The following is a 72,089-nucleotide window of genomic DNA, read 5'->3' on the forward strand; positions in this document are numbered from 1 at the left end:
CGTCAGTCCTGCTTACTTAAAGATCTCCAGCTCACTTCATTCCTGCCTTCGCCTTGGTCACATCACAAGAAACCATCGCCTGCGTTCCTGTTTAAAGATTGGCTTTGCTGACATCCCTTCTGGCTCCTTATCCTGCTTGCTGTTCCTCTACTTGGATACCTGACTTCTGACCTGGCTGATTACCCGATCTGGTTACTGAACTCTGGCTTGGCTGACTACCCGATCTGGTTACTGGACTCTGGCTATGCTTTGCCTACGCTTACTCTATTTACCTTTTTATTTTTATTAATAAACAAGTGTGATTTTACTGTACTTCTGTCTCGGTCTGGTTTCTGGTTTCTGGCAGTTTATGAAACATTTGGACATTGCCTTGATTTTGAGGATTCTTGAATGTTGTTTCAAGTAAGCTATATAACTTATATATTGACTGTCTATGCTCCTTCTCCTCTATTATTTACTCAAACATTGTCCCATCCACCATTATGTAAAAAGCAAAAAATGATGGCACCTGCAGAATGAAAATTACCACTTATTTAGATGTTCCACTGCCAGCAGTTTAATGTTCACAACTTGTTCCACAAACATCAGGATGCCAGTAATGTAAATAGTCAGTTCAGCTAATGCACCCTGTGATCACTCCTCCTTCACATAAACACAGTTGCAAAATATCGCATTGAATACACAATACAGTGGTGGGAGCCCATGCAGCTTCTATAGGGCCTGGGCAAGAGGGTAGTTCCAATTTCTGTTGCTATTTCCTCAAAACGGAGATCTATTTGTCTGTCGCCAAGTGAAGGTAAATTCATTATTTTACAGAGAAGAGGAATCCTTTCAATGTAGTGAGAGTTTACTGTGACAATGGTCTATGAGAGTGATTCCCTTTTAGAAACATAGAAACATAGAAAAAGACTGCGTAGTCCATCGAGTCTGCCCATTTTACTACCCTTTCAGTAAAATAATACTTTCTAAGATTAGTTTTGAACGTCCCTCCAGTTAGTTTGAGGTCATGTCCCCGTGTTCTTGATTTTGGTTTCATATTGAAAAAATGCCCTCCTGAACCTTATTCATCCCCTTGATGTTTTTAAAGGTTTCAGTCATGTCTCCCCTTCTTTCCTCCAAAATGTACATATTAAAGTGGAGCTACAGCACCCCCACCAAACAATTAAAAGTCAGTAGCTACAAATACTGTAGCTGCTGACTTTTTATATTAGAACATTTATCTGTCAAGGGATCCTGCGATATCAGACCCCAAGCTGATTTTTTAATCGGCTCTTGGGTGCTGCCACCACCATTCTTTGTAAGGGAAACTGGCAGTGAAGCCTTGTCGCTTTCTGAATGGCCCGGCGGCGGTGGCAGGAGGAGGGGGGCTGAATTTCCAGGTGACCTCACCGTGGCGAGGTCTCCTGGAAGCGGGAATGGGTACCTCTCAAAAACAGGTACCCCCCTCCCCAAAAGGCATCGCAAATGTGGCAGCAGAGGGGGAAAGGAAGCAAACAAGTGGAGCTTCTTTTGGATCAAGCTCTGCTTTAAGTTCCTCAAGTCGATCTCGATATGTTTTATCCCCCAAACCTTTCAACATCTTTGTTACCCCTCTTTGGACTCGTTCTATCTCATTCCCTTTTCTTTGTGGAGATTTTTTCACATTTCACATTGCATTTATAGCACAGGAAGTGAATGGAATTCTCCTCATGGCACACAAACAGCACTGCTTGAAGATAACTAGTCAGGAGAGAAATATGGAGTTGCTGTTGTGGCCCTTTTCTTCTCAAAATACTGTTAGTTTGGCTGTCATGCAAATGCTTTAGCTTCAACAGATTTGAGTCACTGATTTGAGTCACTGACCCAGAACAAGTATAGAAGAAAGAACTTCTGACTTTCATTTTTCTATACAGTGTCTTGCAAAAGTATTCACCCCCTTGACTTTTTACCTATTTTGTTACATTACAGCCTTTAGTTCAATGTTTTCTTAATCTGAATTATATGTGATGGATCAGAACACAATAGTCTAAGTTGGTGAAGTATAATTAGAAAAATATATACATAAAACTATTTTTCAGAAATAAAAAACTGATAATTGGCATGTGCGTATGTATTCACCCCCTTTGTTATGAAGCCCGTAAAAAGCTCTGGTGCAACCAATTACCTCCAGAAGTCACATAATTAGTGAAATGATGTCCACCTGTGTGCAATCTAAGTGTCACATGATCTGTCATTACATATACACACCTTTTTGAAAGGCCCCAGAGGCTGCAACAACTAAGCAAGGGGCACCACTAACCAAACACTGCCATGAAGACCAAGGAACTCTCCAAACAAGTCATTGACAATGTTGTTCAGGGTTAGGTTATAAAGAATATCCAAATCGTTCATGAACCCTAGGAGCACCATCAAATCTATCATAACCAAATGGAAAGAACATGGCACAACAGCAAACTTATAAAAGAACAGTGTAGCGCTGGATTATGAGAAAAAGCGCATATAATGATATATGCGAAATAAACTAAAACCCGTGAATTTAAGAAGACTGTGTGTCACTATTCTAAAGTGATCAAACACACATGTGTAAAGATCATAAGTGACTCTAAAAAGTGTTCAAATAAACCTATATGTGTTTAAGAACAATGAATAATGTGAACATATACGTGTATATGATGTGGATAAATTACATGAACTAGATATCAACGTAAACAACAAAGGTCAATACCGTTATGATTGGCAGTGTATAATTAAAAATAAGTCAACCACTTGACGTTGATTATTCCAAAAAACCTTATAATGCTTAACAATATTAAAATTATTAGTTAAATAAACACAAAAGAATCATGTGCTAAAATAAAAATAAAAATAAAAAATTCCCAGAAATAGTGAAAAATAAATAAAGGAGTGGAAAAATTAGAACCACCAAAAAAGTTCATATACTGCAAAATAGGTGTAGAGTCCCAAACTTGATAAAGTTTCAGCATATATTTCAATTGAGTGTTCCACTGCAACTGTAGCCCACCACCAAGTTCTTTTATATTGTTTAGTTTGTATGCCCCTGTATTTGGGTTATTGTGTTTTAGCTGCAGGATTTCCTTCACGGTTTTTTATCACTAGTTTTTTATCATTAGTTCTCATATTCACATTGAACACCGAGCGCAATTTCTTTTCCCCCATTTTTACAACAGCAAACTTGCCAAGAGACAGCCGCACACCAAAACTCACGGACCGGGCAAGAAGGGCATTAATCAGAGAGGCAGCACAGAGACCTAAGGTAACCCTGGAGGAGCTGCAGAGTTCCACAGCAAGAGACTGGAGTATCTGTACATAGGACGACAATAAGCCGTGCGCACCAGAGAGTTGGGCTTTATAGCAGAGTGGCCGGAAGAAAGCCATTACTTTCAGCAAAAAACAAAATGGCACGTTTTAAGTTTGCGAAAAGGCATGTGGGAGACTCCCAAAATGTATGGAGGGAGGTGCTCTGGTCTGATGAGACTAAAATTGAACTTTTTGGCCATCAAAGAAAACGCTATGTATGGCGCAAACACAACACATTACATCACCCAAAGAACACTATCCCCACACTGAAACATGGTGGTGGCAGCATCATGCTGTGGGGATGGTTTTCAGCAGTCGTGACTGGGAAACTGGTCAGGCTTGAGGGAAAGATGGATGGTGCTAAATACAGGGATATTCTTGAGCAAAACCCATACCACTCTTTATGCGATTTGAGGCTAGGACGAAGGATCAACTTCCAGCAGGAAAATGACCCCAAACACACTGCTAAAGCAACATTTGAGTGGTTTAAGGGGAAACATGTAAATGTGTTGGAATGGTCTCGTCAAAGCCCAAACCTCAATCCAATAGAAAATCTGTGGTTAGATTTAAAGATTGCTGTTCACAAGCGCAAACCATCCAACTTGAAGGAGCTGGAGTAGTTTTGCAAGGAGGAATGGGCAAAAATCCCAGTGGTAAGATGTGGCAAGCTCATAAAGACTTATCCAAAGCGACTTGGAGCTGTGATAGCCACAAAAGGTGGCTCTACAAACTATTGACTTTAGGGGGGTGAATAGTTATGCACATTGACTTTTTCTGTTATTTTGTCCTTTTTGTTGTTTGCTTCACAATAACAAAAAAAAAAACATCTTCAAAGGTGTGGGCATGTTCTGTAAATTGTTGCAGATCCTCAAACAATCCATGTTAATTCCAGGTTGTGAGGCAACAAAACACGAAAAATGCCAAGGCGGTAAATACTTTTGCAAGGCACTGTATGTTCTTTTCTGGTTCTGTAGCCAGACACAGCCAAGAAACTACATTTTTTAGAAGGATGTCAGCAGCGGCATTGTTTAAGTGCTGAAGACACACATTTCTCTATTATCATTAATCATCATCACATTCAGTGTTGTGTCTGAAATACAGTTTCTAACAAAAGTGAGTACACCCCTCACATTTTTGTAAATATTTTATTATCTTTTCATGTGACAACACTAAAGAAATTACACTTTGCTACAATGTAAAGTAGTGAGTGTACAGCTTGTATAACAGTGTCAATTTGCTGTCACCGCAAAATAACTCAACACACAGCTATTAATGTCTAAACCGCTGGCAACAAAAGTGAGTATACCCCCTAAGTGAAAATGTCTGAATTGGGCCCAAAGTGTTAATATTTTGTGTGGCCACCATTATTTTCCAGCACTGCCTTAACCCTCTTGGGCATGGAGTTCACCAGACCTTCACAGGTTGTCACTGGAGTCCTCTTCCACTCCTCCATTGCGACATCATGGAGCTGGTAGATGTTAGAGACTTTGCGCTCCTCCACCTTCTGTTTGAGAATGCCCCACAGATAGGGTTTAGGTCTGGAGACATGCTTGGCCAGTCCATCACCTTTACCCTCAGTTGACATTTTGGGCCCAATTTGGACATTTTTCACTGTACTCACTTTTTTGCCAGCATTTTAGACAATAATGGCTGTGTTGAGTTTTTTTGAGGGGACAGCAAACTTACACTGTTATACAAGCTGTACACTCACTACTTTACATTGTAGCAAAGTGTAATTTCTTGAGTGTTGTCACCTGAAAATATATAATAAAATATTTACAAAACTGTGAGGGGTGTACTCACTTTTGTGAGATACTGAGTGTGAGTATATATATATATATATATATATATATATATATATAGTGGCAACGGAAAGTATTAGAAACAGTACATCACAGAAAGCACAGTAGATAAAGGCCACACTGGATGCAGAGAATATATACAGTGTGTATGTATATATATATATATATATATATATATATATATATATATATATATATATATATATATATATATATATATATATGTACGTGTATTTATACAAATATTAGACACAACACATTAAGCGATGATCATTTTTGGTTATTTTCTTAGATCACATATGAAATTATTTGTTGTTTTAACAGTAGACATTAGGTTTAATAACTTGACATTTTGACCTGATATTTTGCATTTCTAAATAAAAGACCAGCAGCATAAGCTGAAAGAAGGACTCCATAACAATATAACAAGGAAGGCCTGTGCCAGGGGGGCTCTATAACAACATAACAACAAAGAAGGTCTGTGCCAGGAGGGCTACCTACTGAGCTGGGTCACTTCGCACACATAACATGTGGCTATTACACAGGTAACTGGTGATTATATGACTTTGGTGTAATGTAAGAAATGTAATGCAGTATGTTATTTTTACATTGGGTATCATTGGGTATAAGCTATCGCTTATTTTGCTTTGTTCTTCTAAGAAATCCAAGAAATAATCCTTGAAAAAAAGCAATTCCTGAAATGTGGGCTCAATTGATTCATTCTTTGAAGAGAGGGGTCGGTCCCCCGAAATTTGTAAGGTCATCCATTTGGTTCTATTAGGCTAGAGGGCACACTTCTGCTTTCTGTAGTTATGATATGCTGCCAATCCATTTTGGTTTGTGAGTAAAATTTCTATCTTTTATCTTGTATCTAAAAATTCCTTTTTTAATAAATTGCCGTAGATAATGCATTTGGTACCCTATTAAGCACCTGCCACTCATGCAACTGATTGATGGTCTCCATAACCACAAGATGACCAAAGAAGGAACTTCACCTAAAGCTAGCCAACAAGAGAGACTGATTTCTGCAATCGCTCAAATAGCCAGGAGCCCTGATTACCTACAGAGATCGTGAAGTCGCTATAACCAGAACTAAGTGACTTTTAGCAGATTCCTATTGTATAGACTATTGTGCATGCTAATTTACTAGGAAGGTTAGGTAGCATGTGTGAGCATGTTGTATGTACAGTATCTCACACAAGTGAGTACATCCCTCACATCTTTGTAAATATTATATTATATCTTTTCATGTGACAACACTGAAGAAATGATACTTTGCTGCAATGTAAAGTAGTAAGTGTGCAGCTTGTATAACAGTGTAAATTTGATGTCCCCTCAAAACAACTCAACACACCGCCATTAATGTCTAAACTGCTGGCAACAAAAGTGAGTACACCCCTAAGTGAAAATGTCCAAATTTGTCCCAATTATCTATTTTCCCTCCCTGGTGTTATGTGACTCATTAGTGTTACAAGGTCTCAGGTGTGAATGGGGAGAAGGTGTGTTAAATTTGGTGTTATCGCTCTCACTCTCTCATACTGGTCACTGGAAGTTTAACATGGCACTTCATGGCAAATAACTCTCTGAGAATCTGAAAAAAAAGAATTCTTGCGCTATATAAAGATGACCTAGTCTATAAGAAGACTGCCAAGACCCTGAAACTGAGCTGCAGCACAGTGGCCAAGACCATACAGCGGTTTAACAGGACAGATTCCACTCAGGACAGGCCTCGCCATGGTTGACCAAAGAAGTTGAGTGCACATGGTCAGCGTCATATCTGGAGGTTGTCTTTGGGAAATAAACGTATGAGTGCTGCCAGCATTGCTGCAGAGGTTGAAGGGGTGGGGGGTCAGCCTGTCAGTGCTCAGACTATATGCTGCACACTGCATCAAATTGGTCTGCAAGGCTGTCATCCCAGAAGGAAGCCTCTTCTAAAGATGATGCACAAGAAAGCTTGCAAACAGTTTGATGAAGACAAGCAGACTAAGGACATGGATTACTGGGACCATGTCCTGTGGTCTGATGAGACCAACATAAATTTATTTGGTTCAGATGATGTGAAGCGTGTGTGGCGGCAACTAGGTGAGGAGTATAAAGACAAGTGTGTCTTGCCTACAGTCAAGCATGGTGGTGGGAGTGTCATGGTCTTGGGTTACATGAGTGCTGCCGGCACTGGGGAGCTACAGTTCATTGAGGGAGCCATGACTGCCAACATGTACTGTGACATACTGAAGCAGAGCATGATCCCCTCCCTTCGGAGACTGGGCCGCAGGGCAGTATTCCAACATGATAACAACCCCAAACACACCTCCAAAATGACCACTGCCTTGCTAAAGAAGCTGAGGGTAAAGGTGATGGACTGCCCAAGCATGTCTCCAGACCTAAACTCTATTGAGCATCTGTGGGGCATCCTCAAGTGGAAGGTGGAGGAGCGCAAGGTCTCTAACATCAACCAGCTCCATGATGTCGTCATGGAGGAGTGGGAGAGGACTCCAGTGGCAACCTGTGAAGCTCTGGTGAACTCCATGCCCAAGAGGGTGAAGGCAGTGCTGGAAAATAATGGTGGCCACACAAAATATTGACACTTTGGGCCCAATTTGGACATTTTCACTTAGGGGTCTGCTCACTTTTGTTGCCAGCAGTTTAGACATTAATGGCTGTGTTTTGAGTTATTTTGATGGGACAGCAAATTTACACTGTTATACAAGCCGTACGCTCACTACTTTACATTGTAGCAAAGTGTCATTTATTCAGTGTTGTCACATGAAATGATAGAATAAAATATTTACAAAAATGTGAAGGGTGTACTCACTTTTGTGAGATACTGTATATCCGTAATACTTTGTATGGCTTATATTGTTTTCCTACATTTGTAAATAGACAATGGTTTGTTGGTGTAGGAATATAACTAGCCGCCCCCAATATCCTCTCCCACCACTGCACCAAAGAACATAATTAAAATGTGACTAATACAAAATAGTGTATAGTATATAGTAAAAAAGCTGCCACTGTTCTGTCCACCAGATGTCTTGCTGATGTTTTATACTGGTTATTTGTACCTGTGTTGTTAAATTTACATGCAAAATGTGTAATTTACTTAAGACAATCATATGTGGTGTGCAGGCTCCATCTAGTGTTCCTTTTTGGTATTACTGCAGTTCTGTTTCTTTGTTTCTTTGTATGTGTAACTAAGGATGTTGTCAGCAAGCAGGGAATTCTGGGTAGAATCTTAGCAGGAAGTGAAACAGCCACCATTCTGTGAGAAGACATTCAGGAAACAGCACATGTATTTCTCTATCGCCATCACCCCTTAGAGAACTTAAAAAGTAAGTTTTTACTATCCCATCTTGTACTGTAAATCGTTGTTTATGCAATGTATGCTGTATTGTATGCAATATCATACTTATTGAGGTCTATTTCTGTTATTTTGTAGTTTCACCTGGCTTGTTCTAATAAAACTGAGATCGAAGAAATATGGTATCTTCAGTTATTGGGATAAGAGGTTTAGCTATCTGCTCCTTGAGACAGAAAAGTGAAATTTTTAAGCTGACCTCTGAAGGGAAGATAAGCCGACTTTGGAAGTCTGTACAGCCCGGGGCTATGCAGTATCCATACAGTCAGAAGCCTTAAAGAAACAGGCCTGCGGCAGGCGAAGCAAGCAGCCACGCTACACAGAGACACGCTCTGTCAAGCAGCATCGTCTCTAGAACAGTCTCTATACAGCAAGACAGCTTCTTCCCCGCAGCCATGTCTCACAGTGGGACATCTTCTTACAAAACACATTCACGAGCAAGCTCATCTAAGTCATCTGTCGCAAATGCAGCAGCGATCGCCCGTTCAAAAGCTGAAGTAGCAAAAGCAAGGGCTGCATTTGCAAACCAAGAGTTGCAGATGAAAAAAGAAAAGGCCCGCCTTGATGCAGAAAAGATGAGACAGGAACAAGAGAGAGAGAGAAGGAAAGAGTATGCTTAGAGCAAGAGAGAGAGAAGGAAAGAGTACGCATGGAACAAAAGAGAGAGCAAGAAACGGTACACATGGAATAAGAGAAAGAGAAGGAAAGAATACGCCTGGAAGAAGAGCTAGCCCAGCAGGAAGCATCTCTGAAATTGCAGCAAGCTATCTTAGAAGCTAACATGGAGGAGCTGGCAGTAGAAAGAGACGCTGCCGCCGCAATTGCATAAGCAGAAGCTTTAGAAGCAGCCGTCTAGGATGAGCCAAGAGTAGGCAGCAGCATACCAGGTCTAGAGGAGGACCAACAAGATTCTTCGCAACGCACATCAGATTATGTCTACCAGCACTGTGACCCAAGCAGCATCCCACAACAAGAAATTAAATATGACGTCCGTGAGTCACGTCAAATAAAGCAGCAACAACACGACCTGGGACCCCAGTGCTACAAGCAAGGAAAATCTGTCAGAGTTCCAGACTTTCCAGTTCCAACCAAACCTTCTACTCCACAAGGTACCCAGCCTTCATACAAGCATCAAACACCAGTCTTCACTCCAAAGGTGTATGCAACGAGCCGGTACGAACTGCCAACCTTATGTAAATTTGAACCCAGCACGCCTAAAGAAGAGACTTTTACCAGGTATGCCTTTACACCGCACCACAATACACCAGCAGCCTACCCCAATGCCAATCAGGCTACTGTAGACTTTGACAAGTTCCTGGCCAAAAGAGAGTTAGTTACCCAAGGACTTGTCAAATTCAGTGATCGCCCTCAACACTACAGAGCATGGCGATCCGCTTTCCAGAGTGTCATTCAAGGTCTAGATCTATCCTGCAGGGAACAGATAGAACTCCTTGTAAAATGGCTTGGCAATGATTCTGCTGAACATGGTCAAAAGGTTTAGAGACATTAACATAAACCACCCTGAGATAGGCCTTGCAAACATCTGGAACAGACTGGATAGATGTTATGGCTCACCAGAAGCTATAGAAAGTACACTGTTTAAAAGGATAGAAGACTTTCCAAAAATACCTAGCAAAGGTTACCAAAGACTCAGAGAATTCAGTGACCTGTGTATGGAGTTACAAGTTGCTAAAGCAGAAGGAGACTTACCTGGCCTTTCTTATCTTGATTCTGCTAGAGGTATTAACTCCTTAGCACAAAAACTTCCTTATGAGTTACACGAAAGATGGATTACTCATGGCTGTAACTACAAATGAAAACACAATGTGCCTTTTCCACCCTTTAGTGAGTTTGTGGACTTTGTAGACAGACAAGCAGGAATGAAAGACCCCAGCTTCATTTTTCAAATGTCTTATACCACTTATTCTGGCCCTAAACAACTCAGAGCTTCAGTAGCAGTGCACAAAACTAACATTTCTTCCCACAGATTTGCAGAGTCTCAGCCAGAGGATCAAGACAGCGACCCTACTAAGTTCTGCCCTCTACATAAGATGCCACATCCTCTTCTGAAATACAGAGCCTTCATGACAAAGACCATCCAGGATCGCAAAGCTTTCCTCAAAGAGAACAACATCTGTTACAAGTGCTGCTCTTCATCCACGCATTTTGCCATGGACTATAAGGTCAGTGTCAAATGTACAGAATGTGACAGCACAGAGCACAACACAGCTCTACACCCAAAGCCTACTCCAAGAACTTTCCCACCTGTTCATAGGGACAAGAAGCAAGGCGGGGAGACCAAAGACTCTAGTACAGACGCAATAGCAATCACTTCACAGTGCACTGAAGTCTGCAAAGGAAGTACAGGTGGCAGATCCTGCTCTAAAATCTGTCTTGTGAGAGTTTATTCAAAAGGACGCAGAGACAAAGCAGTCAAGCTCTACGTTATCTTGGATGATCAGAGTAATAAGTCACTAGCTATATCTGTGTTTTTTGACATTCTAAACCTTAAAGGCCCCAGCAGTCCTTACTCCCTTAAGACTTGTGCAGGTACAGTGGAAACGGCAGGGAGAAGAGCTGACGGCCTGAAAATTGAAAATACCAGAACTAGATGATCAGGCTCAGATAATCTTACTCCTAGGGAGGGATACCTTGCAAATCCACAAAGTAAGAAAACTGATCAACGGTCCTAAAAACGCCCCATATGCCCAAAAACTGAATCTGGGGTGGGTCATTATAGGTGATGTTTGCCTGGGAGGTGCACACAAACCTGCATCTGTTAACAACCTGCTCACTAGCACCCTCGAGAATGGTCGTTCTTCTCTTTTCCAACCCTGTCAAAATCACATCCTCATAAAGGAGCTACCACACAACAACCCTGTACCTCTTCCCTTCCTAAGTCCCCTCTGTGACAGCAATACCTATGACAATGATGAAAGCGACTTAGGAAGCACAGTGTTCCAGAGAACAAAGGGAGATAACCAGGTAGCAATGTCTATTGAGGATAGGCTCTTCCTAGAAGTTATGGAAAAGAGTATGTAGAAAGACGGGACTAATAGCTGGGTTGCACCTCTACCCTTTAGACCACAAAGACAACGTTTGCCTAACAACAGAGAACTAGCATATAAACGTCTCACTTCCCTAAGACACAATCTTCAAAGGAAACCAGAGATGAAAGAACATTTCTTTTCCTTCACTGAGAAAATATTCCAGAATGGTTATGCTGAGATAGCCCCAAACCTCAAAGACTCAGAGGAATGCTGGTACTTACATATATTTGGGGTCTATCACCCTAAGAAGCCAGGGCAGATTAGAGTGGTGTTTGATTCCAGCGCCAAACATGAAGGTGTCTCTCTAAATGATGTCCTTTTCTCTGGCCCTGACCTTAACAACAGACTATTAGGAGTACTTCTTCGCTTTCGCAAGGATTCAGTCCCATTCATGGCAGACATACAGCAAATGTTCTATTGCTTTCTTGTTAAAGAAGAACACCAAAACTTTCTGAGGTTTCTCTGGTTCAGGGACAACAACCCCCCTGGAGACATCACAGAATACCGCATGAGGGTGCACATATTTGGCAACAGTCCTTCCCCTGCAGTTGCTATATATGGCCTCAGACATTCTACTAGAGTGGGAGAGTCAGAGTATGGGTCAGATGTCAGACAGTTTGTGGACAAGGATTTATATGTAGACATTTGCTTGATCATTACCCACAAATGAAGCCGCAATCAGTCTCCTCAAAAGAACTCAGGCAATGCTTGCGTGTTCCAACTTAGGACTCCACAAGATTGCTTCAAACAGTAGAGAAGTTTTAGAAGCCTTTCCTGTCCAAGATCATTCTAATGAGTTAAAGGACTTAGATCTAGGCACAGACTCACTTCCCATGCAACGCAGCCTTGGTTTGCTTTGGGACTTAAGATCTGACACGTTTACTTTCCATGTAAACACAGAAGAAAAACCCTTTATTCGTAGAGGTGTCATGTCTACCATAAACAGCCTGTATGATCCCTTAGTCTTTGCAGCACCTGTCATCATCCAGGGTAAAGCACTACTGAGAGACTTGTGAGTCGCTAGATTGGGACCACCCTCTCCCCACCGACAAGAAGAACCTATAGCTAGAGTGGAAGGACTCACTAACAGCTCTATCCAACCTTAAAATTCCATGACCACATGCTCCTCTGTCATCTGCTGGCGTTTAGATGCAAAGACTTTGTGTGTTTTCGGATGCTTCTGTTAAAGCAATTGCTGCTGTAGCTTACCTGAAAACCATAGACACTAAAGGACAATGCCACTCAGGGTTCGTAATGGGGAAAGCAGAACTTGCACCACTTCCCGAACACACCATACCCAGGCTGGAACAGCAAGACTGCACATAGATCTTCAACCCACCTCACTCTTCTCACATGGGAGGTGTTTGGGAGAGGATGATAGGCCTAGCCCGCAGAATTCTTGATTCTATCTTCCTACAAGTAGGAACTGCAAGGCTTACCCAGGAATGTTTAGTGACATTTATGGCAGAGGTTACAGCTATCTTTAACGCCAGACCTTTGACATCAATTTCAAATGACTCTGAAGATCCAGTAGTCCTCACATCTGCCATGTTACTCACACAAAAGACTAGTATTGCCGGTGCTCCAGCTGGAGAGTTTTGTGAGAAGGACCTTTACAAACGTCAATGGAGACAAGTACAAACCCTTGCCAATACCTTCTGGAACTGGTGGAAGGAACAATATATATCTACTCTACAAGTAAGGAGAAAGTGGCACACTGAAAAGCCTAATCTTAAACCTGGTGATGTTGTGCTCATGAAAGATTGCCAAGCACTAAGGAATATGTGGCCTTTAGGTTTGATCACCAAAGTACTGCCAAGCAAGGATAATTGTGTCCGAAGGTTGAGGTCAAGATCTTTCAACAGAATGAGGTTAAAGTATTCTTGAGACCAGTGACCGAACTTATTCTGTTGCTCTCTACGGAGGACTCTGTTAGTGACATCACTTGATGTCAGGCGGGGAGTGTTCTGTCCACCAGATGTTTTATACTGGTTATTTGTACCTGTGTTGTTAAATTTACATGCAAAATGTGTAATTTACTTAAGACAATCATATGTGGTGTGCAGGCTCCATCTAGCGTTCCTTTTTGGTATTACTGCAGTTCTGTTTCTTTGTTTATTTGTATGTGTAACTAAGGAAGTTGTCAGCAAGCAGGGAATTCTGGGTAGAATCTTAGCAGGAAGTGAAACAGCCACCATTCGGTGAGAAGACATTCAGGAAATAGCACATGTATTTCTCTATCTATCGCCATCACCTCTTAGAGAACTTAAAAAGTACGTTTTTACTATCCCATCTTGTACTGTAAATCGTTGTTTATGCAATGTATGCAATATCATACTTATTGAGGTCTATTTCTGTTATTTTGTAGTTTCACCTGGCTTGTTCTAATAAAACTGAGATCAAAGAAATATGGTATCTACAGTTATTGGGATAAGTAGATTTAGCTATCTGCTCCTTGAGACAGAACAGCCACTTTGATAAAAATGAGTGAAATATCCAAAATCAAAACCTATAACACAAATGAAAATAGGAGAAGACAGTGGCGCTAATAAATGTAATAGTGATAAATAACCGTGAATCAAAGAACCTGAAACAATGATTATGTAGTTATAAATACTGAAACTCACCCAGTGACAAGTGAAAAAATGTCTATATAATGATAATATAGTCCATAAATAGAGGTTGGCAAAACAAATAAGAGAAAGGCTCAATCTTCTTGGACTCTTAATCTTCCACCACACCAACGTGCTTGTGACACCTCTCCCTCTGAAAAATGCACTCACCAGCTTGTATTGCCTCCCACTCTTGTGTTTGGCAAAATTAGTGATTGAACCACACCTGGGTTGCAAACGATGATCCGTGACTCAAATCAAAAAAGAACCATATGTGGAAAATAAATAAACAAAGTGCTCCACATAGCGTGATAAAGTTTCAACCAGTTTAATGAAATCTCACCAAAAACACTTCAATGTTTACACTCACATTTAAAACAAAAAAGGTAAGCCTCAAAAGTAAATCCACAGTAAGCAAGCAAACGATGGCTTAGCGATGCACTGCATTCACGGCGGACCTGAGGTGTGCGCTTGGGATGTATCTCTCACCCCACTCCTAAGGTCCTGCTATCCATGACCGCAAAGCGCCGGCAAACAGTATATACGAATCTATCTGACCCAGAGATGTAATAAAACTGATGTACACATAATATCGAGAATCACATGACTAATAGAGGGAGAATACATAAGGAATGATGGATGGGCCGTGTAGCCAATCCCATGAGGAAGTCTTAGTGACAAAACATGTCGGGGGTGTGGCTACACGGCAATCTATTGTACTGACATGAGACGCCGCTTGCTGAGCAACTACACACTGATACCGGATAGCAGGACCTTAGGAGTGGGGTGAGAGATACATCACAAGTGCACACCTCAGGTCCGCCGTGACCGCAGTGCACCGCTAAGCCATCGTTTGTTTGCTTGCTGTGGATTTACTTTTGAGGCTTACCTTTTTCGTTTTAAATGTAAGTGTAAACATTGAAGTGTTTTTGGTGTGATTTCATTAAACTGGTTGAAATGTTATCACGCTATGTGGAGCACTTTGTTTATTTATTTTCCACATATGGAGCTTTTCTGATTTGAGTCACGGATCATCGTTTGCAACCCAGGTGTGGTTCAATCACTAATTTTGCCAAACACAAGAGTGGGAGGCAATACAAGCTGGTGAGTGCGTTTTTCAGAGGGAGAGGTGTCACAAGCACTTTGGTGTGGTGGAAGACTAATAGGGCGTACACACGGTCGGACTTTGTTCGGACATTCCGACAACAAAATCCTAGGATTTTTTCCGACGGATGTTGGCTCAAACTTGTCTTGCATACACATGGTCACACAAAGTTGTCGGAAAATCCAATCGTTCTGAACGCGGTGACGTAAAACACGTACGTCGGGACTATAAATGGGGCAGTGGCCAATAGCTTTCATCTCTTTATTTATTCTGAGCATGCGTGGCACTTTGTCCGTCGGATTTGTGTACACACGATCGGAATTTCCGACAACGGATTTTGTTGTCGGAAAATTTTATCTCCTGCTCTCCAACTTTGTGTGTCGGAAAATCCGATGGAAAATGTCCGACGGAGCCCACACACGGTCGGAATTTTCGACAACACGCTCCGATCGGACATTTTCCATCGGAAAATCCGACCGTTTGTACGGGGCATTATGTACACACGGTCGGATTTTCCGATGGAAAATGTATGATCGGAGCGTGTTGTCGGAAATTCCGACCGTGTGTGGGCTCCGTCGGACATTTTCCATCGGATTTTCCGACACACAAAGTTGGAGAGCAGGAGATAAAATTTTCCGACAACAAAATCCGTTGTCGGAAATTCCGATCGTGTGTACACAAATCCGACGGACAAAGTGCCACGCGTGCTCAGAATAAATAAAGAGATGAAAGCTATTGGCCACTGCCCCGTTTATAGTCCCGACGTACGTGTTTTACGTCACCGCGTTCAGAACGATCGGATTTTCCGACAACTTTGTGGGACCGTGTGTATGCAAGACAAGTTTGAGCCAACATCCGTCGGAAAAATCCTAGGATTTTGTTGTCGGAATGTCAGAAACAAAGTCTGACTGTGTGTACGGGGCATTAGAGTCCAAGAAGATTGAGTCTTTCTCTTATTTGTTTTGCCTATATTCATGGACTATATTATCATTATATAGACATTTTTTCACTTGTCACTGGGTGATTTTCAGTATTTATAACTACATAATCATTGTTTCAGGTTCTTTGATTCACGGTTATTTATCACTATTACATTTATTAGCACCACTGTCTTCTCCTATTTTCATTTGTGTTATAGGTTTTGATTTTGGATATTTCATACATTTGTAAATAGTTTGTATGTACAGCATTGGAAACAATATGATGTTGATACGACCAATAAACATTCTTTGCAACTAACCACACAGGAAGGGAAAATTAAATATAAATTAGGATTTTTACTGAATAAATTTCAATTTACCCATAGCAAACAAGCATTACATACTACATAATGAAAAAAACTGGTTAACTACAGATATCTACATATCTTGTAGAATGCACCCTGAAGAAATACGAAGAGGTATCCCAGCCTCCGCACACCTCGCCTGGCCCGAGTGGTTAGCAGGTAAAACCAGCCTCAGCTGAAACATGTTGGGGACATGGCCTGAATGAATCGAGCTGAGGCTGCTTTTACCACTCGGGCCAGACAAGGTGTGAGGTGGCCTTCTTCCTATTTCTGCAGTGTGCTTTGGGTTAAGACAGACCTCTCTTTAGCCTGCATCCTTACTGGTCAACAGCATCCAACTCATCGGATTTTGATAGCCTGAGCGGGGACCCTTAAGCATTTTTTCTAGAATGCAGGGGTCCCTAGCAGTCATGGGATAGTACAAAGAGCCATGCTTCCGTTGCATTGCATTGGAAGGTTTCTATTGGCTGTTGCAGCAGGATTCTCCCTTAGCAACAGGCCTTATTTGGTTTAAAAAATGGACAATTGTCCCGCACTTTTGGACCCTATTTAAACCTGCTGCTGCCAGCTGTATCCGCCCCAGCTCTCTGGACCAGACCACGGTATTGGTTTCTCTTTTTGATATTTTCTTTGATATGTCATTTATGAATCATTTAAGGTTACCCTTTGAATAACACCATGGCCAATAAAATATCCAGTAAAGATTTAAGAGTTAAATCATTTGGTGTGTTCTATTATCTTTTCTAAGTTATGTTTTATATGGCTCCTTTGTGCTATCCCATGCACCCTTTAAAGAATCCTGTTTTGACCCAGCCAAGTGTGGACTTCTGACCTATAAAGTGCAAATCCTAATGCTTAAATAGGATTTAAAAATAGTTCAGGACTTTTACAGTATACATATAACTGCTCCTAAACCCAGTAAAGGAAATGCTCACTAAAGTTTACTTTGTGCATGAATGTAGATATTTTTGTATTTTTATGACTGATCTTTAGATAAATCTATTTTTAAATGTATCATATAGGAAATGTGAATTACTCTTGTTGAAGGAAAGCTTCTGATCATGTAGAAATGTTCAAAGCTTTGAAAGATCTCCTTTGTCTTATTAAAGCAGAACTACACTGCATCTGAGTACCATAAAGCAAAAACGCTATTTAATTCATTTTTTATATTCAAAGCAAACTCGCTCATTCATCTTTGTCTCCATGCTTTATTTTGATGATAGTCACTTTGAAAAACACCCCCTAACATTTCTGGCTGTTGCCATCTTGAATAAGGACAGGTGATTCATATAACATTTACTTTCTGGAAACCATCTGTCCTTAGCTCAGGCATGCAGGCAGGAGGGTGTGCTTAGTTGAGAAAACCCCTCCTGCCCTCTTCCCATGAAGACTCATGGGATGTATGAAATCATCTGCCTAGGCCTGAAAACCAGGAAGTAACTGAAGAAATGTAAAAAAAAACCTTTAAAACAAGTAAACATGATATACTTTCCTATCTATTTACTAATGTTTGCAGCATACGGATTAAAAATAATCAATGATGAGTGAAATTCCACTTTAAGTGGCCTCACCTATGAGTCTGTGGCTCCAAACCATGTTGACTAAATGTTCAACGCATCTAGAAGAAATATTTTTAGAACTATTGTAAGGTCCTTGGGCCGCAGGAGCTAATAGTGGAACTGAGACCATTGATATGTAATGGCAATGATCTCTAGCAGACTCATTTAACAAGTCTACAGTTCATGTCCCCTGCATTCTGCATATGTAATGTAGCATTACATTTGCAGAACATTTTTTGCTTCCCTCTGAGGATGTCAAAGATGGCAGTTAAGGCCCCCCTACAAATAGAAACTTGGCCACTACTGACATGCAGGATCTGTGCTCAAGGGGGCTTTCAAAATGATAATAAAGTCTTGTTTTTTTTTCATTTAAAAATAACAAAACATATATTTACCTGCTCTGTGTAATGTTTTTGCACAGAGCATCCCAGATCCTCCTCTTCTCGGGTCCCTCTTCAGTGCTTCTGGCCCCTCCCCCTGCCAAGTGCCCCCACAGCAAGCAGCTTGCTATTGGGGCAACCGAGCCGAGTCGCTGCTCTGTGTGTCCATTCAGACCCAGAGCCGCAGCCTGGCCCCACCCCCTCTATTTCCTCATTGGCTCACTGACTTTGGCTCCCACTGCTGTCACTCAATGAAGCTCCGCTGCTGTCTCAGCCATGAGGAAGGAGAGTCTTGGCCAACCGAGTCTGCAACATTGCCATATTGTACGATGGTACATATAGACTTATTCATTTTTTGTTGTAGACCCAAGTGCACCTGCCCCTGAAGAGTGTAATCTTATATACACGAAACGCGTCAAGCTTACTGGATGCCCCTATTCTGTAGATGATTTATTGAGTCCAATATACTCTATGTACTAGATTTCTGTGATCTTATTTTGCTTCCACATGGAAGATCTTAACATGTACAATACTTTGGGCCTGCCATGCTGCACTATTGTTTTCACCATACATGGTTTTTAACATGTGATTGCATATTTACTCGTTGCATTTATGTTATGCTGTGTTATTCTGTGTTGCTTTTTGACAATAAAGGTATCCTTTTCAAAACTGACTTATCATTTAGCCACTCTCACCCACCTCATTCAAAGTTCCGAAATCCCCCTCTTTGCTATGATGTAGGGATGGAGACATGTGTTCCCGCATGTTTCACTCAAAGTCCCAAATTTTTCCTCTTATATAAATCAATGAATAGAGAAGACGGACCTTTCATTCATCCTCCAGTCCTTCATTCATAGGGCACATTTCAGTGCAGGAACTGATAGTACAGCTTCTATTATTGGAACACGGAGGTATGTTGTACAAAAGACAGGCATGGTTGGCACTTTTCACAAGTGCCAGTCACAGCTGCTGCTCATATTAACCCCAAGGAAAAAGAAGTTACACCCTTGTATTATAGAAAATGGGACATAACCACTTAAGGACCGAGCCTCTTTTTAAGATGTGTTGTTTATAAGTTAAAAACATTTTTTTTGCTAGAAAATTACTTAGAACCCCCAAACATTATACTTTTTTTCTAACACCCTAGAAAATAAAATATCGGTGGTTGAAATATTTTCTGTCACACCGTATTTGCACAACGGTCTTACAAGCACACTTTTTTTGGAAAAAATACACTTTTTTGAAATAAAAAATAAGAAAACAGTAAAGTTAGCCCAATTTTTTTTATATTGTGAAAGATAATGTTACGCCGAGTAAATTGATGCCCAACATGTCACGCTTCAAAATTGCACCCGCTCGTAGAATGGCGTCAAACTTTTACCCTTAAAAATCTCCATAGGTGACATTTAAAAAATTCTACAGGTTACAGGTTTTTTTTTTTTTTTTTGCTATAGAGGAGGTCTAGGGCTAGAATTATTGCTCTAACTCTACCGATCACGGTGATACCTCACATGTGTGGTTTGAACACCTTTTTCATATGCGGGCGCTACTCACGTATGCGTTTGCTTCTGCACATGAGCTGAGCGGGACGGGACGCGTTTAAAAACTTTTTTTAATACATTTTACCTTTTATTTTTGCACTTTAAAAAAAAAAAAAAGTGTCACTTTTATTCTTATTACAAGGAATGTAACATCCCTTGTAATAGAAAAAAAGCATGACAGGACCTCTTAAATATGAGATCTGGGGTCAAAAAGACCTCAGATATCATATTTACACTAAAATGCAATAAAAAAAAAATGTTGTCATTTAAAAAAAATGGCCCTTTAAGAGCTATGGGTGGACGTTGCTTCCGCCCTGCAATGTTATGGAGACGGGTGGGGGCCATCTTCCCCTCACTCGTCTCCATACCCAGCAAGGGTGAAGATCTGTTTGCCTCTGCCGATGGCTCCGATAAGCGGCTGAGGGCACCGGAGCGCGACGGGAGTGGAGCTCCTCTCCTGCCGCCAATATAAGTGATCTCACAGCGAATCCGCTGCAGAGACCAATCTTATCGGAAAGCGGACCGCCGGCCAAAAAAGAGGATACCGGGGTTAAGGCAGTTAGCTGCTGCCATAACAACGATATTCCTCTTCAAACTTAGGACGTATATTGGCGTGTGGCGGTCCATAAGTGGTTAAAGGCTCAGAGAGTGTACAAATATACTTGTTTTTTTAAAGGGCAAAATGTATTTGTTATCAAAAAGAGTATATGCATTAAAAGTTAAACAAAATAACTTTCTTGACATCTACATATAATAGCATTCATCAACCAATCCAAGGCATTTCAGAGTCACTGAGCTCAGTGACTCCGAAATGCGTCAGTTTGGTTGATGCATGCCTTTCTATGTCAAGAAAGTTACTTTGTTTAAATAGCACTGTGTGGTAACGCGTACCCCCCATTTTTATCTGCACTACTTTGGGCTATTTATGTAACTTTTAATGCGTAAACTCTTTTTGATAATAAATAGGTTTTGCTTTTTTTAAAAGACAAGTATATTTGTACACTCTGAGCCTTTAACATTCCATTTTCTATAATACAAGGGGGAAACTTCTTTTTTCATGAATTTAAGGGATGTGGCCATACTAAGCAGATATGTTTAACCTCTATTCCTCTATATTAACCCCAAGCAACATAGCTGCTGGGTTATTCGGGGGGGCAGAGGACTGAAGATTTCTACAGACACCAGCACACAGGACACTTTTAAGGGAGTTGCAGGCGCCAGGCCAAACCTACAAACATGCATAACTTATCAAGAAAAAACACTCCACACATAATATTTGGAACAAAATAGGCCTGGGGCCTGGTTTATTATTTAACCACTTCAATACCAGGCACTTAGGCACCTTCCCGCCCAGACCAATTTTCAGCTTTCAGCGCTCTCACACTTTGAATGACAATTACTCAGTCATACTACACTGTATCCAGACAAAATTTTTATCATTTTCTTCTCACAAATAGAGCTTTTTTTTGGTGGTATTTAATCACCACTGGGTTTTTTATTTTTTGCGATATAAGCGAAAAAACAGCAAAAATTTTGAAAAAAACACACTTTTTTTTAGTTTCTATTGTAAAATTTTGCAAATAAGTCATTTTCTTCATAAATTTGTGGCAACATTTATACTGCTACATATCTTTGGTAAAAATAATCCAAATTAATGTATATTATTTGGTCTTTGTGAAAGTTATAGAGTCTACAAACTATGGTGCCAATCACTGAAAATTGATCACATCTGATCACACCTGATGTACTGAAGGCCTATCTCATGTCTTGAGACACTAAGAAGCCAGGAAAGTACAAATACCCCCCAAATGACCCCTTTTTGGAAAGTAGACATTCCAAGGTATTTACTAAGAGGCATGGTGATTTTTTTGAAGTTGTAATTTTTTCCACACAATTCTTGGGAAAATTAAGATTTTTTTTTTTTTTTTACACAAACTGGTCATATTAACAGGTTATTTCTCTCACACAGCATATGCATAATTGCAACTGCACCCCAAAATACATTCTGCTACTCCTCCTGAGTATGGCGATACCACATGTGTGAGACTTTTACACAGCCTGGCCATATACAAAGGCCCAACATTGAAGTAGCACTTTCAGGCGTTCTACAAGCATAAATTGCACATCTCCTTTCTCAACCACCTATTACACTTTTGAAGGCCCTGGAGCACCAGGGCAATGGAATTGTCCACAAAATAACCCCAGTTTGGAAAGCACACACCCGAACGTATAATATATGAGGCATAATGAGTCTTTTGAATGGTTCATTTTTTTCCAGAAGGTTTTGAAAAATGTGGAAAAAAATGAAAATGCATTTTTTTTACACAAAGTTGTCCATTTATAAGATATTTCTAACACATAGCATGTACATAGCAAAAATGACACCCCAAAATGCATTCCGCTACTCCTCCTGAGTATGGTGATACCACATGTGTGAGACTTTTACACTTAATGTGTCAGGGGGTATTTAATTTGAGCGACACTGTTCTCACACAGGAGGAGAAGAGTGTTTTGAATAAGGGGCTTAAGTTTGCCCCCCCACACAAACTTAATAAATTTAATACGTCCATTGACATTCATAAATTCATTAGAAAAATTATTGTTCAAAGATATATCATCTCGAACCCCACCAGAAATATAGCCAGGGCAGCAATGTCCGGCACGGTACATTCTGGTCTATCTAACCCCTCCCTCTTCAGCCCCCCAACACAACTTCCACCAACCATCAATCTGTTCAAGGAATTGGTGATAAGAGATCTAGTGAAGATTCCACTTAAGCGTAAATTTTATAACCCTTTGCCCTCAGTGGGCTTGAAAACCCTTTGTGATAACAAGAACTTGGTCATCTGCCCCACTGATAAAGGCATTGTTTTACTAAACAAAACAGATTACTTTGATGAAATGTATCGCATTTTAGGAGACCGTGAGACTTATATTGAACTACTGAACAATCCTACATATGAGTATAAGAGAAAATTGAAGAAAATATTAAATAAAGGTTATGAGTCTTGTATTTTAAACAAAAAAGGAGAGATCTTTTTTAGTTCCCCTAGCCCCGCGTATTCCAGTTATGTATTATTTGCCTAAAGTCCACAAAGACCCCCTACACCCTCCAGGTCGACCCATAATTAGTGGTATCGACTCGGTCACTTCTAAGATTGGAAAGGACATAGATTTTTTTCTTCAGCCGTCTGTACTTAAAATGCCGTCCTATCTAAAGGACACAAAGGACGTTATTAGATTATTATCCAATGTTTCCTACTCCGGTGACCTTATTATGGCCACTGCGGATGTGGCGTCCCTCTACACCTGCATTCCGCACCGTCAAGGTGTGAATGCGGTACAATGTTTTCTAAATAGGGATGCTACCCTTGCTTCCCCCCAAATTAATTTTATCATGGAGTTAATTGAGTTTGCTACGCAACACAATTATTTCTGGTTTAACGGTAACTACTATCGCCAACACAAGGGGGTAGCAATGGGGGCCAAGTTTGCCCCCAGCTTGGCCAACTTGTTCATGGCCAAGTGGGAGGAGGATGTCGTCTATGCCATGGCGAACCCACATCTTTTGATGTGGGCCCGGTACATAGACGACATCCTCCTCTTGTGGACAGGTAGCCCTGATGATCTGGTTGACTTCATGGCTTCTCTAAATACAAATGATAGGGGTATTTCCCTGACTTTTGAGGCCAGTACCACCTCTGTTCATTTTCTAGATTTGGTCATTGATAGAAAGGAAGGTGGTTTTACATTTAGTACTTATTTTAAATCCACCGACAGAAATGGCTATATACCAACCGACAGCTGTCACCACAGTTCCTGGATAAGATCAGTCCCTCGGAGCCAATTCTTGCGGTTACGCAGGAATTGCACCGACCGTGACACCTTTATGGTTCAGGCCAGGATGCTTAAGGATCGGTTTGTGGAAAAGGGCTATAATCTCCCTGATCTAGATAAAGAAATCGAGAATGCCTATAAGGTGGATCGCCAGACATTATTGCAGGATAGACCCAAACATCCCAATGATGATTTCAAATGGTCATTTCTAACGTCCTTTTCTATGCAACACAAGCACATTAAAAGGATTTTTGAACATCACTGGGATGTCCTTAAAACAGACAAAATACTAGGACCACTGCTACCTGAGACCCCCAAGGTGGTCTTTAGAGGTGTTCCATCCCTTAGGAGCAAGTTGGCTCCTAACGTCATAGATCCACCAAAAAAAACATCTTTTTTTCATAATTGGACGGGTTTTCATCCTTGCAAAAAATGTTTGGTTTGCCAGTATAACACCTGTGGCAGAAGGACAAGTTATGACTTTTCCTCCACTGTAACTGGTCGCACGTACACAATTAAACAATTTAGTTCGTGTGCAACCACCGGGATCGTATACCTGATAACTTGCCCCTGTGAGAAACAATATGTGGGCCGTACTATTAGATCTTTTACTGTACGTGTCTCGGAACATATTCATTTAATTAAAGCAGGCAGTATCAAACATACTGTCCCTAGGCACTACAGGGAATGTCATGATAGAAATCCTGTGGGCACCCAGTTCCTTATCATAGACAAATATATGGCTCCCTGGCGGGGGGGTTCGACACTTAGGGGTGTCTCTCGTTTAGAGACATATTGGATATACGAGTTGGGGTCCCATTTTCCGCAAGGTATCAACGTTGAATGGGACATCAACTCTTTTATCAACCAGGCATAAATATATTTCTGATCTCTCACCTTCCTGTATCCAATTTGGGCATTTTTTTCATTTTTTTCATTATTTTTTTTTTTTTCATTATTTATTTTTAGTTTAGCCACCAATATTCATTTACATTCTTTTACATAATTATGTATAGTCCAATATACTACATTTATGTCTCTCCGATCATTTTTATATACTGTATATGTATTTTGGGGTTCTTAGCTGTGTCACGGATTGTACTGATGCCCCCTATTGGCAGTGTCTGGTAGGTTCTATGCTTGAGTTTTTATACTCACACGTGGCTAGGTACGCTCCTGTCTTTTACATATTTTCATATGTTTTTACATTTACTGATTTTGATATTCTTAATTTTAATGTAATTCAATTACATACAATTTTTATATATTTTTTAGTTATTTCCACATATTCAGCTCCTGTACATCTTATTATTATGTTTTCCTGCACATGTCCGCCTTTGTTGACTCTCTGGCGGTCCTTCCGGCCTTGCATTTAAGCCGGGTTCCATTTCCTGTGGAGTTGTGACCGGATATGATGTAGTTGCAGGCGTTTTGAAAGAGAGGCTTGGCTGACCAAGCGTGGAGCGCACTGCCGCCGTTATCCTGACCTGCGCGTGACATCATCGCGCAACATGATAACGAGGCTTGGCACAGGGGGTGGAGCGCGGCGCTGTTACTGCGCTCCCACCTATTAGATATGGGGAAGTGATAGCGAGGCTTGGCTCCGGATCTAATACCGGACCTATTTCAAGCCGTTTTTTGTCTTTGTAATGTCTATCGTGATTTTTAAATAAACAAATTAATTACAGATTTTCATACATACAGTTTCTTTCTAGATTTTAGTTAACCATTAGCATATTAACACCCCCTGAACCGGAAATAGAGGTCATCAGAAGCACTTCCGGTTTCGGACACTTCCAGTGGGGGTCATTATTTATCTATATATAGAGCGGTGGGATGAGGGGGTCCACACCCCAGATGATGACTTTTTAGTTGAAACATGTCGGGTGGACCCCTCATGACTACCGCTACAAGATTACATGCTGTTTTTATCTTCTGAAAATGTGAGTTTGTTTTCTCTTTATTTTAAATAAATCCAAGTTCAAACGTTATCACGCTATGTGAGTTTTTTTATCCCTCACATGTTACACAAACTATTCGTTTGGCTCATGGTATACCCATTGCTGAGGAAGCCGTGCTGATCTCTTCCCCCTATCTGTGTGATGACATCCGACCAGATATTTTACCTAGACCTGTTGGTCATCAAGCCTTTTTGACCTGTATGGCATACGCCATTTCAGGCCACAATTTCTGGTAAGCCTCCTTGGTTTCTGGTGATGGTCCTGGCACCGATTTCAATCTTCTGTGCACTTCCGGTCTCTCTACGGTTCATCTCCCCACCAGGTTGCCGGTTCGGAACCATCCCCCTGCATGCTCAGGAGATACCTGTTTATCATCATTTTTTTCACTATTATCACAGACTTTTTGCTTTTGTTTGTTCACTTATTTGGACTTTGCATTCAATATTGGTTTGTGTTTTTTTACACTTGGTCCAATACATGTATTTGAGTGTTACTATTTCATTCACTATTACATACATTCACGCAGTATTTTTCTGGTTCATACCGAAATATCTGCTTTGAAGTCACTGTATCTTTAAAATTTTTATTTTAATCATTATTTATTCATTATTCTTTCACGTAATTCATAGCGCCACACTTTTGAATTTTTTTACTGTTAGTTTGATCCTGAGTCTACGGGTGTGTTAGCTGCTGTTTGTCATTTTTAGCGCAGCGCTGTACTTAACCTCTATATATCCTGAGACTTTTACACAGCCTGGCCATATACAAAGGCCCAACAGTGAAGTAGCACTTTCAGGCATTCTACAAGCATAAATTGCACATATCCTTTCTCAACCACCTATTACATTTTTGAAGGCCCTGGAGTACCAGGACAATGGAATTGTCCACAAAATGACCCCATTTTGGAAAGCAAACACCCCAACCTATAATCTTTGAGGATTAATGAGTCTTTTGAACTTTTAATTTTTTTCCAGAAGTTTTTGGAAAATGTGGAAAAAAAATGAAAATGCATTTTTTTTACACAAAGTTGTCCATTTATAAGATATTTCTAACACATAGCATGTACATAGCAAAAATTACACCCAAAAATGCATTCCGCTACTCCTCCTGAGTATGGCGATACCACATGTGTGAGACTTTTACACAGCCTGGCCATATACAAAGGTCCAACATTGAAGTAGCACTTTCAGGCGTTCTACAAGCATAAATTGCACATATCTTTTCTCAACTGTCTATTACACTTTTGAAGGCCCTGGAGCACCAGGACAATGGAATTGTCCACAAAATGACCCCATTTTGGAAAGCAAACACCCCAACGTATAATCTATGAGGCATAGAGAGTCTTTTGAACAGTTCTTTTTTTTTTCAGAAGTTTTTGGAAAATGCGGAAAAAAAATGAAAATGCATTTTTTTTACACAAAGTTGTCCCTTTATAAGATATTTCTAACACATAGCATGTACATAGCAAAAATGACACCCCAAAATACATTCTGCTACTCCTTCTGAGTATGGCGATACCACATGTTTGAGACTTTTACACAGCCTGGCCACATACAGAGGCCCAACAGTGAAGTAGCACCTCCAGGCATTCTAGCAGCATTAATTACACATATAATTTTCTGACTACCTATCACATTTTTGAAGGCCCTTCATATTTCTAACACATAGCAGGTACATACCAAATAACAAAAGATTACCTGTGGTTTTAGAAGTGCAGTGGTCCAGGCAGCAGGCAGGAATGAGGTCAGCGACAGTAAAAGCAATCATCCAGGCAGCAGGCAGGAATACTGTCCATAGTTCAGTAGATACTGTCAGCACAGCCAGAGCACAGCCAAAGCACAGCCAGAGCACAGCCAGAGCACAGCCAAAGCACAGCCAAAGTACAGGTCCAGGTAGCAGGCAGAGGTGTCTTGGCAGAAATACTGTCCAAAGTCAGTAGAGGCGGCAGGCAGATATATGGTCAACACAGCCAAAGTATTGGTCCAAGCAGCAGGAAGAAACATGGTCCATAATGTCATGGGTCATTACAGGCAGCAATATGGTCAGCACAGCCAAAGTATTGGTCCAGGCAGTAGGAAGGACCATCAAGCTTAGGGCCAGGGGGACAGGGGTAGAGGCTTCTCCCACCCAAATCGCTTTGAAGCCTCCGGGCAACCAGACCCTGTTCTCTGGGAGCACAGAAAACGAAAACTGGTTTTCTCTACTCAGAACGCTATTCTGAAGCCCCTCACATATGTGAGACCCCTGTGTACTGAAGTAGATTGCCAAAAGATCAGTCCAAGTGGCAGGCAAAAACATGGTCGATTAACAAGCCAAGGTCGGTGCACATGGAAGTCAGAAACATGGTTTAAATCGGCAGGCAGAGGCATCGTCGGTAAACAGGCTGAGGTTGGTGCACGTGGAAGTCAGAAACGTGGTTTAAATTGGCAAGCAAAGACATCGTCGGTAAACAGGCCAGGGTCAGTTAATTAACATGGTAGAAGGCAAATGGGGAAATGGCAGTCTGTTAATAATAAGGGGAACTAATATTGGATGGATGTATGATAATTTTTGAAGCAATCTCCGATGCACAGGCCAGGTTGGGAGGGACATTGGGGACAATAATAGCTGGTATCTCTTCTTACTCCTCCTCTGCTGCATACACAGCATTTCTTTTGGCGTCTTCTTCCAGATTCTGTAGGGGGAATGTAATAGGGAAAATGTTGCTCGTAAAGTTGACTCACACTATTAGAACGAATGCTTACTGGGGCGGGACCTTGTTGGTAAATGAGGGCAGTGACGATATCTTCAATATACATCAGGTAGGTGATTTGTTGGTTTTGAGTTGCTTTTTGATAGCAGACAAACGAATTAAAAAGGGCCATGTGAAACAGGTTAAACGCAACTTTCTTATACCAATAACGGGACTTTCTGGTTGATAAATAGGGCTGTAGCATCTGATCGTTTAAATCCACCCCCCCATGTACATATTATATTCCTGGACACATTCGGGCTTTACAATGGGGCCGCTTCTTCTTTGGGTCTCCACCATGGTGTCATTGTGGATGGTAGAGAGGATGTGGACATCTTTCTTGTCCCTCCACTTCATGGCCAACACCACCTCGTTCCTCATAAATGCTGATTCTCCGTTTTGCAATTTTTTGGTCAACAAATTTTGTGGGAATCCCTTCCGTTTTTTTTTAAAGTACCGCAGGCCAGGGTTTTTTTACGATAAAGGTGACGAAAAAGGGGCAAGCTGGTATAATAGTTGTCGACATATAAATGGTATCCTTTGTCGAACAGGGGGTATGCCAGCTCCCAGACAATTTTACCACTGGTTCCAATATATGTGGGGCAATTATAGGGCTGGAGATGGGAGTCTTTGCCTTCGTAGATCCGGAATGTGAAGACATATCCAGTGGCTCGATCGCATAATTTATTTAATTTCACCCCATACCTGGATCTCTTGCTTGGTGTATACTGCTTGAGGTGCAGTCGGCCAGTGAAATGTATGAGGGACTCGTCCACACAAATGTTTTGGTCTGGGATAAAAACGTCTCTAAATCGCTGGGAAAAGGAATTGATTAGGGGGCGTATCTTGTACAATTTATCATGGTTGGGATGATCTCAGGGAGGGCACTGTGAATTGTCATTGAAGTGGAGAAAACGCATAATCATGTCGTATCTTATCCTGAACATGACAGCGGAATATATGGGCATGTGGTGGATGGGGTTGGTAGACCAATATGCATGGACTTTGTTCTTTTTTGTAAGCCCCATATTGAACGTAAGGCCCAAAAATAATTTAAATTCGTCCAGTGTTAGACGTCGCCACTGGAACATGCGGGCATAGGAAGAATTGGGGTTGGCAGCAATAAATTGGGATGCATACAAGTTAGTTTGATCCACCATATTCTGCAGCAAATCTTGTGGGAAAAATAAAGAAAAATAATCAAATTGAGAAAAATTTGTAGTGTCGGGCTGCACACCTGGCTGTGCAGTGAAAGGGGGGATGATAGCAGATCCTGAGTTGGCAGGCAACCATAAGGGGTTTGCCAGGGCATCGGGAAGGTAGGACTGGGGCTGGGTTCTTGGGGTTTGGCGTGTGATTCCAGTGCTTGTACTGGGCTCCTCTTCCTGGGGTCTGGCGCTGCTGGTGGTGGACAGATCTCCTGATCTTGGTCCTTCTTTTGGGAGGGATGGTTTCTTCTGAGGACTCGGACTCCGATCCACTATCCTCCACTGGCTCGCGTTCTGAACCAGAATCGGATGATGGGAGCTCCCCGCTGCTCTCATCATCCGACATGGTAAGAAGGGCTTATGCTTCCTCAGGTGTGTAAACCCTTTGCGACATTATTGGTAGTGCTTTTTAGCGGGCTGGTACTAATGGTACTGCTGGCGGTAGTGGTGGTACCGATGTGGTATTAGTGGTGGGCCTGTGTGGCGGTACCGATTGCGGTACAGGTGGCGGTACGGGTGGTAGTGGTACCGATCATGGTACAGGTAGCGGTACATGTGGTGGTGGTGGTACCGATGGCGGCACGGGTGGCAGTACTGGTAGCAGGCCTGTGTGGTGGGCCTGTGTGGTGGTATAGATGGTGGACCTGATGGCGGAACTGGCGGTGGTACCGATGGCGGTACTGGTAGCCTATGTGGCGGTACCAATGGCGGTACTAATGGCAGTGGGCCTGATGGCGGTACTGATAGTGGGCCTGATGGCAGGACTGGCTGTGGTACCGATGGCGGTACTGGTAGCCTGTGTGGCGGTACCAATGGCAGTACTGATAGCAGTGGGCCTGTGACAGATGGGCTGATTGATTGGGTGACTGACAGATGGGCTGATTGGCTGGGCTGATTGACAGATGGGCTGACTGACAGATGGGCTGATTGACAGATGGGCTGATTGACAGATGGGCTGACTGACAGATGGGCTGATTGACAGATGGACTGGGCTGTGTGACAGGTCCTCTTTATTGGGGGGTCGTGTTGTGCACAGTATACAGTATATATAGACAGAACACTACACTGATATCTCACTTACTGATCCCTGCTCTCTCCTCACACGATCGGTGTGAGGAGAGAGCAGAGATCAGATGGTAACTGCTCCTCTGCTTACATTTGTGACTGGCTGTGATTGGACACAGCCGGTCACATGGTAAACAGCCAATTACCTTGATCGGGGAAGCGCTGTGTCCAAGGGACACCCGCCTTCCTCAATCCCTCCCCTGCACTCCTCCGGCGGCGCGCACAGTGCGCTCCGCCGAGTTTGTTATGACACGTGATCGGCTGTGACGTTGACACAGCCAATCATGTGGTAAACAGCCAAAATCACTGGCTGTTTACCGTGATCGGGGAAGCTGTGTGTCCGAGCCCCCGGGAGCGCGCTAGGGGGTTATCCTGCTGGACGTCATATGACGCCCAGTCAGGATAACACAACCACCACCCGGCCGTCATCTGCTATGGGCCGGGCGGGAAGTGGTTAAACCAAAATCATCCAGAATTCACCAAAGCTCAACCCAGCCACTAAGACTCGGGCTGACCATCATCTCTTTTTAAACATATTCTCACATATCCCCTTTGATTACTTGACCAAAGGGACCCACCACATAAACCGGCCACAACAGGGGGGGTTGGGAGGGAGGCTCTTTGTGATGACTCCTCACTGGGGACTGGCAACAATTCCTGTCAGGGGGCCCCTTAAATAGCCTCCCAACAAACCTTCCAGAAAGTTCTAAAGTCACCTGACCCTAACTGGCCAATCCCCAGTCAACCCCTTAACCCTCTGAAAGCTTCTCTATCATGTGACCTTATCCCACCTATTAGAATAAGCCTCATTTAAAACTCTATTAATATTAACAAATTAGCCGATGCCGCAGCCCCCCTTTTACCCTCCATTCTTTGTAAGTGCTGTCCCTAGTGATATTTAAAAAATCACTAATCTTTCGTATTAAAAAGCTTAATATATAGTAGATATGTGATGGGCAAATACATATACTTACTGCAGATGTACATATATAGAAACAGGACAAAAAATATACAGAAATTAATGTGATCTCATACATCCTTTCTAACAATTAAACATTTTTTCAAATATCTGCCATATTCAGTAAGCATTTCTTCCCAATATTATATTCTTTTTAGTGCTCTGCTTGTCCTGCAGAGGCAAATGATGTGTAAAAGTGAGAAGAGTAGAAATCCAAAAAGAAAATTAATATTGTTGCTTACAAATATATTTTTAGAACTGTATTATACGCTGTTAAAGTAGTCCACGTTATAGCTCTATACTTGATTCGGTCTCTGTAATTACACTTAAAAATGTATACTTTATTTGTTTCTATTTTTCTGCACTAAAATAGCTGAAAAATATTTAGCTCTAAGTGAAATGTCTGAGTTTCCATGATGGGCCTGTTAATGTAACCTTTGCCATGTAATGCATACACTGAGCAAAGGGGCATTACTTTGCCTGATCTGTGAATAATCTAACGATTTTTCATTAACCAACAGCTTATCTGAAGGTAGCTAAATTTTATGGTCCATTAGCAGGCTCACAGGGTGCAAATGACTTGAAAAATCCTGCAGCCTTTGATGAATTACCTTATTTTTCCCTAAGACTTTTCATACTAGTACTGGTCTGTTCAAACAAGTTCATACACCTTGACAGGTTTTAATTTGCATTGCATCATGAAATTGTGTGGAAGAAAAGATATTTCACTGGAGGTTTTATGGGTGCATGAGTACTAATTTGTTCTTCTGTTGTAAGAGCTGGCTCATAGAAGTGTTACTGAATTAATGGACTTTCATATAGCTGTGCTTTATAAGCATCATTTTGATTTTCTTTAGTTTTTTTGTTTTCTTCTCTGAAAGTAAGTTGCTATGCAAACTTGATTATACCGTACCTTGACGTGACAAATATTGATTGCAGAGCATGCAGTACTAGATTGCTAGCAAAAATGTTAACATTTTGATCTGTATGGATTGATACAGTATTGGGTTAATTGATTGCCTTTTCTCACAAGTACTAGGGAATCAAATGCCAGCTTGTTATATGAATTGATGCACAACAAAATTATCGCTTTTGTCACCCTTTAGCCTTGATAAATTACAGCAGTGGTGTTCAGAGACCTGATTTTCCTGAAGGAATAAAGCCATATGCTAGTTAAGTCCTAAGATGAATAGATGTTATCTCCAAAAGTACTTTGGGGATCATTTACTGAAAATATAGTAAATGAAGCCCAGTCATTTTGTTACTTAGATTGACCTCATTTTGAATAATCTTGATTTACTGTAGTGACAGTGAATATAACCTTTACAGAATAGTGCTCTGCTTTTTAAACCAACTTCAGAAAGGTAGAATTCTATTTATAGTACTAGTAAAGAAAGTAATTTATTTGGCTGAAATACCAAGTGTAAATCATGTGTGACTGTGACTTTTACATTCCTCCTCCAGGTTAACCATTTCAATTCTATACATTTAGAATTTCTCTAGTACTAGAGAAACAGATGATTAGCAGTTTAAGTATATAGGTTTGCTGAAATGTTACATATATAATTTTATATTGTGAAATATAAATTATTTTTCCAAAAAGTTTTCTGCAAATTTGATTTTCTTTTCTTCTTTTTCATTACAATGTTTCTTCCAGGTAAGATCTTGCAGCTTGGTAACCATGTTACTAGGATGAAAAGTCTTAGGAAAAAATAAGGTGATTCATCAAAGGCTGCAGGGTTGGCCAGTCATATGCAGCCTGTGAGCCTGCTAATGGATCAATTACTTTATGAAATACTGAATAAGCAAACCTATTATTGTGTAGTCTGGCTGCTGGCCCTTTAAGCAATGTAGCAGGATAACTTTTGTACCTGCTGGTAATGGACAGTGCAGGGAGGAGGAAGGGAGAACCTCATTGGCTGCAACAGCCTCGGGCCTTTATCTCCAGTGTCCTCAATACAGGTGACCATTTTTTCGGAGACCAAATAAGAAACATGAGAAAATTACAGAGGAAGAAAGCTTAACAGAGATTCATTACTTAGACTTAAAGCGGTGTTCCGCCCCCCCAAAAAATTACACATACTGCAGCTGCTGGCTTTTAACAATAGGACACTTACCTGTCCTGAAGTCCAGCGTTGTGGACACCGCAGCTGATGTTTCCATCAGCTGTCGGGTGCTGCCGCCGCCATTGCGGGTAAGGGTACCCAGCAGTGTAGCAGCTTCACACCGGGAACCCTACTGCGCATGCGCGAGGCCCTGCTCCTCTCTCCTACTGGCCCGGTGACAGGGAGAGGAGGAGGGAGCCTCGCAGTGATGTCACGGGCCATGGCTGGGCTCCCGGAATTGGGAACAGGATACCTGTCAAAGACAGGTATCCTGTCCCCCCTCCCCCCCGAAAGGTGGCAATTGTGGCACTGGGGGGGGGGGGAGACAAATGAGCAGAAGTTCCACTTTTAGGTGCAACTCCGCTGTAACTCTGGTCAGTGCACAACAACATAGAAATATGACAACACGCTCATACAGGAAACCAATTTTTTTTAAAAAGTCATATTTCACACTTTCAGCTGCCATTCAAACATGTCATCAGGGGTATCTCTAGCGGCCAATTGTTCAGATTGAGACGTGATTGTTCCAACCTTGTGGATTACGATACAGAGGCACAATTTATGGAACAAATGTTTCACAAACAGTGTTATAACCAGTATCATATAAAAAAAGGTTTGGCTGTCTGCCAGGGAGAATGCCAGAAACATGTTGTTATTAGATAGGGAGTCCAGAAGAAAAGGTCATGACTTTGATTCTATGGTGGTAGTTTTTTCAACTTGGTACAGTCAACAATATCATAAAATACTCATTATTTCAAAGTACCTGTCCATTCTTCATGGCGATCTGGTTTACAAAACAATTCTCTCACAGGGAGCCAAATTTATTGCTAGAAGAGCTAAACCAATAGGAAACACAATTTCTCCCAGTTTGTTTGTATCTGAGAAATCGAAATGTACTTGGCTACACAACACAGGTTTTTGTACTGTAATGCTGCCAGCTGTCATCACGCAGGGGATCCACACATGCTGAAATGTTACATAAAACAGCTATTGAATTGACAAACATAATATTTGATTTATGTTTTAACTTTTACCCAATGTAATATACAATATGTTGGCTGCAAAACCAGATGTCTTTGTGACAGGTTACAAGACCACATTTCAAATATTAACACCAATAAAGATACTAATGTTGTCTTTAGATTTGAAAATCAGTCCAATCTACAATCTCTCAGTATCCAAATGATAGAAAGAGTTGATTCTCCAAGCGTGGTAAATTGGATCTTCCAACTAGTATCCCAAATAGACTTAAAGTGGTTGTAGACCTTCGTGTTTTTTTCACCTTAATGCATCCTATGCATTAAGGTGAAAAAACATCTGATAGTTACAGGCCCCCCAGCCCCCCGGTTTACTTACCTGAGCCCTCGAAAGTCCCGCGTCGAGAACGAGCTGGCTTCTCGACTCTTCTCAGCCGGTCTTCTCGGCTCTTCATTGGATAGATTGATAGCAGTGCAGCCATTGGCTCACGCTGCTGTCAATCAAATCCAAATGACGTGGCCGCCGGGGGGCGGGACCGAGACATGCACTCTGTGTCTAAGGACGCAGAGTGTATGAGACGGGAGCGCGCCCACAAGGTAACCGCCTCGGGAGAGAGCTTCCAGAGGGGAAGGAGCCAAGAGAGCTATCATCTATTGTGGGGAGGAGCCAAAAGAGCCGCCGTGGGACCCCATAATAGGAGGATTTGGGCCACTCTGGGAAAAACGAGCTGCACAGAGGAGGTAAGTATGACATGTTTGTTATTTTAAAAAAATAAAAAATTAACCTTTACAACCCCTTTAACTATAAAAGGGACATAACTCTTTTTTTCTCATTTAGTGACTCCAGTTCTTCGTTCCACCCTTTTGACTCCCCCCTCCCCTCTTTCCCACACCCCTCTCCTTCTCCCCTCTTTATTTTTTCCCTCCCCATCCATCTTCCCTCCCCTTTCCCTCTCTTTACAATTTTCTCCCCCTTCTCTCCCCTCCTCCTTCCCCCTTCCCTTTCTACCCTTCCCCCTCCCTTCCTCTCCTGCCCCCCCCCCCCTTTTTTCTTTCCAATTTTCAATAGTTACATTAGCAATATTCCTGGATTACATGCTTCTCTCTATTACTTTCCCATATAGGTACTTCATGATGTTTTTAAAATCATTTTAAAATATTAAATTCCACTCTGTTATGGGAGTAACTTAAACAAATGTTTCACAAACCAAGCACTAAACCATACTTAATATTTTACTATTCATTATCTTTATTTTGTAATAATTTTATCACATTTTTTTCTTATTATTCTTTATTTTTCCTTTTTCAATCAATATAGTATTTTCGTTGCACTTAATATTATATTAAATCACTCAGTTTCTCCTACATAGATATTATATTATTTTTCTGTAATTTTCACATTTATTTAGATCACTTTTTTCTTCTACCCCTTCACATCATGCCAATCAGTGTTTTTTTTATCCACACTCCCTTGGTCATGACACACTGTTCACTTTCTAAGCTTTCAATGGCTGATGATGCGTATATATACTGTAGCTCTTATTTGGCTCTAGACTCACTACCCTATGATTAAGCTCCAGTTGGCGAAACAAAACATGTCAGGGGGCGTGGCTTTGGCAGAGACTCATGGGCTGAGTCTGTTTTCAAGTCTACACTAGATTGCTGGTCGGAAGTGTGGCACTTCTTTGATTTTATACAGGCATCGTTTTGGATAAGCATCTTTGGCAGCCTGCACCATTCTCTCCGGTGACTGTGGGTGTTTGTCTTCTCTGGCTTGAGCGGTGTTCACAATGTAGCACCAAGGTCAAATAAGGTTCCTTCCTATGTCTTTCCCCCTAACACTATAAGCCAACCATGTGACTCCAGCCCTCCCATGATATATACACTCAATTCCAAACCCAAGACTGATAGGGAGGCTGCCCAGCACCCTAATAGCATGGAATAAAGTTAAAGGGGCTAAAATGCTCTACATGCAGTCTGTCTGTGTGCTATGACTGAATGCACAGTTTTACTGCATATTCTCTATGCATGTGCTTTGACTATGTGCTGTAACTAAGCCCTTTCTGTTCTAAAGTTCAGTAGATTTCACTTATTTACAGAGACTAATTCAAATTGTTACCACAAATGTTGATGTCTTATTGTATTTCAAAAAGGCAATCTACCACAGGAGATGTGTAGGCTATACTGAAATAACAAATGTTCTATTTTCAGCTAAGCAAGATTAATAACTTCATAATCAAAATTCAGCACCAGCCAGAACAAAAAGTTGAATGATTGGCACAGCTTTGCTTTTGTAAAAAATGTCTTCTCTGGCTTGAGAAAAAAGAAAAAGTTTTTTTATGGCAATTCTAGCATTTACAAGTGTTTCAGGTCACTGATTAAACAAAACACTGGGAATATACTAATAGAGCATAGAAAATAAGTGAATTTAAGAGTCCTAGGAGAAGTGGGTCCCCATTCCAATTGCTGTACAACTGAGCGTGTTCACCTAACCAATAGGTAGTAAGCACAATTTTCACTGAGATGAGCAGGTCTTTTTGGGCTCATTGACCAGTCCAGTGATTTACTTGGTAGCAGTAATTCATTTATTGGTGCAATATACAGCTATATATAAAGGTGCTGTAGAAGGCTCCAAATTGAATACAATACAAAATCTAGCCATGCCCCAGCACTAACATCATGCCAACAGTTCTAACCCACAGACTGAACAGGTCTAGAGCTTGCCGGCCATGAAATATACAGTTTTCCAGGTATCATACACCTTTAGCTCCAGGAGACTGAATCCTGTCTACTCCCCTACAGAGCACTGTCTTTGTGTCAGACCTGACACTTTATTGCCTTACACAGGGAGGTACAATCCTAGGGTGAATCAGAGACTCTAGGAAGTAAATCTCAAGAACCTAGGTGAAGTATAAGTTTATAACCACTTTAACATGCTATTGCTTGGTTTTATTTTAATGTTCTAGTTTAACTACACAAACCTAAGGTTATGCCATATCATTTATTACAGCTGCTCTTTGATTCTAAGAATGATAAGTAATTGTAAACAGTTATGAAGTTTTATGAAATGGAAGTCTTCATATATGGAAATGGGGAGTATGTCAGCCAGCTGTAAGGACTGTTCAAGTAACAGTTGTAGTGGTGGCTTTCCACAGTATACATTAAAACACTGAATCAACATTGAAGGAAGATCACCACTTTTGGTTTCCCCTTTTCTGTTTTTTTTTTTTTTTTTTTTTTAAGATTTGGAAATCTGTCAGTGGGCTATTTTCAATGTTTTTTTTTTCATTGAAGCACAGCCTAAGAGCCTAAATATAAGCGTGAGATTATCCTCTATCTTGCTTTGGCCCTGCATAATAAAGAGCTGTTTATATAACTCAACCCACCAGAGGCAGTGCTGTATGTTCAAAGTGCTTGTGGTGCTGAGCAGGACGTCCAATCCAGGTGGAAGCTCACCCTAGGGGACAAATCTATTTTGTTAAAGTTATTAAAATAAAAGTATGGGGTTTTGTTTTTTGTAGAATTATACTTAATTAGCTGGATGCAGCATTGGTCCAATGCTGCATTTTTCCCCCGCTGACTCTAACACTGAGAACCGAGCGATCAAACACTGCTGATCGCTCAGTTCTCAGAGCCCTGTTAGCAGAGAGCTAGTTACTGTCAGTCACGGCTCTCCTCTCTGCTCTGCCCCCCCGTGCTCACTGGAGCACGGGGGTGTGGAGGGGGTGGGAGCGGCCAGCTCAGGCTCTCAGCCACTCACTGAGAGGCCGAGCCGGGTGCCGTTCCAGGCACGTTGGCGGTAGCTGATCATATGGTCACAATCTTTACCGAGCCTGGACTGGCTCTGTGACATCAGCAGACAGCATACTTCAGCCCATTGTCTGTTGAAAATGGGCCACAGGAGTGCAGAACAGACTGTACAGCTAAACAACTGTAAGTTGTCAACCAAAAGCTGGTGGGTGGAACCATGATACTAGTTACATTGCACCAAGTCCCTGTACAGGGCTTTTTAAAAGATTTCTATTTTCTACGGCTAGTCTTTATACAAGACTTGTTTCATTCCTACGGTATGTGTATTTGGTTCTTGTTTTTTTTTTGCAAGAGTATTGGTATCTGCAACACTCTCATGGCCACATCCTTGGAAGTTGATATGTCAAGCTCCAAGGCAAGGACAAATGCACATGTGCAGGCACATTCCTGCAAGTGCCTATCCTAAATATTTGCACGCAGAGGCAAACAGCGCCAAATGGCCTATATGAGTGCAGATGCTCCACTAGTGATTTGCTGTCTGATCTGCAGCTTTACCCATGTTCCTGAGCTCTGTGATTTCTGTGTTTGACCCGGCTTATCCTGACCACGCTTGCATTTCTCCTGTCCTGACCTCAGCTTGCCTTAAGACTTTGTTATATCTTTCATCTGCATAATATCCTATTGCCAATATCTGCTTGCATCTTGACCATTCTCTGCCATTTATACTTGTATCCGATCATCCGTTGCTGACCTGGCTTGTCTGACCCTGCATCCAGTTATCCATCTGTCCTGCTCTGCATAGTGCCTGGGGTCGCTGGTCCTCCATCCACTGTGTGCCTGCATCTGCTGTTCCTTCTGCCATCCGCTGCTTCAGCTATCCAGCCCAGCTCTGGTGATGCACCTGCCACCCACCTCTGCAACCAACAGAAGATCTTACCTCACCACACTCTCGTGACCACTGTCGCAACACCAGTAGCCCTTGAACCGGAGCTGTACGAGAGGTCTCCCTCTACACGTCAGGATCTGCCACAAGGTACATGAAGCTTTGTTTCCCTGCTGGATAGCCTGTTGCCACAGTGAGTCTCCATTACTCTCTTGTCTCCTGACTCTGCCAAGGGATTTAAGGTTGCATCTCTTAGATTCCATGGACTAAATCATCCTGCCAAACAAACATTTATGTGGCATGAGTCCCAAAAGCTTAATGCAGATATCCTTTGTATCCAGGAGACCCATTTCAAGCTCAAGGCTGCCCCTAAATGCAGCGGTCCTTATTGGCATTAGAAACTCTCTTTTCTTTACACTATGAGAATCTTTTCTGGACATTTTGGGAAGATTTATATTTCTTTGTCGTGAGCTCAATGCCAAAACTTACACACTAGTGAACCTATATGCCCCCAACTCAACATCAGCTATGTTTCCTTAGTAATCTTTGTTGGAAATTGTCCTTCATGGAAGCCTCCTTATATGCAACGACTTCAACCTAACTGTAGATATTATTCTAAACTCTTCTCATTGAAAAACTACTCCTTCCCATCTAAATGCAGAGGACCTCTATGATGTTTGCTGATGCCACCATGTAAATGAGAAGGACTTCACCTTATTGTCAACTAAGCATACTTCATATTCATGCAGTGATATGTTTCTTGTTGACAAGTGGCTTCTCCAATATGTATCTTCCTCTTCATCCAAGGGAAAGGTCTGGGACAGCCGCACTCCTCATATGTTTTACATTGAAAATGGACTTTACACATCACATAGGTATCTTGTATCCACAACATTTTTATATATATATTTATATATGTGACATAGAATCCAAAATAAAATTGTCCCTAACCCTACTAAGGCCTCTATCTTATCTAAACGTACACAAGAATTGAGAGGCTTGCTATACGATCAATATGATAAGTACTCCTGCAATCTTAAGCTACAATACTATGCTAGTGACAAGGCTGGAAAATTCCTAGCGAATAGACTTATAATGCCGAGGGTCAAAATGAACATCTATAACCTGATCCCATCCCTTTATAAGCATAAACGTTCCTAACCCCCAAGATATTGCTGATTCATTCGCAGAATAATATATCTCCCTATAAAACTTGGAAGATGGCTCTCAGGTCCCTCAACCATCTGAAACTGACATAGCCAATTTTCTAGCCAAATTGAATCTTCCCATGTTCGTGGATGAATAACATCTCTAGCTAAATGCTCCCTTCATGCTTTCTGAGATTGCTAAAATCATAGATTCATTACTGAACGGTAAGCCCCCAGGTCCAGGTGGCTTTACAAATGAGTTTTAAAAACTGTTTAAAAATATACCAACTACCCACTTCTTGGACCTCTATACACTTGCTGCTTCTACAACTACTACTTGTACAGCTACCTTCCCCCAGAGTCGTTGAAGGAATTTTAAAGCCAAGGAAAGACCTGACCACCTCTTCAAACTTTAGACCTATTTCATTGCTCAACACAGACATTAAGATCTATGCTGAATTGCTAGCAAGGCACCTGATTGACATCTTGCCCACCTTAATTCAACCTGACCAAATGGGCTTCTCTAAAGGCCAGCAGGCCTCAGTTGGCACTAGAAGGACACTTAATGGGTTTTACTTCGCAGAGGTAAATCGAATGCCTTCTCTGCTCCTCTCTCTGGATGCAGAGAAGGCATTCAACCAAGTTCATTGTGCATACATGTCTCAAGTGTTGTTAAAGTTTGGATTTTTAGGAAATTTCATGTCTACAATACAAGCTCTTTACTCTTGTCCAGCGGCATAAATATATACAGTACATCCAACATGTTTTCCAAGATCTTTAATATTACTAATGGCACCCGCCAAGGATGCCCGCTATATCCATCTATACTTAAGTTAATGATTTAACTCCTAGCAGAAGCTATTCATTCTCATCCCCATAGTTCAGGTTTTCACTTTCAACACAGGTCCCACACCATTTGCCTCTTTGTGGACAATGTGATCCTACTTTTAACAAACTCTTCCATTTCTTTATCGCATACACCAATTTAGTCATTTGTATTATTATAAGGTGAATTTGCTCGAAATCTATAATACTGAACCTAGGTATCTAAAAGCATGTTAAACACTCCTTGCAACATCAATTCACTTACACCATCACCCTAACATTGAAGACAGCTATTGGCTTTTAACAACGACCCTCTCCTTAGTAAACTGTCCCAAGAACTTACACACCTATCCAAATTCAAACTATCCTGGTTAGGGTGGTTAGCATCTTTTAAAACGTGAATTCTTCCTCAAATCTTGTATCTGCTCAGAACATTACCTATCCCTTATAAATCAAAATATCTATGGTCCTTAAATTCTTTGATTAAGGAATGTATATGGTGGAAAAAAAGAGTCCAATGCTCTTATATACAATTGATTAAATATAGAACAGTCTGAGGTATGAGCAACATAGATATTAAGGACTATTATCTTGGTTTACAATTAGACCAGATCAAGCACTAGATCGAACCACTGAACAGTATTCTCTGGACAGAAACTTAAAGAGCTATGGTACCCACCACCAATCTGTTCACACTCTTGGTGGCAAATATGGCAGCCCTTAGAATTGGATAATTTGTCCTTATCAGTCCAAGCATCCCTGTTAGTGTGGAGGATTCTTCTTTCCATCCCAAATCAGGGTGAACCTGATAACTGTATCCAGATACCTATAACAATAATTTAATCACTGAACCCATAACGTTCCGTCCGGTCTTGGTTACGTAATGGTATTTCTGTACTTGATGATATACTTAATGATCACATACCCAAAAGCATAAAGGAGCTGAGTGAGTAATACGGTCTACCAGCTACTGAATGCTATGCATATTTAACCACCTCAATACAGGGCACTTACACCCCCTTCCCGCCCAGGCCATTTTTCAGCTTTCAGATCTGTCACACTTTGAATGACAATTCCGTGGTCATGCTACACTGTAACAATGTGAATGTGTTATCATTTTCTTCACACAAATAGAGCTTTCTTTTGGTTGTATTTAATCACTCCAGGGTTTTTTATTTTTTCCAAAAAAAAGACCACATTTTTGAAAAAAAAAGTTTTTCTTAGTTTCTGTCAGTAAATTTTGTAAATATGTAATTTTTCTCCTTCACTGATGGGCGCTGATGAGGCGGCACTGATGAGCACTGATAGGCTGCACTGATGAGGTGGCACTTATGGGCACTGATGAGGCAGCACTTATGGGCATTGATTAGATGGCACTGATGAGGAGGCACGAATATGCCACACTTATGGGCACTGATATGTGGCACTGATGAGCACTGATAGGCGGCACTGATGGGTGGCATTGTTGGGCAGATAGGCGGCACTGGTGGGAACAGATAGACAGCAGTGGTGGGCACAAATAGGCAGCACTGGTGGGCACAGATAGACAGCATGGATAGACATTGATTGGTGGCATTGATGGGCAGCAGTGATGAGCATTGATGGGCAGCAGTGATGGGCATTGATGAGCAGCACTGATAGCCAGCACTGACTGGGATCACCAATGGCCACTGATTGCTGGCACTTGTGGGCACTGATTGCTGGCACTTGTGGGCACAGATTGGTGGCAATTGTGAGCACTGATTGGCACTGATTGCTGGCAGTGATGGGAAATCATTGCTGGCAGTGGTGGGCACTTAATTGTAATCAGGGCACTGATGATCAGTGCCCTGATTACATACCTAGCTTTCCCCTGTGAGGAGATGCCACTGATCGGCTCTCCTCTCCTCACACTCCGTCAGTGTGAGGCAAGGAGTGCCAATTACTCCGTGTTTACATGTGACCGGCTGTGATTGGACACAGATCGGGGTAGCGCCATGTCCTAGCCCCCCGGGGGCACACAAGAGTAGTCGTTCTGGGAGGCCGTCATATGACGGCCTCCCAGAACGAGAGCTGCACCGCCCAGCCATCATTTGATGGTGGGTGGGCGGCAAGTGGTTAAGGATCTTACACTTTCTCTTTGCATTTCCTCCTCCTAAGACCCACATCAGTAACAATTCTATAATGGGAGGCATGTGACTGACCTCAAATTTATTCTGCAGCAAGACAATAACCCCAAACATACAGCCAATGTCATTAAGAGTCCTGAAGGTGATGGTTAGGCCCCTACAGAGCCTAATCTCAACATCATCTAGACTGTCTGGGATTACATGAAGAGAAAGAAGGATTTGAGGCAGACTACATCTACAGATCGATGGTTAGCAAGATGTTTTGAACAACCTATCTGCTGAGGTCCTTCAAAAAACGGTGTGTGAGTGTACCTAAAAGAACTGATGTTGGTTTAAAGCCAAAGGGTAGTCACACTAAATATTGATTTGATTTTGATTTTTCTTCTATTCGCTCACTTTGTATTTTGTAAATTGATAAAGATAAACAATTAAAATGCATATATTTGAAAACATTCTAACTTTACAGCATTTCTTCACACCTTCCTAAAACGTTTGCACAATACTGTACCCTGATACCCTAATAGGTCTCCCATTTTTTCTTTCCCAGTCTTCCTGTCCTCTGCACTGCTCAGTAAGCTTCCAATTTACATCTACGCACAACTTTTAACTTCATTTCTTTTGTCCTTACGTTTCACTAATTTCATGTTTATTCTGCTCTCTAACCTCCTTACTACACAGTCTCTTCTCTCTCCCCCACAGTAATTTTTTTTTACCTACTTGTTTTTGTTTTTTTGTATATTACTTTCTCCCACAATTTGCATTTTTTGGTTTCCTGCCTATTAACCCAACTCTGGCTCATCACACTTTTCTCTGACCTCTTCCCCTCACGCTTCTTGTTTTTTTACTTTTCTGCCACAGACAAACTCCTCCCTATACAACCCCTGGCAAAAATTATGGAATCACCAGTCCCTGAGGATGTTCCTTCAGTTGTTTATTGTTGTAGAAAAAAAGCAGATCACAGACATGGCCAAAAACTAAAGGCATTTCAAATGGCAACTTTCTGGCTTTAAGAAACACTAAACGAAATCAAGAAAAATAATTGTGGTGGCCAGTAACAGTTAGATTTATAGAACAAGCACAGGGAATAAATTATGGAATCACTCAATTCTGAGGAAAAAATTATGGAATCACCCTGTAAATTTTCATTACAAACACTAACACCTGCATCAGATTAAATCTGCTTGTTAGTATGTAGGTAAAAAGGAGTGATCACACCTTGGAGAGCTGTTGCAACAAGTGGACTGACATGAAGCATGGCTCCAACACCAGAGATGTCAATTGAAAAAAAGGAGAGGATTATCAAACTCCTTAAAGAGGGTAAATCATCACGCAGTGTTGCACAAGATGTTGGTTGTTCACAGTCGGCTGTGTCTAAAACATGGACCAAATACAAACAACATGGGAAGGTGGTTAAAGGCAAGCATACTGGTAGACCAAGGAAGACATCAAAGCGTCAAGACAGAAAACTTAAAGCAATATGCCTTGAAAACAGAAAATGTACAACAAAACAAATGAGGAACAAATGGGAGGAAACTGGAGTCAACATCTGTGACCGAACTGTAAGAAACCGCCTAAAGGAAATGGGATTTACATACAGAAAAGCTAAAAGAAAGCCATCTCTAACACCTAAACACAAAAAAACAAGGTTACAATGGGCTAAGGAAAGGCAATAGTGGACTGTGGATGATTGGATGAAAGTCATATTCAGTGATGAATCTCGAATATGCATTGGGCAAGGTGATGATGCTGGAACTTTTGTTTGGTGCCGTTCCAATGAGATTTATGCAGACGACTGTCTGAAGAAAACATGCAAATTTCCACAGTCAATTATGATATGGGGCTGCATGTCAGGTAAAGGCACTGGGGAGATGGCTGTCATCAAATCTTCAATAAATGCACAGGTTTACATTGAAATTTTGGACACTTTTCTTATCCCATCTATTGAAAGGATGTTTGGGGATGATGAAATCATTTATCAAGATGATAATGCATCTTGCCAAAGAGCAAAAACTGTGAAAATATTCCTTGAAGAAAGACACATAAGGTCAATGTCATGGCCTGCAAACAGTCCGGATCTCAATCCAATTGAAAATCTGTGGTGGAAGTTAAAGAAAATGGTCCATGACAAGGCTCCAACCTGCAAAGATGATTTGGCAACAGCAATCAGAGAAGGCTGGAGCCAGATTGATGAAGAGTACTGTTTATCACTCATTAAGTCAATGCCTCAGAGACTGCCAGCAGTTCTAAAAGCCAGAAGTGGTGCAACAAAGTACAAGTGATGTGTTGGAGTGTTATTTTGTTTGTTTGTTTTTCATGATTCCATAATTTTTTCCTTAGAATTGAGTGATTCCATAATTTATTCCCTGTGTTTGTTCTATAAATCTAACTGTTACTGGCCACCACAATTATTTTTCTTGATTTCTTTTAGTGTTTCTTAAAGCCAGAAAGTTGCCATTTGAAATGCCTTTAGTTTTTGGCCATGTCTGTGATCTGCTTTTTTTCTACAACAATAAACAACTGAAGGAACATCCTCAGGGACTGGTGATTCCATAATTTTTGCCAGGGGTTGTAGCATGTTCATTGCTGTCAGTCTAGTCCACAATGGAAATCCCTATACCACCAAAGCTGCATTTGAACGGCCACATTGACCACACATGCCTCTATAGATTGGAAAGCATTTTAGCAATAAATGTGTCCCATTCCCTCAGTGTAAAAACTGTGCAAGACCAACTCATTGTGGTTTGTAAAATGGAATGCAAATTAACAGATATTCTTGGTGTCCCTATGTTCTCCCCACTTTTTACACCACCCTAGGCTGGCTTCTCAATTTACCACATTTTCTATTTCCAAGGTCATTTTCTGATCAGTTTACACTATTTTGTCTTTATGACATTTAGGATTTAAAAACAGTTCATTAAATGCAGGACAGGAACAAAATAGGAAAAGCTGTGTTCCAGGACCTCCTTGCAATTGACTAACTGTCATAGTGTAATTACTGAATATTTTCCACAGTAAATAATGGATTGTATTGAAAATCTGAAATGCATTTGTCTTCTCTTGAAAAATCTATAATGTGTCCTTACTCTCAGAAGTATACTTCATGAAGAGGTTACAACAAACATGAAGAATTATATATTGACGCGTTTAAACAAGAACTGTTTGTGTTAACATATAGCAATAAATCAGATTTAAATCCAACATGAAAAGTCCAAGCTGGAGAACAGGAGATAATAAAGATGTTTTTTTTAAGATACTGGGGTGGATTTACTAAAGGCAAATAGACATTTGTACATTTTTTAAGCTCAGTTGCACTCTGCAAGTGTAGTTGCTCCCGAGCTTATAAAATGAGGTGAAATAAAAATCAGCATTTTGCTTGAACACAATTGGATGATGGAAGTCAGCGGAGCTTCTCCTCATTTACTAAGCTCTGGAGCAACTGGACTTTCAAAGTGCACAGTCTATTTGCCTTTAGTAAATCCACCACACTGATATCTTAGGCCAACAATTCTAAATGGCATATAAACCCAATACCCCCCCCTGTGTTTGTCTTGCATAAATCTTAAATTGTTACTTTTTTGTCAAGTACATCTCAAAGGTTTTGAGTGCTCTACTGTGAAACTCAATTATTTGTGAATTCTGAGAAGGCCCTTCATCTACTCCCAATATGCTCTGCTTGTTATGATTTGTTATAACTTTAAAATACTAAAGCTTGCAAGGCAGTCTGGGGGTCCCCAATGTCTCTTAGTACTATACAGCGGTGCAGATCTCCCCGTTGACTATGCTTCATGCGGCTACGGATGTCCCTCTTTGGGTGTTACCTGAATCGCCCACTTGTGACTCGTCCTCACTACAAGCTCTGCTCTGGCTCCCTCGTAAATTGCGCCCCTCCCTCCCTGAGCCCCATGCTGTTGCATGGCCTGCAGATATGAGATTCAGTTTGCTATTCTGGTAATTTGATGTCCTCCTTTTTACCACTACTTCCTATCACTCATAATCCCCCCACCCCCCCCAGGCCTTGAGGAGCCTTAGGCATTCTCTTGGTGGCTCTCTCCCGGCTATACACGGGTTCAAAACTTTCTTTCCTCCCAATCATTTCTATTCTGGGAGGCCATCCGAGAAACACACGACACACTGGTCAGGGAACACTACCACTTCCTTCAATTGAAACACTGGATTGTTGCCCTAAGCTGCACGTCCACTGACCCATTTCAAAAGACTTTCTTTGAACACGTATGTCAGCATGCCCCTAGGGCCCCTGGCCTCATTTTGGCTGTTTATGCATCTTTGAATGGAGATCCGACATCAGCATCCCTCTCCTACATGGTTGCATGAGAAGAGCCTTCCCTCCAGTGACGACATGTAGATTTTGGTGACATGCATTTCTGCAGTGTTCATTTTTTGGTACCACCCCCTATTTTCACTTTAGTTAAGTATAATTATGATCATTATTGTTCATTGGTAATGTTTACCCATTTTCTAGCCCCTGCATTGGCGATAAACAAGCTTGCTTATGAATCTCTGAATCTCTTGTTTATTTCCAAAAACTCAATACACATATTGAAACAGAAAATACTAAAGCTTGGAACATTAGTAATGAAGTATTTGTATGACCTAACTGGGTTGGAACCATGGTGTCTTTATTTTATAGCAATAATAAACCCAAAAACAAGCATTTATTTTATTGCAACTTATCAATTTCCTGTCATCATAGGCTTTCTTTCTTAAACTTTTCATCTGGTGATCTGGCCAGTAAGACTGTAGTCTTTCAAAAGGACAACTTTCTTCCAGAAGTATCAGTTTACAGGGATGAGCCAAACCATGTAGCAGTGACAGAGTCACTTACAATGATAAGCACTTATTTATTCATGTAAAACCTTTATCCCAAAAGGAAAAACTGTTTGCTGTAGCTTATTATAAAGTGTGAGCCGGAGTTTGGCTTCAACTTGTTAGTGTATTTAAATCTGTTAGTACATCTACCCCCCTGACTGACAATGCTGACAATGATCTGGCAACGGGTTAGTGGGGAGAATTCAGATCTCACATGCTACTTTAGGGCAAATTAAGCAACCAGTCCACATCCAAATGAGTTGGGATCTTAGCAGTTTATTGACTTTGTACAGGGGTAACATTTGGAAAAATTTTATTTCTTTCTGAGGGCTGACAGATTTGCTGTAGCACCCGCATAGGCGGGCCTAATCACCCAAAGCACAACACGCGATGCGGCATTTGAGTGGCCGGTGCTGGAACTCTCTGTGTTCCAGCAGGTGGCACAGAAAGGAAATGCAAGCAGAGTGGCAGCGGGAGCCTGGTGCTGGAACCTTTTCCGTGTTCCAACCCCATGGCACAGGAAGGAGTACACTGTCAGTGGCTGGGTTTTTTATCATTGGAACCTCCAGCGCTAGCCTCTACTGTCTGCACACACAAATCCCTCCCTGCTCTCCCTATACAACAGAGGATGGGGTGGGGCAGAGTATCCAATTGGCCGCTCTAGCCTCACACCCACAGCATCAAGAGAAGCCTGCTGCAACAGCCTGACCAGCCACAGTAAGCTTAAGATTCTGTTCTGCGGGGGAGAGGAGAGCTGCTGTGGGTATGGGACAGGGAAGGTTGAAGAGCTGGAACTCCAGCTGCACTGGAAGGAGAGGAGAGCTTTCTCTTGGGGAAAAATTGTAGGGGAGTGCTCTGTATGGGGGGGAGGGTCTGTAAACTGGCGTAGCATCCCCTGAACTTTGTGCAATAGCACACATCTGAACTCTGTGAACTCTGTGCCTGTGCATAGGGAATTCCTGAACTCTGCACTCTACATAGCGCACTTCTGAACTCTGCACTCGGCACTCTTCGCACAGATCACGCCTGAACTCTGTACATAGCACACACATGATTTCCGCACCCTGTACCTAGCTTTCTCCTGTGCACGCCTGAGCACTGTACTCTTTGCATAGTGCACACCTGAAATGTGCATTTTGTGCATAGCGTACTCTACATAGAGCACTTCTGAACACCTGCACCTTGCGCGTAGCTCACGCCTGAACTCTGTACATAGCACACGCATGATCTCTACACCCTCTGCATAGCTCACACCTCAACTGTGCACCCTGTGTGTAGCACACACCTGAACTCTGCACTCTGTACATCGCACCCTCTTGAACCCTGCACCCTGCGCGTAGCTCACGTCTGAACTCTGTACATAGCACATGCATGATTTCTGCACCCTGTACCTAGCTTTCTCCTGAACTGTGCACTCTGTGTGGTGCACGCCTGAACACTGTACTCTTTGCATAGCACACACCTGATATTTGCATTTTTATGCATAGCGCACTCCTGAACTCCGCACTCTACATAGCGCACTTCTGAACACCTGCACCTTGCGTGTAGCTCACGTCTGAACTCTGTACATAGCACACTCATGATCTCTGCACCCTGTGCATAGCTCACTCAACTGTGCACCCTGTGTGTAGCACACACCTAAACTCTGCAATCTGTGCATAGCGCCCTTTTGAACTCTGTACCCTGTGCATAGCTCACTCCTCAACTGTGCACCCTGTGTGTAGCACACACCTGAACTCTGCACTCTGTACATTTTTTTTTTATACTGAATTATATGTGATGGATCAGAACACAATAGTCTAAGTTGGTGAAGTAAAATTAGAAAAATATATACATAAAACTATTTTTCATAAATAAAAAACTGATAATTGTTATGTGCATATGTACTCACCCCCTTTGTTATGAAGCCCATAAAACGCTCTGGTGCAACCAATTACCTTCAGAAGTCACATAATTAGTGAAATGATGTCCACCTGTGTGCAATCTAAGTGTCACATGATCTGTCATTACATATACACACCTTTTGAAAGGCCCCAGAGGCTGCAACACCTAAGCAAGGGGCACCACTAACCAAACACTGCCATGAAGACCAAGGAACTCTCCAAACAAGTAAGGGACAATGTTGTTGAGAAGTACAAGTCAGGGTTAGGTTATGAAAAAATATCCAAAACTTTGATGATCCCTAGGAGCACCATCAAATCTATAATAACCAAATATAAAGAACATGGCACAACAGCAAATCTGCCAAGAGACGGCTGCACACCAAAACTCATGGACCAGGCAAGGAGGGCATTGGAGAGGCAGCACAGAGACCTAAGGTAACCCTGTAGGAGCTGCAGAGTTCCACAGCAGAGACTGGAGTATCTGTACATAGGACGACGATAAGCCGTGCGCTCCAGGGAGTTGGGCTTTAAGGCAGAGTGGCCAGAAAAAAGCCATTACTTTCAGCAAAAAACAAAATGGCACGTTTTGAGTTTGCGAAAAGGCATGTGGGAGACTCCCAAAATGTATGGAGGAAGGTGCTCTGGTCTGATGAGACTAAAATTGAACTTTTTGGCCATCAAAGAAAACGCTATGTCTGGTGCAAACCCAACACATCACATCACCCAAAGAACACCATCCCCACAGTGAAACATGGTGGTGGAAGCATCATGCTGTGGGGATGTTTTTCAGCAGTCGGGACTGGGAAACTGGTCAGAGTTGAGGGAAAGATGGATGGTGCTAAATATAGGGATATTCTTGAGAAAAACCTGTACCACTCTTTATGTGATTTGAGGCTAGGACGGAGGTTCACCTTCCAGCAGGACAATGACCCCAAACACACTGCTAAAGCAACACTTGAGTGGTTTAAGGGAAAACATGTAAATGTGTTGGAATGGCCTAGTCAAAGCCCAGACCTTACTCCAATAGAAAATCTGTGGTCAGATTTAAAGATTGCTGTTCACAAGCGTTAACCATCCAACTTGAAGGAGCTGGAGCAGTTTTGCAAGGAGGAATGGGCAAAAATCCCAGTGGTAAGATGTGGCAAGCTCATCGAGACTTATCCAAAGCGACTTGGAGCTGTGATAACTGCAAAAGGTGGCTCTACAAAGTATTGACTTTAGGGGGGTGAATAGTTATGCACATTGACTTTTTCTGTTATTTTGCCCTATTTGTTGTTTGCTTCACAATAAAAAAAAACATTTTCAAAGTTGTGGGCATGTTCTGTATATTAAATGATGCAAATCCTCAAACAAGGGGGTGTGAATACTTTTGCAAGGCACTGGACAATGCTGTGAAGAAATATTTCCCCGTTTCTGATTTTTTTGCATATATGTCACACTTAAATGACTCAGATCATCAAACAAATTTTATTATTACACAAAGATAACCCGAGTAAATACATGCAGTTTTTAAATGATGGTTTCATTTATTAAGGCAAAAAAGCTGTCCAAATCTGCCTGGCTTTATGTGAAAAAGTAATTGCGCCCTAAACCTAATAACTGGTTGTGCCACCCTTGGCGGCAACAATCAAGCGTTTGCGATAATTGGCAATGAGTCTTTCACATTGCTGTGGAGCAATTTTGGCCCACTCTTCTTTGCAGAATTGTTTTAATTCAGCCACATTGGAGGGTTTTCCAGCATGAACGGCCTGTGTAAGGTCATGATACAGCATCTCAATTGGATTTAAGTCCAGGCTTTGACTAGGCCACTCCAAAACCCAAATTTTGCTTTGTTTGAACCATTTGGAGGTGGACTTGCTGTTGTGTTTCGGGTTAATTGTCCTGCTGCATAATCTATGTGCACTTGAGCTTGAGGTCACAAACTGATGGCCAGACATTCTCCTTTAGGATTTTCTGGTAGAGCTCAGAAATCATGGTTCCATCAATTAAGAAAAGTTGTCCAGGTCCTGAAGCTGCAAAGCAGCACCAGACCATCACGCTACCACCACCATGTCTGACTGTTGGTATGATGTTCTTGTTATGAAATGCTGTATTAGTTTTATGTCAGATGTAACGGGACGCACACCTTACAAAAAAGTTACATTTTTGTCTCATCAGTCCACAGAATATTTGCCTAAAAGTCTTGGGGATAATCAAGATGTCTTTTGGTAAATGTGAGATTAGCCTTTTTGTTCTTTTTGGTCAGCAGTGGCTTTGTCCTTGGAACTCTCCCATGGATGCCATTTTTGCACATTTTTGTCTCTTTCTTATTGTTGAATCATGAACACTGATCTTACCTGAGGCAAGTGAGGTCTGCAGTTCTCTAGATGTTGTTCTGGGTTCTTTTATGACCTTCTGGATGAGTCGTTGTCATGCTCTTGGAGTAATTTTTGTAGGTCAGCCAATCCTGGGAACGTTCACCACGGTTCCAAGTTATCTCCATTTGTGGATAATGGCTCTCCCTGGAGTTCCACTAAGAAATGGCTTTGAAACCCTTCTTAGACCGATACATGTACATTAATTTGTTTCTAATCTGTTCTTGATTTTTTTTAGATTGTGGCATGATGTGTGGCTTTTTGTGAACTGTTAGCATGCTTCACTTTGTCAAACAGCTTCTATTTATGTGATTTCTGTATTCAACAGGTCTGACAGTAATCAGGCCTGGGTGCGGCAAGTGAAAATTGACTCAGCTTTCCAAAAAATTGTGGTTAATCACAGTTCATTCATGATTCAGCATGGGAGGGGGCAATTACTTTTTCACATAGGGCAAGGCAGGTTTGAACAGCTTTTTTCCCTAAATAAATTAAATAATATTTTAAAAACTCCATCTTGGATTTACTTGGGTTATCTTTGTGTAATATTAAAATTTGTTTGATGATCTGAATCATTTAAGTGTGAGAAATATGCAAAAAAAACAGGAAAAGGGCAAATACTTTTTCACATCACTTTATGTATATAAAGTGTATATTCATAAAGTGATGTGAAAAAGTATTTGCCCCCTTCCTGATTTTTTTTTTTGCATATTTCTCACACTTAAATTTTAATATTACACAAAGATAACCCGAGTAAATCCAAGATGGAGTTTTTAAAATATTATTTCATTTATATACATTTTTATAGAAATGGTGTGATGGTGTGATCCCTCGCACTACCAAGTGAACCAATAAACTAAATCTATATGTTTAAATATATAAGTGGAAACTGCTGCTGGACCTAAAGTGTACACAGTGCACAAAAAATGGGTATGGGTAAATAGTGATCAGCGCAGCTTCCTATATCTAAATAAAATAAGTGTGACAAATAAAATAACTGTGACAAATGAAATACATAATTGCTGTGCAAAAAGTCCTTTTAGGCAATGTTCGAAAAAATCATGTGACAAACAATTCTTATATGAATGTGCCAAAAAGTCATGTGACAAATAATTCTTCTATGTGTGATCTTCGTGGTTCTTGTAAACGTAATGCTCACAGAGCTCCTACCTCAATGAGGAATGTAATCAGCCTTAACGATCTCCTCGGGAGAGTTCCGATCTCCAACTCCAGATTCCTCAAACGAACTTCAGTCCCTGGTGATGCTGGATTCGGTTGAGGGTTTTCAATGGTATCACCGACTTCCAGAACTCCCAAACATTATTATTATTATTATACAGGATTTATATAGCGCCGACAGTTTACGCAGCGCCTTACAACATTAGGGCAGACAGTACAATTACAATACAATTCAATACAGGAGGAATCAGAGGGCCCTGCTCGTTAGAGCTTACAATCTAGGAGGGAGGGTCAAGTTATACAAAAGGTTAATAGCTGTGGGGGATGATCTAATGGAGAAAATAGTGCAGTTGTTAGATGGAGGCAGGATAGGCTTCTCTGAAGAGGAAAGTTTTCAGGGATCGCCTAAAAGTGGATAAATTTGGAGACAGTCTGAGGGATTGGGGTAGGGAATTCCAGAGGATGGGCGAGGCTCGGGAGAAGTCCTGGGGGCAGATATGGGAGGAGGTGATGAGGGAGCTAGACAGCAGGAGGTCTTGGGAGGAACGGAGATGGCGATTAGGTTGGTATTTTGAGACTAGGTTAGTGATGTAGCTGGGGGCAGAGTTGTGGATGGCTTTGTAACTTATTGTTAGTATTTTGAATTTAATTCGTTGGGCGAGTGGTAGCCAATGGAGGGATTGGCAGAGAAGGGTAGCAGACACTGAGCGGTTTGTAAGGTGGATGAGTCTGGCAGCCGCATTCATGATGGACTGAAGGGGGGATAGTCTATTTAAAGGTAAGCCAATGAGGAGTGAGTTGCAGTAATCAAGGCAAGAGATAACCAGGGAGTGAATCGGGAGCTTTGTGGTTTCACTGGTTAGAAAGGGACGTAGTTTAGAGATGTTGCGGAGGTTGAGGCGGCAAGCTTTGGAAAGTGATTGGATGTGGGGCCGAAAGGAGAGTTCAGAATCCAGGATAGCACCTAGCACCCTGACATGTGGGGACGGGTGGATGGTTTTGCCATTGCTCTTGACAGAGAAGTCAGGGGAAGAGGTATGTGTGGGAGGAAATATTATAAGCTCGGTTTTGGACAAGTTGAGTTTGAGGAAGAAGTGTGACATCCATACAGATATGTCGGTTAGTAAGTTAGTGATGCGTGAGAAGACTGATGGAGTGAGTTGAGGGGTGGAGAGATAGATTTGTGTGTCATCAGCATATAAATGATATTGAAAGCCGTGAGAGGCTATCAACTGACCCAGGGAAGAGGTGTAGATTGAAAATAAAAGAGGTCCCAGAACAGAACCTTGGGGGACCCCGACAGAGAAGGGAAGAGGAGTGGAGGAAGTAGAATTGTAAGTGACAATGAAGGTGCGTTGGGATAGGTAGGATGAGAGCCACTGAAGAGCACAGTCACGGAGACCGAGGAAGTAAAGTTTTTTGAGGAGGAGGGGGTGGTCAACCGTGTCAAAGGCAGCTGAAAGATCCAGAAGTAGGAGTACAGAATAGTGTCCATTGGTTTTTGCAGTTAGTAGGTCATTTGTGAGTTTTAAAAGAGCAGTTTCTGTGGAGTGTTGAGGGCGAAATCCAGATTGAAGGGGATCAAGAAGGTTGTTTTTAATGAGATGGTCACTCAGTTGGTTGTAAACCAGGCGTTCAAGGAGTTTAGAGGAAAAGGGGAGCAAGGAGATAGGGCGTAGGTTGTTAAGATTGGTAGGGTCCAAGGACGGCTTTTTGAGTATGGGGGTGACCAGTGCATGTTTTAGAGCATCGGGGAAGATGCCAGAGGTGAGGGAGAGATTGAAGATGTGGGTTAGAGAGTGTAGGATGGGGTCAGAGGGTGACCGTAGCATTTGAGAGGGAATAGGGTCCAGGGGACAGGTGGTTTGGTGGGCGATAGAAAGGAGTTTAGCAACTTTGTCTGTAGTAGCAGATTTAGATAGGGGGAGTGTCAGTTGTACCTGTTGTCATGGGGTCTTAGCTTGGGGAGATACCTGTAGAATGGAGATTTCCTGGGCAGTGAGTAAGCCAGTGGGTGGAGGCGGTGGAGGACAAAGTAGAGAGTTGAAGGTAGAGAAGAGTATGGGGATTGGATGAGAAGGTGTTAATACGAGTTGTAAAATAGGTTTGCTTGGCAGTGTGGAGGAAAGAATAGTATTTTTGGAGAGCAGATTTGTATTGGTTGAAGTCTTTGTGAGACTTAGTCTTGTGCCACAGACGCTCAAGAGTGCGACTGAGTGTCATCTGTTTGCCAGGGTTGTAGAGGTCGAGGCCTGATTCTGCGTGTAGTGAGGGGAGCGAGCTTGTCCAGGGTGGAGGACAGAGATTTATTGTAGATGGACGTGGCTTGGTTGGGGCAGGACAGGGGAGAGATTTTGTCATAGAGGTGGTCAGTAGCAGAATAGAGGATAGAGGAGTTGAAGTTGCGAAAGTTTCTACGGGTGATGGTTAGGCGATTGGTGGGAAAGGTGGTGGAAGACAGGGGGAGAGAGAAACTAATAAGGTGGTGGTCGGAGAGAGGAAAAGGATTGTTTGAGAAGTTGCTTGGAGTGCATAGGTAGGAGAATACAAGGTCAAGGGTGTTGCCATCAGAGTGAGTAGAAGCCTGCACCCATTGCTTCAGGTCAATTGAAGAGGTTAGACTAAGAAGTTTAGAAGTAGCAGGAGTGTTTGTATTAGCAGGGATGTTGAAATCACCAAGAAGGATTGTGGGAATATCCGAACAGAGAAAGTAAGGTAGCCAGGCAGAAAACTCATCAAGGAAATTCGATAATGGTCCAGGGGGCCGGTAGATCACAGCAATTCTTAGGGAAGTAGGAGAGAATAGACGTATACAGTGGGCTTCGAATGATGAGAGGGAAAAAGAGGTAGGAGGGTGAATAACCTGGAAGGTGCTCTGGGGGGATAGGAGGAATCCCACTCCACCTCCCTTGCGTCCATTAGGCCTAGGGGAGTGAGTCCAGTGAAGGCCACCCTGGGAGAGGAAAGCAGAAGAAGGGGTGTCATATTCGTGGAGCCAGGTTTCGGTGAGAGCAAGTAGATTAAAGGAATTAGTGACAAAGAGGTCATGAACAGCAGTGAGTTTGTTGCAGACAGAGCAGGCGTTCCAGAGGGAGAAGAGAGAGGGAGGCTGGTGTTGGAAAGAAGAGGAATGGAGACTAAATTGTGTAGATTGCGACTACTGCCAGAGGGTGTAGGGTGATGGTGATGGGTGTGTTGGGCACAGTTAAATAAGGGGGGCCAAGGGTTTGGGGAAATATCTCCAGCGATTAGGAGAAGCAGAAGAGTGAGGGAGGTAATATGAGAATATGATTTGTATGAGAGGACATGCTTCAGTATCCTGGGGGGTATGTTAGCAAGTGGGCTTAGAGTTAGAAAGAGGTGATGAGTGCAGTAATAGGAGGAGGGGAGAAGTGAGGGTGATATGTATAGATTGTGGGGTGGAGCAGAGGGATGAAGAAAAGAGAGTTTGAGAAGAGAGGCAGCAATTGTGAAAAGGAGGAGAAGTAAAGAGTGCATGTTTCAGAGAGGAAGATGATAAAATTTGGAAATGGGGTCATCTGCAGTCTGTTATAGTTAGCTTTGTGCAAATCGCTGAAGTGCAAGAGCAGAAGTGCCACCTATTTAAAGAACCCCACTTCTTTGGAAGAACCCCCTGTATGTGCTCCCCCGTAAAGAAGGCCTTGTTTTTATACTGTGTGTTGGGTGTGGGTTGAATCTGGCAATTAATCAATTAGGAGGGGATATTAGGAACGCAGCTAGCAGGGCATAACTTTCACACCACAATCAAACTGCAAGGGGACTAAAAGGCCAAAATTGTAAAGATAAGGGAACCCATAATTTAGGTAAGACTTAATGGCTAAATAAACATTGAAATAATGTGAGCATGGCTACAGATGGAGTTGAAACAGTGGTGACAAACAGATTTACCAAATATGCATTTGTGCAGTCATTCAATATTCAGTTTTAAGGTATGTGGAGGTATACACGCAGGTTTACCAAATATGCATTTGTGCAGTCAGTCAATATTCAGTTTTAAGGTATGTGGAGGTATAAACGCAGGTTTACCAAATATGCATTTGTGCAGTCAGTCAATATTCAGTTTTAAGGTATGGAGAGGTATAAACGCAGGTTTACCAAATATGCATTTGTGCAGTCAGTCAATATTCAGTTTTAAGGTATGTGGAGGTATAAACGCAGGTTTACCTGTGAAGAGAGAAGAAGATGTTCAGATGGATGGTGCAAGAGCAGAAGTGCCACTTATTTAAAGAACCCCACTTCTTTGGAAGAACCCCCTGTATGTGCAGCCCCCTGACATATGGTGGTTCCGATGTTTTCACATGTTATATAGGGATAAAACAAAAATCTGCTTTGGAGGGAGGATGTGCTGTGGCAGGTGGAGGTCTCAGTCATGTCCCAGATGGTCACAGCCATACTGGTGGTTCCCAGTATTTCCTAGTCCATGGGTACATGCAGAGCTACGCCACCAACGTCACTTCCGGGTGTAAGGTGGATGTCAGATGGAGCGGGGGTGGTGCGTGCATTCAAAACATGCATGCTCCTTCCTCAGGCATCTGCCTCAGGCCACCAAGGAATAGCAGATGTTCATAGGCCACTAAAAGAGGGCAAGCAGCCTCTGTGTCTACAGTCAACAGTGGTGGTCATGGACATGGTGCATCCTCTGCAGGAGGCCGTAGGGCACGCTTGCCCTTATTTACTGCTGCTGGCTTATTGAGCCACAACATGCAGAAGAGTTGGTGGAGTGGATAACGAAGCCGTCCTCATCTTCCTCATCCTCAGTCACCCAGGCTAATAGTAGTTTGCCTTTCAACGCAGCTGCCAAAGCGGCCTATTCCACCGGCTCCTTGTCCACAGTTACTCCTTTCCGTAAGCCCACAGTGTCGGTTACATGCTGCTGGAGGATGTGCAGCAATTTGAAGGCTCTGATGTTGGTTCCCAGGTTAAGGAAGGGAGTAGAGCCTAGAGAGAGGAGGTGCCACAGAAGGACAAGAAACTGGCAGTCATGTTCCCCAAGCTGCAGCATACTGCCAAGTTTGCTCCAGTGATGAGGAGGGAGGTCATTGACTGTACTTGGGTGCCTGAGAGAAGAGAGGAGGAAAGTGAGGAGGAGGAGGGACAACTCCAACGAGGCAGGATGTCCTCCAGGGGGCAGCTTAAGGGCAGCCACCCTATTACAACATGCCGCAGAGCTCCGTAGGTGCAGGGCGCTGCTGACTCCCCACTGACTTTTAAAAGTTCCCTGGTGTGGGCCTTTTTCAACTTGTGTGCAGTAGATTGTACCGTTGCTGTTTGCAACCTATATCTGAAGTGGATCAAGCATGGCCAGAACAGCAGCCGCTTGGGCACCACATGCTTGACCAGACATATAACGACCTGACATGCAGTCTGTTGGCAGCAGCACCTAAAAGACCCACATAATAGAAAAAGGCAGACTTCTTGCTCCTCATCTGGGATCTCAAACCCTACTATACTTCCAGTCCTCTCAAAAACCTGCACAGAGAGGAATGAAGGTATAGCAATAGGTGTCACAAGAACCTGCAGCCAATCTGCTAGCTGTACACCACCAGTTGAATTCAGCAGGCAAATTTCCCTACCCCAGTTGCTTAACCATAAAAAGAAATTTGGTCCTAGCCATCCACATGCTCAGCGTTTAAATGCAAGCTTGGTAAAATTGCTAGCACTGCAACTGCTGCCTTTTCAGCTGGTATATTCAACTCCCTTTCGTGAATTTGTGGAATGTGCTTACCACAGTGGCAGGTTCCAAAATCTCGTTTCTTTTCATGTAAGTCCATTCCAGCTCTCTACCGCCACGTGGAAGGGAAAGTTTTGGCCTCATTGGACAGGGCGGTCAGCAGCAAGGTTCATATCACCGCTGACTCATGGTCCAGCAGGCATGGACAGGGACATTACCTTTCCTTCACGGCGCACTGGGCAACTCTGCTGGTAGCTGGGAAGGATGCAGGACAGGGTTCAGTTTTGGAGCTTGTTCCGCCCTTACGCCTCCAAAAAGCTAGTGGTGATTCTGCCACAACATCTGTATGCTCCCCTCCCTCCTCTTCTTCCTCTATGGCCTCTTCTGCAGAACTGTCCTCTGAACCAGCAGTGCTCCCTAAAAGCAATCAGGCAAAAAGATGTCATGTGGTGCTTGAGTTGGTCTTCCTAGGGGACAGGAGCCACTCTGGGGCAGAGATTCTGTCAGCTCTGCAGGGGCAGGCTCTGAGGTGGTTGACGCCACACCAGCTTTTACCAGGAATGGTTGTATGCGACAATGACACCAACCTTTTCTCGGCCCTCCAACAGGGACACTTGACCCATGTTCCATGTTTGGCACACGTCCTCAATTTGGTGGTGCAGCATTTCTTGACCAGGTACCCATGCTTACAAGATCTCTTGAGGCAGGCCAGAAAATTCTGTGGTAGTTTCCGTCGGTCATACAAGGCCAGTGCTTGGCTGGCTGAAATTCGAAGGGAATGCAACCTGCTCACCAACCGCCTCATTTGTGACATGCCCACCAGGTGGAACTCAACGTTGGCAATGCTGCACACACAGCAGAGGGCCATCAATGAGTACCTGTGTGAGTATGGCACCAGGCCAGGGTCAGGGGAGCCTGGCTTCTTTTCGCCACGCCAGTGGTTACTGATCAAGGATGCATGCACTGTCCTGTCACCATTTGAGGAGGCCACAAGCATGGTGAGCAGTGACAATGCATGCATCAGTGGCACTGTCCCTCTAGTCTTCCTGCTGGATTACACGCTTCATGGTATCATGGATAGGGCACCTGAGGCAGAACAGCGGGAGGAAGAGAAGAACTTCCTTTCCTCTCAATGCACCCTTTATGCAGATAGCATTCCTGCGGGTCTGCCAAACACACAGGAAGAAAAGGAGGAGGAGGATTGTGTCAGCATGGATGTCGAGGATAACATGCAGCAGTCTTCAAGGAATGGTTTTCAGTCCCCAGAAACCCAAGGAGTTGTACGTGGCTGGGAGGAGGTAGTTACAGATAATGTGATCCTTAGTGATCCAGAGGACTCAGAATCAAACGCCACTGCAAACTTACACTGCATGGCCTCCCTAATTCTGCAAAGCCTGCGAAAGGACCCTAGGATTCGTAGTATCAAGGAGAGGGATCATTACTGGCTGGCAACCCTTCTTGATCCATGTTACAAGGGTAAGGTTGCAGAACTCATCCTGCCTTCGAAGAGGGAGCAGAGGATGAAACATCTTCAGGAGACCTTGAAGAAAAGTTTGTGTAATGCATTTCTATACCCTGGGAGGTTACCATTTCCTGGTGCTGGACAATGTGTTTCTGAGGCTTCATTCGGTCAGAGGAAGAGTGGTGGAGAAGGTGGCCGGCTGACCGATGTCTTTAAACAATTTTTCAGTCCTCAGCACCAAGGTCTGATAGGTTCCAGCAACCATCGACCAGCGTCTCCATTATATGGTGCAGGAATATCTAGGGGCAAGAGCAGACTTGGAGACCTTTCCAACAGAGCATCCACTGGGTTACTGGGTCTGGTGGATGCACCACTGGCCAGAACTTGCTCAATATGCAATCAAGCTACTGGCCTGTCCTGCACCCAGCGTGCTTTCTGAACGCACATTCAGTGCTGCTGGAGGGTTTGTAATGGATCAAAGAGTGCGCCTGTCTACAGACTCCATTGATAGGCTCACATTTAAAAAAATGAATCAGTCTTGGATCAACAGCTATCAAGCACCTGATGCTGATGTAACTGATTGAATTTGCTATAGATCTGGGATCCCTTGAAGACTGAGTATGCTGCCTATCCTATTCCTCCTCAATCATGATGATGCTAGTTTCCAACAATATTTTTCGTTTAGGGCACCACCACCACCCAAGGCCCAATGTTTCTGCCCCTGTTTAACAGGGGCATGTAATTACATTTTTGAAATAATATTTAACAGCAGGGCCAGTTCCTGCGCCCAACAAAAGTAACTGTTCTGGCACCACCAACACCTAAATTTTTCTGCAGAGTATATAGTGCATACCCCTGTTGAAGACACCTAGGTCGAAACGCGTTGGTCTTATACACCACTCTCCATGTTGCCCACTTGTTTTTATCTACCGTGATCACGTTTTTTATATGTTTATGGTTGTTTTATCAATAAAAACACCCTTTTTTACCTGCACTATGTGGAGGCACATCTTTTCTCTCTTTACATCCCCTGTATGAGGTCAAGTGCCTCCAACTGTTCCACAAGCGACTTTTTGGCCCTCTTGATCCACGCCTCGGCCGTCTACCGTGAGGACCTACCTGATGGTTCCCAGAGATCCATGCAGACTACAGCCTAGAGGATCTGAGTGTCAAGACCTTCCACTACACGCCTTTGGTGGCATACTGCTCATGCGATTCCCTGTCGCTGACATGGGAATCCACAGGATCTGGTAAGAGTCTCCTTTTTTATTTATGCCATGATTGGTTCGTCCAGTTGAGAGGTCGGTTTATGCAAGGTGACTTCTGACAACCATCGGAATACCACCATCCCCTGGAGTACCCCCATTTCTTGTGCAGTGGGACATTCACATTTATTTATGGACTTTATGTTCAATCCATCTTTGGTTTGACAATATTTTTCCAGCACCAATTCACAACCCTAGTAGTTTTGATTATTCACTTATGTAGTATGCGCTGCATTTTTTTCATATGTATGTTCACTGTTTTTGTCAGACTGTATGCAGCAGCTCCTGTTAGTCGTACTAGTTAGCGAGGTGTTTTATATTTATTTTTGCAAAATTTTATAACAAACTATGAAACATGTTTTTCTTTCACGGACATCATGGGACACAGAGCCACAGTAATAACTGATGGGTTATGTAGGTACCACTAGATATTGGACACTGATCACACCCTAATCAGGAAGTTCAACCCCTATATAATCCCTCCCCTTACAGGGATACCTCAGTTTTTACGCCAGTGTCTTAGGTGTTGGACGTGTAAAGATGTCCTGTGCTGAAGCTCCAAAGGGAATATCCTGATATCCTATACTGGGGCAAGCCAGGCGAACCGGATCCATTCAAAGTGTCTTTTCATGGCCGAATTGGATGGTACCCAGGCCTCGTGTAACCTGTAACGCTTCTCTTTTTAGAGGGCTGGACCCCGCATATCAGAAAAGGGTCTTTAACACCTTATTTCTGGCTGGGTGCTTTACAGGGCCAGAACTGTGGATCCCCCTATCCGTAGAGGGCCCCAGTCTCTGAAGGTTTTTTCAAACGGAGCCCACCATGAGAGGTGAAGATTGGGTCTGTATATACAGAATCCTGCGGCTGGATAAGGTAAGAGGAGATTCCACAGAATTTTTGAATTCTAGTAGGTTTTCTCCTTTAAGGTACATGCATGCTATGCCTATTGTGACCACCGGGGGCTGCCAAGAGCACATACCTTTTCATGCTGATTTCTGTCCCAGCGTGCAGAGGCTCCTCCGAACGGCTCCAGGTAGGATGGGATGGGGGGATTTCTCCTCTGGGATATTCCCCCCAGGCTAGGGGGAGGCCGTGGGAGGACTGTAAGGTGGTTTTACACCGCACTGTCACCGCTGCTGCCACCGCCGCCGCCATTGCTTCGTGCAGGCTCCATCTCTGCCAGCCTCTCTCCTTCCTCCTCCACCCCAGCCTTCCTCCATGCTGATCCCGGAAGCAGCTCGTGCTGGAAGAGCGCGTTTTTTGAAAAAGATGAGGGGGCGGGGCGTCAGCACAGCGTCAGCGTGCTCAGACGCCCACATTGCCTGAAACAGGGCTATTTAAAGCACACTTTACAGGTGCTCTGAGCCTTTGGAGGGACACAGAGCTGACAGTCACATGTAAGGTGGGACACAGGCATTCTCCTAGGCTGCATTTACTAAGGTAACACCAGACTGGGCATTTGGTAGCAAGGCTTTTGCCAGACTACATCGCTCAACAGTCAGTGTTCATTTTGGATACCTCCACCTTGTTGCTTTGCACTATGGGTAGAAGAGGTTCAAATACCCCCAGAACCAGAGACACTAGGGGATCTCAGTCGGGTTCTGAGGACCCCCTGTCTGCAACATCCTCCCCCCCGAGGGGCCAGGGATGGCTAGCCAGGGAGAACCATTGGGGTCAGGGGCTGTACCCACTTCTGGCACTTCAGCCCTTGTATACATTACACAAGAGGTTTTTTCCTCAACCATTATTGGTTTAGAGGAAAGATTAATGGCTGTGATCACATCTTCACTCAGTGGAAGAAAACGCACTAGGCCTTCCACTGCTCCCCAAGACCCTCAGGCAGAGGAGCTCTGGGATAAAGGAGAAGAATCCCTTTCAGAGGATCAGGATGGGACGGATGATTCCTCTTCGGAGGAATCAGGTGGAGAGGGACCCTCTTTGACTTCCCAAGATGAGAACTTCTTAGTACAGATCCTTACTGGATTGGTCCGCTCCACATTTAAGTTGCCCGTATCTGAATCTGTTAGGGATCACTGAATACATCTCAAACAGCACATGCTTTTCCTGTTCATAATTTGCTTGAAAAGCTCCTTTATTTTGAGTGGGATCACCCAGATAAGCGTTTTCTTCCGCCAAAAAAGTTTTCAACACTTTATCCTATGGAAGAAAAATTTATTAAGATGTGGGGAATGCCGGCCATTGATGCGGCCATTTCCTCTATAAATAGTAGTCTGACTTGTCCTGTAGACAACGCTCAGATGCTCAGGGATCCTGTGGATAAAAAGATGGAATCCTTATTGAAGGATGTTTTTTCCCTAGCATGATCAGTGGCTCAGCCTGCAGTAGCAGCGATTGGAGTCTGTCAAAACTTAAGAGACCATGTTAAGCATGTCATCAAGGTTCTACCTGAACAGCAGGCCCAGGGGTTAGCTAACCTTCCAGCGGCCTTATGTTATGTTGTTGACGCCATCAGAGATTCTATCATGCAAACCTCTCGTCTTTCACTTGGGTTGGTGCATATGCATAGGATCTTATGGTTGAAAAATTGGTCAGCCGAAGCACCATGTAAGAAGCTCGTGGTGCAAGGTTGTTTGGAGAAGACTTGGATAACTATATCAAAAGAATCTCTTGTGGGAAAAGCACTCTCTTACCTGTTAATAAGAAGAGTAAGGGTCCCTCTTTCAAAGGACTCTATCCCCAGTGCCAGGGGCATCAGCCTCCAGGCAGTCACGATGGTCTCCTCCGTCTGGGGCAAGAAACAAGAGTCAACCCCAGGGACAAAAGAAGTCCTGGGGGAAGAAGTCTTCTAGACAAAACACTAAGGCCTCTTCCTGAAGGGGCGCCCCCACTCGCTGGAGTGGGGGGAAGACTGCTGCAGTTCTCAAGGCTCTGGCAGGAGGACTTCCAGGACAGATGGGTAATCTCCACAGTAACCTTAGGGTACAAGCTGGAGTTCCAAGAATTTCCCTCTCCTCGTTTCCTCAGATCAAGTGTTCCCAGAGATCTAGTGTTAGAGGTCATTATGGTGGTTCCCACAAAGGATCAGGGATTGGGCTTTTATTCCAACCTTTTTACGGTCCAAAAACCAAATGGGGATGTCAGACCCATTCTGGATTTAAGAGATATGAATCAATTCCTAAGGATTCAATCCTTCCGCATGGAATCAGTTCGGACAGTAGTCTCCATCCTGCAGGGAGGAGAATTTTTGGCATCGATAGACATCAGAGATGCATATCTACTTGTGCCCATTTTTCCTGCTCATCAGAAGTTTCTACGCTTCGAGATAGGAGGGCGCCATTTCCAGTTTGTGGCTCTGCCCTTCAGGATAGCCACTGCACCTCGAGTGTTCACAAAGATCTTGGCTCCTCCTCTGGCCAGATAAAGGGCTCAGGGTATAACTGTCATAGCATACCTAGACGACCTGCTCTTAAATAGACCAGTCGGTAGCCTCCTTGAACGGGAGTTTGAGGACCACGGTCAAGTATCTGGAACACCTAGGTTGGATCCTCAACCTAGAAAAGTCCTTCCTAAGGCCAGTAAGAAGACTGGAGTATTTGGGTCTGATCATAGATACAAGCCAGGAGAAAGTATTTCTTCCTCAGGCAAAGATTACTGCTTTAAGGGAACTAATTCTGGCAGTCGGGACCAAGAAGGGTCCTTCTGTCTGTCTTTGTATGAGGCTGCTAGAAAAGCTGGTGTCTTCATTCGAAGCAGTTCCCTTTGCTCAGTTTCATTCAAGACTGCTGCAACACAGTATTCTGTCGACCTGGAACAAGAGGGTTCAGGCATTAGACTTTCCGATGCACCTGTCTCATGGGCAGAGATGCATGTGCCATGCATATCGGCAATTTTCATTCCAGGGATAGAGAACTGGCAGGCGGACTATCTAAGTCGCCAGCAGTTACTCCCAGAGGAATGGTCTCTGCATCCCGACGTCTTTTTGGCCATATGCCAAAGATGGGGGGTTCCAGATGTAGATCTCTTTGCTTCCTGATTCAACAAAAAGATAGACAGATTTGTGGCAAGTACAAGGGATCCTCTTGCATGTGGGACGGATGCGTTGGTGATTCCGTGGTATCGGTTCTCACTGATATAGGCATTCCCACCTATTCTGCTACTGCCACGACTCCTTGGCAGGATCAGGCAGGAAAGGAAGTCAGTACTTCTGGTGGCCCCCCCCTGGCCCAGAAGGACTTGGTATGCAGAAATAGTAAGGATGACGTTGGGTTCCCCGTGGACCCTACCGGTACGCCCAGACCTGTTATCTCAAGGTCCAGTGTTCCATCCTGCCTTACAAATGCTAAATTTGACGGTTTGGCTATTGAGACTCACGTTCTGAAGAGTTGTGGGCTTTCAGGTCCTGTGATATCTACCTTGATCAATGCAAGGAAGCCAGCTTCCAGAATGATTTATCATAGAGTCTGGAAGGCTTATATATCCTGGTGTGAATCCAGGGGTTGACATCCCAGAAGATATGTGATAGGTAGAATTCTTGATTTTCTACAATTAGGATTAGAGATGAAGCTGGCCTTGAGTACCATCAAAGGCCAGGTCTCGGCCTTATCAGTACTGTTTCAACAGCCACTTGCTTCGCATTCTTTGGTCCAAAACTTTATGCAGGGGGTGATGCGTCTTAATCCTCCGGTTAAGGCGCCCCTAAACCCCTGGGACTTGAACTTGGTTCTGTCGGTGTTACAGAAACAGCCTTTTGAACCAATACGGCATATTCCTTTGATCTTGCTGACAAGGAAACTAATTTTTCTGGTAGCCATCTCTTCTGCTAGAAGAGTATCAGAATTAGCAGCTCTTTCCTGTAAAGAATCTTATTTGATTGTACACAAGGATAGAGTGGTACTGCGCCCTCATCCTAGTTTTTTACCGAAGGTGGTTTCAGATTTTCATCTAAACCAAGACATTGTTCTGCCTTCCTTTTTTCCAGATCCCTGTTCTCCGGAAGAAAGAGTGCTACATTCTTTGGATGTAGTAAGAGCAGTCAAGGCCTATCTGGAAGCAACTGCTCAAATTCGCAAAACGGACGTTTTGTTCCTGCGGCCAGAGGGTCCCAGTGGCGGACAGGCAGCGTCAAAAGCTAACATTTCTAAATGGATTAGAAAATTGATTATTCAGGCTTATGGTTTGAAACAGAAGATTCCTCCGTTTCAGATCAAGGCACATTCCACAAGGGCTATTGGTGCTTCTTGGGCAGTGCATCACCAGGCCTCTATGGCTCAGATCTGCAAGGCCGCAACCTGGTCTTCAGTCCATACATTCACCAGATGTTATCAGGTGGATGTGAAAAGGCATGAGGATATCGCCTTTGGGCATAGTGTGCTGCAGACAGCAGAACGAGGTCCTCAGGTCTGATTGCGCCCTACTTGGTTATGATTACCCCCATCAGTTGGCATTGCTTTGGGACATCCCATCAGTTATTACTGTGGCTCTGTGTCCCGTGATGTCCGAGAAAGAAAATAGGATTTTTTATAATAGCTTACCTGTAAAATCCTTTTCTTTCGATGGACATCACGGGACACAGAGGTCCCGCCCCTCTTCTAATACACTTATATTGCTTTGCTACAAAACTGAGGTATCCCTGTAAGGGGAGGGATTACATAGGGGGTTGAACTTCCTGATTAGGGTGTGACCAGTGTCCAATACCTAGTGGTACCTACATAGCCCATCAGTTATTACTGTGGCTCTGTGTCCCGTGATGTCCATCGAAAGAAAAAGATTTTACAGGTAAGCTGTTATAAAAAATCCTATTTTTTTTTTTACTTATCCGTCTTTTTTTGTTTGTTTAGCAAAAAATAAAAAAAATCCCAGTGGTGATCAAATACCACCAAAAGAAAGCTCTAATTGTGTGAAAAAAAATATGAAAATTTATTTTGGGTACAGTGTTGCATGACCGCGCAATTGTCATTCAAAGTGTGACAGCGCTGAAAGCTGAAAATTGACCTGGGCAGGGGGGGGGGGGGGTTAAGTGCCCAGTAAGCAAGTGGGCATGTAATTAAAATTTTTTAAATAATATTTAACAGCAGGGCCCATTCCTGCACCCAATAAGAATAACCGTGAGGGGTTACCGTGTTCTGGCACCACCAACACCTAAGGCCCAATTTTTATATAGTATATAGTACAGTCCGTATAGTATATATACTGCAGTTCAGAGTATATAGTGCAGTCAGTGTAGTATATATAATACAGTGCAGGGTATATAGTGCAGTGTACAATATATAATATAGTGTATTGAAGTGATTAAGGGGTGCCCTATGACAGAATTAAGAAAAAATGGCATGGGTACCCCCCTGTCCATACCAGGCCCTTTGGCGTGGGGGTCCCCCCAAAATCCATACCAGACCCTTAACCGAGCATGCAACATGGCAGGCCGCAGGAAAAGGGGGGGACGAGAGAGTGACCCCCCTCCTGAACCGTACCAGGCCACATGCCCTCAACATGGGGAGGGTACTTTGGGGTCCCCCCAAAGCACTTTGTCCCGTGTTGATGGGGACAAGGGTCTCATCAGCGCAATCCTTGGCCGGTGGTTGTGGGGGTCTGTGGGTGGGGGGCTTATCGGAATCTGGAAGCTCCCTTTAACAAGGGGGCCTTCAGATCCTGCCCCCCCTATGTGAATGGGTATGGGGTACATGGTATGGATTGGGGGGACCTCCATGCCATTTTTTTTTTAAATTTTGGCGTGGTGTTTCCCTTAATATCCATTCCATTTTTTCAATGATTTTTTATGTATATTGCTGGGATCCGGCAATACATTACATTTTTTCCTTTAGAAATGTCATTTTGCTGTTGTACTCTTAAAAACATGGGAAAAATGCGCTACTTTACAGGCAGACTAAGGGGACCCACCAGGCACGATATTTAAAGGAATAAAGGAATATTTCATTTTTATTGTTTCACGTTAAGCATTCTTAAAATCACTGCTCCTGAAACAAACGTCCATTTTAAAAACTTTTTTTGCATTGATACATGTCCTCTGGGCCAGTACCCGGGTCCCCAAACACTTTTTATGGCAATAACTTGCATACAAGCCTTTACAATGAGCACTTTTGATTTTTCACATTTGTGTCCCATAGACTTTAACTGTGTTCTCATGTTCGCACAAATTTTTTGCCTGTTCGCATGTTCTGGTGCGAACTGAACTGGGGGGGTGTTCGGCTCATCCTTACTTATCATTAATATGTTTAGAATAACCGGAACAATAAATGAACAGATATGAACAATGCTATGGAGGTTATGTATGCACTTGAACTAACAAAACACTAGGTTTTTATAACAGTTTGAGCTTGAGAGGTACAACATTAAATAATCTGAGGTTTAAGATATTAAATACCGTGTTACCTTTCTAAGGTATTAAGATGTTAATTTTATTTTGACTTTTGCAGTGGTGTCTGTTCAGTGCTGAAGTGCGGAGTCTGAGTCAGATATTTGCCATCATGCATCAGTGAATTTTGGTTCATAAAAATCATCCATCTGGCAAAATGGAGCAAGCTGATAGACACGGGTGTTAATTATAAAATCTAAATCTGAGGGCTGCCTTACCTTGCAATCCTTACTCTATGTAGGAGTGAAACGCGTTAGCCTTGCAAGTGCCAAGTGGTACAGTCTGTGCACCGAATACTTCAATAGACATGAATATTGGCTTTCTTCCTTTTTTCTCCAAGGATTAGAGTAGCTATCTTGTGCGCTGTTCCTTAACACCACCAATGCAGGACACGTAAAGTTGTCAATCAGGGGTTAAATCTCATGCTTAGTTTAGGAATATTTAAAAAAAAATCTTCAATTTTTTGGCAGCCTGTGGAGTGATTTGTGGAGACGTTATCAAAGGACAACCATAGACACTGTTGTGTATCTATGAAGCTTCGACGAGTTTATAAGCATAACACTGGCATGTTACAGCTATGTCAGTAACACAATCATACAGACATCTAGTGGTCTAATGCACAAAAAGAATCCAGAGGAGTGAGATCCCCCAGAAAGTCAATGCTTTAAGATGGCAGTGTGCTGCAATGACAAAAGAGGGGGTGCCATGCTTGGAACAGACACATATTCACACCTTTGTTTTTGATGGGATGACTGTGAATTGATTTTTTTCTTCTGAAATGTTGTGCTGTTCTGCTGTAAAATAAGTTCACACTATAAGTTTTTAAGGTAAGATGCACAAATGGAAAATTCTGGTTTGAATCATTTATCATTACAATATTGAAAATAACCTGTTCCAGTAGCCCTGAAGACAGAAAGCTGGTGTAAAGCTTAGAAGTGACCTCTGTAGGAATGAAAGGCAATCAAGCCTGTTCATTCCAGCGACAGCAGCTTAGGAGTTAAGCCCTTATGGTTCCCAAAAGCCTTATTGCTGCATTTACAGATTATGTTAAGAAAACATCTCTTTCATAAAAATTGAATAGTTCATCTGTTCCTTGAGTATATGATGGGCAGTTGAGTCAATGGTCCTGCATGCAATACAACTGTTAAATCATTTACAAATGGAAAAAGAAAAGTGCTTGTCGTTTGACTTTTTAAACCTTGCCATTATTACATGTTACTATTTATGTTTTAATAATGTGTCTATATCTTGCATGTCCTTGTTCTTAGATTGCAACAAAATAATCATTTTACTATTAATTTCAATACAGAATGTTTTCAGGGAAGGATTCTTAAGGGCAATGTCCTGTAATCCCTTACATAAAGTAGGATTTGTGCATATTAAGTTTAAAAGGCCACCATATCTTTAGTTGATCTTAATGAATGCAGAATTCTTGTGGGGTTCTTTTTAGGATGGTACAGTTGTCCTTTACCAACTCAATTGTTGTGGAATTTAGTCATACCACTCATTCTTATGGTGAACAAATGTTTATTGACACATACACGTGCATGGGACAGTTCTCCAGAAGAGAACTGGCCAAGAGTTACTCTTTTACAAAGGTATGTATACTGTGTATAAGGTCCATACATGGCTGGTCAACATTGTTTACAGATATTTGCAGTTTTATCAGCATGACTGATTTGGGATAGATTGCCAAGCATGGTATATTACACTATGAATAAACAACAAACAAGGTACTAGAAAAAAGGGAAGGGGGGGGTAAAAATACCCAGGAGAACGAAACAGATGGACTTTGTAGGCACCAATCATAAAAATCAATGTAAACTTTTATTTATACACAAATTTAAAAAGAATCACACTAAACATTTTTAAAAAAAAGCAGTACATTGCGGAAATTGGTATTATATGTCACTACATAAATGTATGAGAACGGAGCGGGGAATAGCCCCTATACCAGAGGGAGGGATAAACCCCTTCCATTCCCATTAAATAACCTCAAACTGATATAGCTCGGTATGGCTCTACATGTTTCGCAAATTTGAATGCTTCTTCAGGAGCTTGTTTGGGTTACCTGTAATGGGAAATAATAGAGAAGGACATACACCAAAAAACAAAAAAACAAACATACAGTAGCATATTAATATTATTTTTGCATAAAGACTTTTCAATAGTGCGTCTCAATCAGAACCACTGAGTACCGTGAGGAAGCGATCTAAAAGGCCCAAGATTCAACTCGCATATGGTGACCTGTGATAACATGCGGGGACGTGTCTGGTAAAGAGATTTATATCACCAGTAGACTCAAGGGGGGTAGTGAGCTAGAGAATCCCAACTGTCCAAAAAAGGGGGGTAATAATAACCAATGTACATCTGTGGTAAAACCGGAACATTCATATGTAGAAGAGAGCATAAGGCACAACTAGATGGGGGGTGGGGGTCAGGGAGGGAAAGAAAGAGAGAGAGGCAAGGAAAGGGGGGGAGGGGGGAGGAAAAAAAGGGGGGGGGGAGGGAAGGGGGGAAGGGAGAGAGAAAGGAGAAACCAAAAAGGGGGAATAGACAGA

Source organism: Aquarana catesbeiana, linkage group LG03 (assembly GCF_042186555.1).
Source record: "Aquarana catesbeiana isolate 2022-GZ linkage group LG03, ASM4218655v1, whole genome shotgun sequence".
In the NCBI taxonomy this organism is placed as follows: domain Eukaryota; kingdom Metazoa; phylum Chordata; class Amphibia; order Anura; family Ranidae; genus Aquarana; species Aquarana catesbeiana.